Source organism: Mesocricetus auratus, unplaced genomic scaffold (assembly GCF_017639785.1).
Source record: "Mesocricetus auratus isolate SY011 unplaced genomic scaffold, BCM_Maur_2.0 Super-Scaffold_100006, whole genome shotgun sequence".
NCBI classification, from domain to species: Eukaryota; Metazoa; Chordata; class Mammalia; order Rodentia; family Cricetidae; genus Mesocricetus; species Mesocricetus auratus.
This window is the reverse complement of record NW_024429190.1, coordinates 13793304-13854251: the sequence shown is the minus strand read 5'-3', so window position 1 is coordinate 13854251 and position 60948 is coordinate 13793304. Positions and strand designations below refer to the sequence as shown.

Here is a 60948-nt window from a genome sequence, read left to right as displayed (position 1 = left end):
AACCAAGGGTGATTTTAGTACCTTCCCTTGGTCACCTTTGAGACTTGATAAACACCTGTGATGCTGGCACATGTCCTCAGCATCACCAATGGCCAAAGTGGGACTGTCACACATTGGATGAGACCCCACTGCTGACCTGCAAGCCATTCCTTGCAATCTGACCTGTTTGAAATACTTTTTGGTTTTATGTGAATTCATCAACTCAATAAACATTACTCTCCATCCCTGAAAGCCTTTAGCAATTATTCAAACACAGCTGTGTGGTGCATGTAATTTAATCAGCCACAGGGCTTGGGAAACACAAGGTGGTTTGAGAAGGCCACCATGGGTGCAGATCTGCCCAGGAGCAGGGAGGAGGACTGTTCTGGGCAGAGTTCCTCCTAGGCACAGGTGTCTGCCAGATGTCTGTGTGTGAGCCAGATGCTTCCCTGCTGTGACCCAGGTCACAAGCCCTGTGTCCTCAAGAAACCTGGAGGGAATTAAAGGCCTCGGCAGGTGAGGACATTCTTCTACTTGATCCTGACCCAGCTGGCTGGGCCTCTGAGCCTGTACAGGACAGGACATACTGGGTCCACAACCTGTGGAGGCCTGCCCTGACATCCAGAGTTCCAGAGGCTCTCCAATGTATTTCTTTTTAGGTCTTATTCCAAATGCTGTCAGAACTACTCCATTTTCTATCTCAAGTGGCGAACCTTTTGATTTTGTAGTTTGGGGACAAGGCTGTCTATGGCTTACAGGCATCTGCCATTACAGACGGGAGTCATCACATCGAGTTCTAGTCAAGTAAACATGTGTTCTCTTCTTGCAGTGCCTGGTCTCCGGCGCTCTGGGAAGTGCTTCCCAGTCACACCCACCTGTAGCACAGCCTTCCTTGCTTGCATCAATGTGGATGTAGCATTAATGTGCCGGCCTCCCAGTCACGGTACAGGTCCAGAAGTAAGACCCCAGAGGACATGAACTTGCCCGAGGACACATTACCAACCAGAAAAAGGCAGGGAGAGCTGGGCGTGGTGGCGCATGCCTTTAATTCCAGTACTCGGAAGGCAGCAGCACAGGGAGTTCGAGGCTAGCCTGGTCTACCTCCTGAGTTCCAGAACAGTCTGGAACTACACAGTGAGACCTTGTTTCAAAGGAATCCCGGAGCCACTGGGGCAGGTCGCAGCTCCTGGGCTTTGCCACCCGCCTAAGACCTGGAGGTCAATGTCATACCCTGTGCCTGCGGGCACACACAAGGGGGTGGTGCTCCTGCCGGGGGCGGGGTCTGCGGCGGCGCACATTGCTCGCGGGAGGGAAGTGAGAGAAATGGAGGGCGGGAAGTCCGGGGGCCACGCCTACAACAAGTCAGGTGGCGGCGGCACCCCGCCCGGCGGTGCAGCTGAAAATCTGCCGCTTGCGGCGGCTTCCTCGCGTCCGGGCGCGAGCGGGCTGCTGACGGCTCGCGGGGGCGGTCACGGCTCGGTGGCCAATGAGGGCGGCCGGAGGGGGCGGGGCGTCGGCTGCGGTTTTGTTCCGAGGTGGCTGAGGCGCGTAGTCCCCACGCGCGGAGCGCGGCCTGCGCGGCTGGCGCCCCGCCCCACTTACGGAGCCCGGAGCTCGCCGGGCTCGCGGAGAGTGCTCCGGGCGGTGTTTCGCCTGAGCATCGCCGCAAACTCCAGCCGCCAGAACGCGGTGTCCTTGTGCTGTCAGTCCGGAGTGTCCGCACGTCGGCCGGCACCGCGCAGCCGCACGTCGAGAGCCCGGTGCATCGTCGCAGCGCGCGGAACACAATCCCCCGGGGCCGACAGGCATCCCAGCACCTTAAGGACGCCGCGCGCCCCGGGCCCAGCACGGCCCTCGTGTCCCGCGGCCCGGACACCCCAAGGCCCCCGGGGACCCAGCACCTCAAAGGCCCCTGGGCCTCAGCTCTCCAGAGCCCCCTGGCCCCAGATCTCCGGAGTCGCCGCTCGTCCTGGGACCCCTCCAAGCAGGCCAGGCCCCTAGCACTCCTGCACGCCGGGCGGTAAGGCCTGCCTGCAGCGCCTGGGGCGCGCTGCCACTTGTTGAATCACTTCTCGTGTTGACTTTGAGACCTGTTGTCGCCATGCTGAGCCCGTGGGCCCCTGAGCCCACTGTCTCTGGGACTCAGTGATTGTTACTATGTAATCAGGAAGCAGGAAGTTTGACGAGATATGCTGGTTCCTTAAGGGAATCCTGAGAGCAGATACTCCCCAAGGACTTGTGGAAGGTGACTTGGAAGTGTATTCCGAAGCCACTTTTCTGCGTAGACTGAAGGGTGTGTAAGTCCCTTTAACACTTCCTGTGAGTGGAGGATGGAATGTGGGATGTATACTGTGTATTTTGCCGCGCCTGATTGGCTGTTGCCTTACTTTGTAGGTTGGATTTTATTTTCCTTTAGTCTTAAGTACGGATCTGAAATCCATCACTCCGATTTAAATTCACGGTTGATTTTTTTTCATTATTGTATATATCTTAAGTATGAACCTAAGCTTCCATTTTTTCCCCCTTTCTGGCGTTGGGATTCTATCCCTGGGCCTGGCATACCTACATCTCCAGCCCATTCCTTAGTTTATAATAATGTCTCAACTCTGAGAATTTTAAAGATGGGTTTGTTTGACCTTAAGAGTATTCTTTAGTTTTTTTCTGCTTGAGATAGGGTTTCTCTTTGTAGTCCTGGCAATCCTGGATCGCTCTGTAGACCAGGCTGACCTCAAACTCACAGAGATCTGCCTGCTTCTGCCTTCCAAGTGCTGGGATTAAAGAGTGCACTACCACCGCCCAACAAGGATGGTTTTCTTTTTCTTTTTCTTTTTTTCTTTTTTGGTTTTTCGAGACAGGGTTTCTCTGTGGCTTTGGAGGCTGTCCTGGAACTAGCTCTTGTAGACCAGGCTGGCCTCGAACTCACAGAGATCCGCCTGCCTCTGCCTCCGAGTGCTGGGATTAAAGGCGTGCGCCACCAACGCCCTTCGGTTTTCTTTTTAAATTCTAAATGTTACTCCAAAATGGAAACTGAAATTGTTTAGAAACTGGGTTTTCTTTCACAGGTTTGGTTAGTGCAGACCTGTATGTGGAAGTTCTTTCAGACTCTCCTGGGCTTGGCACCTAGTTCCCTCCTTACTCCTCTGTGTGTATTGGGTATAGCAAGCCTGGTCTCCTCCCATGGCTTGATAAACGATTCTTCCAGCTGTTCCTAGAACTTAGATCTTGGTTCTGGAACTTTCCCTTCTGGTATAGGAGCTATGGCTTGGAATGGCGCCACACTTACATGGCTTTTTAGTTTGTCTTCACTTAGGTTGAATTTGACAACCATTGAAGAAATAGTGAGACAGTTTTAATTGCTACTGTGAGACAGAGAAAATGCCAAACAATATACATTTTTTTAAATTGAAACATTTATTTCTTGTGTATGGGTGAGCGTTTGCCTGAGTGTGTGTCAGCATCACATGCATGCTTGGTGAAGAGGGTGTTGGTTCCAAGAAAGTGTAGTTACATACAGGTGGTTGTGGAGACACCATGTCATCGCTAGGGATCTAACACAGGTCCTCTGCAAGAGCAGCTAGTGCTCTTAACCTCTGAGTTATCAATCCCTCCAGCCCAAACAGCACCCCTCTCCCCAGGGTTTCTTTGTGTAGCCCTGACTGTCTTGAACTCAGAGATCCGCCTGCTCCAGAGCCTGGATGCTAAGCCTTTTGAGTTATATGACTAATGCATAGTGTTAATGGGTTTTCCATTATAATGCTAATCGGAGTAGTTTCAATCCCTCCCTCTCTCAGCCACTGATCACCACTCATCCTTCTCACTGTAGTTTTGCCTTTTCTAAAATGTCATACATGTCATATTGACTTCTTTCACTTAGTAATATGAGGCTTAAGTTTTTTCTATGTGTAACTAGCTTGGTACCTCACTTCTTTTTTTTTTCAAGACAGGATTTCTCTGTATTGTTTTGGAGGTTGTCCTAGAACTCACTCTGTAGACCAGGCTGGCCTCGAACTCACAGAGATCCACCTGCCTCTGCCTCCTGAGTGCTGAGACTAAAGGCGTGCGTCACTAACACCTGGCTTAAAGGTTTATTTTTAATGTGTGTATTTTGTGTGTGTGATTATGTGCAAGTGTTGTAAGTACAGGTACTGGAGGAGTCCAGAAAAAGGTGTTGGATCACCTAGAGCTGGAACTAGAGGCGGTTGTGAGACACTCAATGTGGGTACTAGGAACTGAGCTCAGGTTCTCTGCAAGAAGGTATTCACTGGCTGCTTTTGTGTCAACTTGACGAATGGGAAGAGGGAACTTCACTTGAGAAAATGCCCCTCCTAGATTGGCCCTGGGGCAGTCCTTTTGGGCATTTTCTTGGTTGATGATTAATGTGAGCAGTGCCACCCCTGGGCTGGTGGTCCTGGGTGCTATAAGAAAGCAGACTGAGCAAGCTATGAAGAACAAATCAGTAAGCATCGTGCCTCTGTGGCTTCTGCTTCAGTTCCTGCCCCAACTTATGGACTGTGATGGAGAACTGTGAGCTGAAATAAACCCTTTCTTCCCCAGGTTACTTTTGGCCATGGTGTTTTATCATAGCAGTAGAAACTCTAAGACATGTTCTATTTTTGTTGTTTATTTTTGTTTTTTTGAGACAGGGTTTCTCTGTGTAGCAGGCTGTCCTGGAACTTGTTTTGTACCCAGGCCAGCCTTGAACTCACAGATAACCACCTGTCTGTGCCTCCCCTAAGACATGTTCTTTTTTTTTTTTTTTTTTTTCTGAGGACAGGATTTCTCTGTAGCTTTGGAGCCTGTCCTGGAACTCACTCTGTAGACTAGGTTGGTCTTGAACTCACAGAGATCTGCCTGCCTCTCTCTTCCGAGTGCTGGGATTAAAGGTGTGTGCCACCAACGTCTGCCTAAGACATGTTCTTAGCTGCCGAGCCATTTGTTCAGTCCCCAGTGTCATATACTGAAGGGCACCTTGGCAATTATTTATTTTTGAGGTAGGGCCTCATCATGTAACTCTGGCTGGCCTGAAACTCACTATGTAGCTCACACTGGCCTTGAACTACCAGCAATCTTATGCCTCTGATTCTCCAGTGCTGGGATTAAAGTCCTGTGTTACTATGCTTGGTGATTGTGCCTATTTAAAGTCTTTACTAAAATTAAGACTATGAGCCGGGCGGTGGTGGCGCTCGCCTTTAATCCCAGCACTCGGGAGGCAGAGGCAGGCAGATCTCTGAGTTCGAGACCAGCCTGATCTACCTATCGAGTTCCAGGACATGGTCCAAAAAACAATACAGAGAAACCCTGTCTCGAAAAACCAAAAAAAAAAAAAAATTAAGACTATGAATATTGTCATCTAGGACAATGGTTCTCAACCTGTGGGTTGAGGCTGCTTTGGGGGTCAAATGACTCTTTCACAGGGGTTGCATATCAGATATCCTGCATATCATATACTTACATTGTGATTCATAACAGTAGCAAAAATAGTTATGAAGTAGCAACGAAAATAATTTTATGGTTGGGAGTCACCACAACATGAGGAACTTTATTAAAGGATTGCAGCATTAGGAAGGTTGAGAACCACTGGTCTTTATGATTTTTAAAAATTATTTTGCACACATGGCTGTCTTGCTTCCTGTATTTATGTTTGTGCATCACATGAGTACAGTGTCCTTGGGGACCAGAGAAGGCATTGGACCTTTTAGAATTGCAGTGATAGGCAGTTGCTGCCTTGTGGGTGTTAGGAATCAAACCTAGGTCCTTTGGAAGAACAGCCAGTGCTCTTAACCTCTGAGCTGCCATTGCTTCAGCCCTGTTTTAGAGTGTTAAACTCCACATTTAGGTCCATGATCCTTTTGGATTTCTTTTTTGTGAAGGGTATCAGGTCTATGTCTAGATTATCTACCCCCCCCAGTCTCACCCCCAGGCAGGGTTTCTCTGTGTAGCTGAGAACTGCCCTGGCTGTCCTGGAATTTGCCCTGTAGACCAGGCTGGCCTCAGATCTACCTGCCTTTGCCTCCTGAGTGCTGGGATGCCCAGATCTAGATTCCTTTTTTTTTTTTTTTAAACAGGTAGATATCTAGTTGTCCAGTTCTGTTTGTTGATCAGACTCTGCTCCTTTGAATCAGATTTTGGGGCTTTGTCGGGGATCGTTTGATGGATTGATGAGCTTCTGTTTCTGCTGTTTCTGCGCTTTGTTCTGTCTGTTCTTTTGCGTATAGTACACTGGCTTGGTTGCAGTGCTGTAATAAATCCCAAGTCAGGTAGTGTTAAGCCACTAAATTTGTTCTTCTGTTTCAGTACATATTGTCTGAGTGTTTGCCAATTCGGCATAAACTTTAGAATCACTTAGCCATGGTTGTATACTTGTAATCCCAACATTCTTTTTTTGTTTTGTTTTATTTTGTTTTTGTTTTTCGAGACAGGGTTTCTCTGTGGCTTTGGAGGCTGTCCTGGAACTAGCTCTTGTAGACCAGGCTGGTCTTGAACTCACAGAGATCCTCCTGCCTCTGCCTCCCGAGTGCTGGGATTAGAGGCATGTGCCACCAACACCCCGCAATCCCAATTCTTGGAAGGCTGAAGCAGTTCAAATCCAGCCTCAGCTCCATCTGGGGTTCCTGGGCTGTATGAGACCTTCTCTCAAACAAAGGCACTTTTAATACTCATAAAATGCCTGCTGGTTTTTGGTAAGATTTATTTTTATTTACATGTATGTATGTATGTGTCTATGTGAGTATATGCCATGTGTGTGCCAGTGCCAAAATTGTCCAGAAAAGAGACTCAGATTCCTTGAAGTTGGAGTTATTGGCAGTTGTGAGTTTCCTGATGGGGTGTTGGGAATGGAACTTGGGTATTCTGGAATGATAGCAAACACTCTTAACCACTGAGCCATCTCTCCAGCCCTACTGATTTTTATTTATTTATTTAATTTACTTTTTTGGTTTTTGAGATAGGGTTTCTCTGTAGCTTTGGAGGCTGTCCTGGAACTCACTCAGGTTGGCCTTAAACTCACACAGATCCACCTGCCTCTGCCTCCCAAATGCTGGAATTAAAGGTATGCAATACCATGTCTTTTTTATTAATTTATTCATTTGTTCATTTTTTTTGTTTTGTTTTTTGTTTTTTCGAGACAGGGTTTCTCTGTGGCTTTGGAGGCTGTCCTGGAACTCACTCAGGTTGGCCTTAAACTCACACAGATCCACCTGCCTCTGCCTCCCAAATGCTGGAATTAAAGGTATGCAATACCATGTCTTTTTTATTAATTTATTCATTTGTTCATTTTTTTTGTTTTGTTTTTTGTTTTTTCGAGACAGGGTTTCTCTGTGGCTTTGGAGGCTGTCCTGGAACTCACTTTGTAGACCAGGCTGGCCTCCAACTCACAGAGATCCGCCTGCCTCTGCCTCCCGAGTGCTGGGATTAAAGGCGTGTGCCACCAACGCCCGGCTTCATTTGTTCATTTTAAATTAATTAATTGATTACTTTTTTTAGTTTATATATATTGGTGTTTTGCCATGAGTTTTGGGTCCCCTGGAATTGGAGTTACAGACAGTTGTGAGCTGCCATGTGGGTGCTGGGAATTGAACTCAGGTCCTCTAGAAGAGCACTGAACCATCTCTCCAGCCCCTTTTATTTATTTTTTAAATATTTATTTATGTGTGTGTGTGTGTGCCTACTTGTCTATATTGTGCATAAAGGTACTCTCAGGCCAGAAGAGGATGTTGGATTCCCTGGAACTGAAATTACAAGTTGTGAGCTGTCTGATGTGGGTACTGGGAACTGAACCCAGGTCCTCTGCAAGAGCAATGTGTGTTCTTTTTAACCACTGAGCCATCTCTTCAGTCCTGGCAGCTTCCCCCAGCCCCCAAGACAGGGTTTCTCTATGTATAGCCCTGACTGTCCTGGAACTTGTTCCGTAGACCAGATTGGCCTTGAATCACAGAGATCTCTTGAGCTTTTGCCTCCCAGGTTCTGGGATTAGAGGCATGCATGTACCAAGGCTGCCCGGTCAGCTGTTCTTTTTTTTTTTTTTTTTTTGTAGACAGTCATTAAGTTGAGGAATTTTTTCTCAAAACCTGTTTTGTTGTTCTAAACATTTAACAATGGCGGTTTTTAAAGAATCTTTTTAAATTTTCTATTCTCATACTATAGCAATTGACATGAAAGTCTTATGTGATCTCTCCATCAGCAAACAAGTCTTTAGTTCCTTAGTAGAGACCAGTTGATTGCCCTCCAATCCAATTAATTTCTGATACTGTCTACACTGTGGAGTTCACACCAGCCCCTACAGGTTAAGGGATCTTTCCCCAGGACTGTCCCTACCTCAGACTGTTGGAAGTCTGTATCTGGAACTTCTGACTGGCTAGCTACAAACTGTTCTCACACTTTTCTCTTCATACTTGATTACTTGGCTAGAGTTGTTCACAGTAGTTGGGACACTTACACCCCACAAGGGTGTAAAAGAGCAGCCAGGTGAAGAAATTCAGAGTCAGTTCTAGAAGGGCCCTGAATGCATGACCTTTCATCCCCATGAAGAGTGTGGCCTACTCCTGGCACATGTGTGGGAGAGGAGGCCATGTTCACGTAGTGCATCACAGAAAGGAAGCTGTGTTCTTACGTGGTAGAGGGAAAGGAGAAGGTCACACTCTTAATATAGTGGAAGGAGGAAGGGACCCATGCTTTCTCCTGTGAGAGGAGGCCATCTTGTGACGAGGGAGAAAGGTAGGATCTTTATCTGGTGAAGAAAGGGAAGTCATTTCCTCACATTAGGAAGAAGGACAAAGTCATGTCCTCATGAGGGAAGGAGGGGAGGGCTGTGTTCTAACATGTTAGAAGGGAGGGAAGTCTGTGTCTTCATATAGGAGGGGCCATGTCCTTATGTGGTAGAAGGCAGGGAACACCTTGTTCTTATGGGGAAGGTTGTGTCCTTGCGTGGTGGAAGCAGGGGAAAGGTCGTGTTCTCATAGAATGGGGAGGAAGGGAAGCTGTAGAAAGAGCTTCAGTCCCACGTGTTAGGAGGGAAAGAAGCCTTGTAGGTCCAAGAGCTGAGGTGTTTTCTCTTGCACTGGAAAGCTGAAGTGTGAGCTGTAGAAGCAAGGCTCTTATCCATTAGGAAAGAGTCCTCATGACGTAATAACACTGGAAAGGCTTGAGATATGGAGGGGAACTCCAAACATTAACACCCTTTTTTTCCCTCCTTGTTCTGGGGGGTAGAACCCAGATCCTTGTGCATGTTAGACAGGTGTTCTGCCACTGAACTATCCCTAGCTTATTTTCTGGAGGGGGTGTGTGTGTGTGTGTATGTGTGTGTGTGTGTGTGTTTATCACAAATAGGTTGTTTGTTGTATTTTATCAAATGTTTGTCATTTTTTGATCCAAAAATAGGATTTTTTCTTTTTTAGCCTGTCAATGTGATGGATTGGACTGTACATTTTTAAACTGAGCATCTTACTGTCCAAATCAACTAGTTATGGGTTTTAGCATTATCAAGATGTTGATTTGTTATGTCAGGGGAGCCTCATTCTGTTTAGAAAAGGTTTTTAAAAAAAACTTGTACCAACTTTGTGGCACCCAAACAAGGCTTTGTTCTGTTCCAGGCTTTCCAGAATCAGTATGACATCTATGTGTGACCTTTCAAAAGAAGATGACACCTAACTAAGCAGGTCTATTCCAGTCTCTGTGGGAATCAGTGTGATATATAGATGTCATGTTTTAAAAGAGGGGTTGAGCCCCAGCTGATCAGTGACTACCAGAGACAGCCGTCTATGTTGGTAGTCTGCAGTGATTTCACTTGCGTGACTTGTGGCTCATGAGACTCTAGCCTTCCATTCTCCCTTATTTCCTGCTGGAGTTGTGACTGGCCCAGGAGGGGAACGGGGCATTTGGCTCCATTCTGTGGATTAAATGTCATTGTTTGGGCTACTATGACAGCATAACAAATTACCTCCACAGTTGGTGACTGAAAATAGTAATAATAATTCATTATTGTCCATGGTTGGGTTGTGGTATTCTACAGCAGCTCAGTGGAGTAGCCCATGTGTAGGCAGATTGATCAGGTGGGTCTGGCTGGACCTCACAAATATACAAGAACTCCCTGTGCCATTGTCCTCATGTCTCCTGGCATGCTACCTTTGGGGTATGTTCCTAAAGAGCATGGTAGATGGAGTACTCTTTTACCTTCATCTGTACTGCTTAGCTTCTGTACACTTTCAAAGTGGTAACTAGACTCTGCTTTTCCTGAGAGGAGTGTAAGAGTCTTAGTCATGTTCTAAAGTGTCTCCCTAGACTTGACAGTTCATAACTGATATGCATCAGATTATTATTTTTCAATTGCTCTACATTAAAATAAGTGTGTGTGTGTGTGTTTGCCCGTTGCCTAGGCCAGTTTCCTGCCTCAGCCTCTAGAATTCCTGTGTACCATTATGCCTAGCTTTCAGATGCTTTTTGAGAGAAAACTAAATAAAAAAGAAACAGAAAACCTGGCATTGTGTGCCAATGGTGTTAGCTGCCTATTGCTTTCTGAGTTTGGGATGACCTTGGTTTAGCAGAACTGGTGGGCCTCTGTTCATCTCCTCATGTTAGAACTACCTCAGGCTACAGTGCTTTTGTCTGTGTAGTGGAAGCAACATGGACCTGAATAATTATTGGCCAAGTGTTGTGCTTTAGGTTCCTTTCATTGTACAGCAGGCTCTTTAAGCAGGACTTGAAAGCTTTTCTTCCTAGGTAGTATGTTAGGAGCCAGAATGGAGGAGGTGGAGTAGCCTGTCAAGCTTAGACTTGAACTTAGTCTGTTGACTGGGTACCTGCTTTGGGTCTGCTGCTCAAAGGTGACTTTCTCCACCTGTCCATGCTATTTCCAGGCTGCTCTTGAGCCTGGGTGTTCACACAAATCCCATTGTGCTACAAATCCTTATTAAGTTCTACGTCAGGCTGCCTGCCTGTGAGGGTGCCAGGATGAGTTCTTCCCATTCACAGGGGTTGTAACCCTGTAAGCCTCTGTAGTGTGGTGGCAATGGTGGCTTCCATCTCATAGTGTAAGCAGAGAGCGGGATGACAAACATCAGAGGAAATTCTTGCTTGAAAGCCTGGTGTTTAGAGTGGGATCAGAGAGTAGTGTAAACGCATAGGTGATGTGTAGGCTGAGAGAAGGAAGATACCAAAGCAGCCGAGATGAGGGAGCCCTGTGGAGAGGCCAGGCATATCCGGTGTATGTCATGAGTCAGTAGAAGACTCAGAGGATGAAGCTGAGGATGGGCCCTAGAATGTAGAACAGTGGCAATCCTAAAGATTGGAGAAGTGGTAGGAGAGACAAGAGATTTGATGAATTAGTGGTCTGAGTAGGACAGTCTGGGACCATTGCCAGAGACGCACTAAGGACACCCAGTAGCCACCAAGTATCCGAGTCCCTCAGAAGATACCTGAATCTCTAGCTCATTTTCTAACACTGGAAAGAAAAGATAGTGAAGCCAGACCGTTGGCAGAAGTGTAGTCTTCCCGCAAGCAGTTGCAAAGAGAAGATGTGTGTCGGGGAACCATTCTTAGGATCTGCAAGAAGAGGCCAGTCACAAGGGTTAGGAAAGCATTGCTTCCCAATACAACATGCGTAGCACCTGTGAGCTCGCAGAGCTTTTTTCTAGGAGCTTTATAATCGGCTAGGGACTTTGAGGGAAGAATTTTACTAGGCAGAGACACTGTATTTAAAAAAGGAAGGACTTATCTTAGGGGCAGACATCAATGTGTAGTTTAATCGGGCCATTTTTCATAGGCAGTGTGGTGCTGAGAATAGCTTACCAAGAATGTTCAGAGGAGACTAGCAAGATGGCTCAGTGGGTAAAGACAGCTTCAAGCCTGATAAGCTGAGTTCAAGTACCAGGACCCACAGTATGGAAAGAAAGAAGCAACTCCTGCAATTTGTTTTCTGATCTCTACATGGGCTGTGCACATATATAAAACAAATACATTAAAACTATATGTATAAGTGTTTGCCTCTGTGTGTGTATATGTATGTGTATATAAGATGTCTGAGGAGGCCAGAATAGGGTGTTAGATTCCTTAGAACTGGAATTACATATGCTTGTAAGCTACCATGTGGGTTCTAGGAACTGAACCCAGGGTAAGTGCTCTTCACTAATAAACCATTTCTTCAGCCCCCAAATAAGTAAATGTTTAAAGAATGTTTATAGCCAGGCATGGTGGTACATGCATTTAATCTCAGCACTCAGGAGATAGAAGAAGCAGGTGGATCTTTGTCAGCCTGGTCTACAGAATGAGTTTCAAGCCAGCCACGGGTACATAGTGTGTAGCCAAAAAAAAAAAAAAAAAAAAGTTCGCAGAGCCCTCAGGAAGTGTAGTATGGGCTGGTAAAGGGGAGCTGGTGGCTGATATAAATACAGTTGCTGATGTACGGGGTGGGGCAGCTGGTATAGGTGAGGGTCCTAGGAGTCTGTGTAGCTTCTGCTGATGTGCGTCAGTCCCAGGTCCAGAGCCGAGAGACAGTGTAGCTGGAGAGAGGTTGCTGGGCAAGTCCTTTCTAGGTTCAGACACACAGTTGTGTGAGCTTTGAACCTGCACCATGTGATATTCCTTGCCATGGTAAAATAAAATATTACTTGTTATGGGTTGAATGGAATATCTCCAAATTTGTATGTGGAGGGTTTTTTTATTTTTTGTTTTTTCAAGATAAAGAGTTTCTCTGAGTAAAGTTTAACTTTCTGGAACTTGCTCTGTAGACCAGTTTGGCCTTATTTGCCTGCCTCTTCCTCCCAAGTACTGAGATTAAAGGTGTGCACCACCACACCTATGTGGAGTCTTAACTCCAAGACCTCAGAGTTGTGAACTAATTTGGAAATAGGGTCATTTCCCATGTGGTTAGTTACGTCATGCTGGGGTGGGATGGGCTCTGATCCAAATAACAGGTGTTCTTGTGCAAAGTGAACGCAGAGATGTGGGGTTATGGAGATGGTGAGCCAGAATCATGAACACATTCACAGGCCTGGGGAGGGACTATGTTACTGCAACCACAGGACACAAATAGTGTTGTCATGCAGTATCCCATCAACTTCATGTGATAACCTGAGTTAAACAAACAAAAAAATAGAAACTACTTTGGTGCCTTTTTTTGAGGGTTGTTCCCCAGGTTGGTGGAGCTGAGTTGGTGGGCACTTCTGTGCTGCTTTGTGTGGTACCTGCCCAGGGTGTGCTGCTCTCGGGGTGCTGGCGTGGCCACCATGTGCGATGGAGAGGAAGAAGACCACTAGCTACGGTGAGGGTTTTACTCTATCCTGGAGTCCTGAAAGGGTGTGCCTGGGGCACTGGCATCGCCTGCTGAGGCCATGTCCAGGACTGCCACATGGGGCAAAGAACTCCTTTAGGAGTCAGCAGTTGCCAGGCCTAGAAGGCGTGGCTGAGTAGGGAGGAACTGCAGGGAACTGGGTAGAGAGGTTCGTTCATCCAAGCTACTGGTTTACTTGCAAAAGTTTGGTGATTGCGTTGTACTAAGCTGACTGTAGCTTGTCCTTTTGACATGCTCACTCCGTGTGGAGAGTTGACATTCCGGAGGGATGCTTGTGGGACTGACTACTTCCCCAAGGGCCTGAGCTTGCAGTACTTCTCAGCTCCTACCAGAGTGCCTGTCTGGTGGGGCCTGCCCTCGTGCTGGGCAAGGCTGCTCAGGTCTACGTGAGCCAGGTGTCTCAGATTAGGCTGTGTCTTCCCTTTGTCTACCTTGGTGTCGGTCATGTCCTTTGTCCCCCTCTCCTCTTGCTCAGCTGGTAGTCTTGTTTAGCACCAGAGTCACCCTTCAGAGACACTCTGATTGCCCCTCTAAAATAGGCCTTTTGAACTCCGTCTCATTTTGTGCATTCAGGTTCCTGTAAGGGAAGATTCACTTGGCGTTGTGGGTTGGATTGCACCCCCCAAAGCTATGTTCAAGCTCTAACCCCAACATCTGTGAAGTGACTTTATCTGGAAATTGGGTCTTTGCAGGAAAGGCTTTTTAACTTAAAAAGCACCTGTCTAGTCTGTTCCCCCACGTTGTGAACTGCTGTTTGTTTTGCAGTGCTGGGGATGGAGCTCAGAGCCTTGGGCACCTAGGGACGGGTGTTACCACTGAGCTACACCCTAATCCCATGAGCTGCTTTGAGTTGCCTATCCTTGTGAATTGTGCTGTATACATGCCTCCATCAGCAGTTGCCAGCAGGCTCTATTCCATGTTTTAAACATCTGTGATTATGATAGGGTGGCAATTCCATACTTATTTAGCCATTCCCCTATTTAGAAGCGTGCAGACCCTCCAAATGTCCACATCTCACATCATACAGAATGCTGATAAAATTTGTAAAATAATGCCCGTAATGTCTTGCTGTCTAACAGCAATTAGTCAGACTCCTGATGTTGTCCCTTTGAGAATCATTATTGCATTTGATCCCCTTTGGCCTGGGTGGGGCCTTGCTCTACTCTTTCATGACCTAGCAGTTATTTTTTTTCTTTTTTTTCTAGCAATTATTTTTAAAAAATAATAAATACATAATTAAAAAATAAATCTAAACAAAATTTTGGGAGAGGATTTTATTTGTTTTGTGTGTAGGGTGTTTTGCCTGCATGTATCTGTGCACCATGTGTATGCATTGCTTGTGGAGATCAAAAGAGAACATTAGAGCCTCTGGGACTGGAGTTACAGTTGTGAGTTGCCATTTAAGTACGAGGAATTGAATCCCGGTCCTCTGAGGAGCAGTCAGTGCTCTTAACCACTAAGACATCTTTCCAACCCAACTTACTACTACTTTTTTTTTTTTTACGAGACAGGGTTTCTCTGTTTTGGAGGCTGTCGGTCCAGCCTGGCCTCGAACTCACAGAGATCCGCCTGCCTCTGCCTCCCGAGTGCTGGGATTAAAGGCGTGCGCCACCAACACCCGGCTACTACTACTTTTTTTTTTTTTGGATTTATTTATTTATTATGTATACAGTGTTTTGCCTGCATGTATGCTTGTATACCAGAAGAGGGCACCAGATCTCATTACAGATGGTTGTGAGCCACCATGTGGTTGCTGGAAATTGAACTCTGGAGGAGCGGCCAGTGCTCTTAACCTCTGAGCCACCCCTCCAGCCCCCCAACTTACTACTTCTAAAGGATCTGTCAGTTATTTTGTTGATTGCCTCACTGGGTTCCCCTGACATTTCCTCCTGGTTAAATTGAGGTCTGACCAGGCGGTGGTGGTATAGGCCTTTAATCCTAGCACTCGGGAGGCAGATGGGGGGATCTCTATGAGTTCAAAGCCAGCTTGGTTTACAGAGCAAGTTCCAGGACAGCTAAGGCTACACAGAGAAACCCTGTCTTGAAGAAAAAAATTGAGGTTCTGTGTTTTTGTGAGGAGTTCCACAGTAGGTTGTGATCTCTTTGGTGTCCCTTCAGGAGTCTTGTGGTGTCTGTATGTCCTGTCACTGGCTGTGGTCACTTTGATCCTGTGTTGTGGTTCAGGCTAGTTTTCATTATATTCCTTTGTAATTGTTTTGTGGGAACATACTTGGAGACTCATATTCTCTTTACCTTTGAATGTGGTTAGCATTCAGAGATGACCCTTGCTGGAAACTGTTATGTAGATATTGTAAAATGCTGGGTTTTAACATTTTCTGTTGTTGTTCTATCCCTGGTGGTGGTTGTCACTGTGCTATAAGAAAGAACTTTCACTTCTGTTGACTGGTTTTTCTCAGAAATTGACTCATTTATGTGGCTTTGGGACTCCTACTTCAATCTGTGGATTGGATTGTGCCTGTGATCCCGTGCCTTCCATTAAGAGCCCTTCATCCTCCTGGACTGACACGTTGCCTCCAAAACTCCAGGTGCTCCAGCTTTAGAACCAGCTGTTTCTGTAATAGCCCCGTGGCTTATTTCAAAATGTAAAATCTTGGTGATTTTCTTAATTTTGCTTTTGTTTTTGTTTTTTCAAGACAGTTTCTCCATGTAACAGCCTTGGCTATCCTGGAACTCTACCCTGTAGACTAGGCTGGAACTCAAGTGCTTGGATTAAAGGCCGTGTGCCACCGCCACCACCACTGCTCGGGATTTAGTTAAATTTTTTAAAGTTGCATTGTACTTATGTGGCCTTTCTAGGTTGATGTGTGTGCTTTGAAATGAGGTTACCACAAGGCATGTGAGAGCTAGAGAGATTGCTTAGCAGTTAAGAGCACTGGCTGCTCTTCCAGAGGAGCTGTGTTCAATTCGGCAGCTTGCAACTGTCTGTAACTGCAGTTCCAGGGATCTGGCACTCTCTTCTGGCCTCAATAAGCATGTGGTGCACAGACTTACATGCAGGCACATAAAATAAGAATTTTTTTCCAAAACAGGGTTTCTCTGTAGCTTTGTGCTTTTGTTTGTTTTTAGTTCTAAGTGCTCATGTATGCCTATATGCCAGGAGAGGGCATGAGAGCCCTTTATAAATGGTCATCATGTGGGTGCTGGGAATAGAACTCAGGATCTCTGGAAAAGCAGCCAGCACTCTTAACCACTGAGCCATCTCTAGACCCCAGCCCCTCTCTGTAGCTTTGGGGGCTGTCCTGACACTAGCTCTGCCAAGCTGGCCTCGAACTCATGGAGATGTGCTTGTCTCTGCCTTTCCGAGTGTTGGGATTAAAGGTGAGTGCCGCTACCACCTGGCCTTAAAAACAAATCTTAAAATAAAAAGTAACAACAAGGGTCTGGAGAGATGGCTCAGAGGTGGGAGCACTGGCCACTCTTCTGGAGGTCCTGAGTTCAATTCCCATCTGCCACATGGTGGCTCACAAACATCTTTAATGAGATCTGGTGCCCTCTTCTGGTGTGCAGGCATGCAAGCATGCATGCATAACTGTATATATAGTAGATAAATCTTGAAAAACTAAATAAAAGGTCACAAGGCGTGTGAGAGCCCCTCTGGTGGCACATGGGCCAGGAATGGGCACTTGTCATCATCATTCTCCTTGATGGAAAACCCTGAAAAGCCCTTGTCTTGTTTGGGCATGACTGAGAGGTTGGGGACTTGAGATGGGGGCTTTTAGTTTAGATGAGCAGTGAGGCCAGGCTACCCATGACTCTATGTCCCTGCTGGCTCTGGAAAGCTTATGGAAGCTTAGAACTGCTCCTATGACCTGACTGGTTCTAATTTAGTCTCCTCCATTTGAAAGAAAAACAGACAGGCTGGCCCTGCTCTGGCTGCTGTTCTTCCCTGGTATAAGTTGGAGCTGGTGGTCACCCTGCTGGTGCTGAGTATACCAAGTGCTGTGCCTTTGGGCATGTGGATGGAGTTTCAGAATAGTATGTAAGTGGTGTGGTACATATCCCTGGCTGAGAACAGCACCCTTGTGTTGATGGCAATTTTTATTGAAATGAGCTCACAAGTATGCATGGGCTGGGCAACCTGCTCTCTGCATCTGCTAATGCAAACTCATGCCAGGCTCCAAGCTAGCCAATGTGTGCTCAGTGTGGTGTTAGTGACGTGGCTCTGTTCCCCATGCTTGCTACATGCCGGTCTTGCCCTGTTCAATTACATGCTCAAAGTCACAGAGGAAGTGTTTGCTGATTTTCAAGAATGAAGAGTGTTTGATCTTGTTTGAGATCTTTCTAGTATCTGTAGAAATGTTCATATGATTTTTCTCCTTCATTCTGTTCCCTTCTGTTGACAGAGTCCTAGGTTTGGGTGCATCTTGTTTGCCAGCATGAGCCTACCTGGCTGTGATGGTACTTCCAGCAGGTGTGGATCTTGTGTCTCATACCTCTGCTCTTGGGGCAAACACTCCCAAGGATTGCTCTCCTTTGGAGTGCCCTACTGGGTAGAAGGAGGTGGCCTGTGCCCCAGGGTGATTTGTCGGTTGTGGATATGAATTACAGAGGCCTTGAGGTGGTTCTGTTGGGCTAACTCAACTTCTAGGAGCTTTTCTGTATTTTTTCTTCATTCCCTTTTTGAGTAACATGCTTGTTCTGATCCGTTGCTGGATAACACCTTGTCAAGGGTACCAAGGGCAAGACTCACTACCTTCATGCTTCTTTTTTTTATGCAGTGCTGTGTTTTTGTTTTTGTTTTTTTTAATTAAATTTTAAAATTTATTTTACACACCAACCATAGTTTCCCCTCCCTTCTCTCCTCCCATTCCCTTTCCCCACCTCCTTTCTATCCCTCCATCCACTCCTCAGAAAGGGTGAGGCCTCCCATGGGAGTCAACAAAGCATGGCATATCAATTTGAGGCAAGACCAAGGCCCTCCCCTCTGCATCATGGCTGAGTGAGGTATCTTCCCCATAGGGAATAGGTTCCAAAAAGCCAATACATTCACTAGGGACAGATTCTGGTCCCACTGCTAAGGGCCCCACAAACAGACTAAGCTACACCATTGTCACCCACATGCAGAGGGTCTAGGCTGGTCCCATGCAGGCTCCCTAGCTTTAGGTTTGTTTCTTTCTCCATTGCTGGTTGTGTAGCTAGGTGGCTGACCCCTGGAGTCCTCATCTCCTTCTTTTCTTGTTCCTTGATCCTCCTTCCAGATTTCTCCTATTTATCCTCTCTGTCTGCCAGTCCTACCTGTCCTTTCTCCTGCCTTGCTACTGGCTGTTCAGCTCTTTATTAGATCAGTTAGGTGTTTTAGACAGGCCAAGTAACACAGCTTCACAGAATTAAACAAATGCAACATAAAAGAATTCAACATGGCCAGACGGTGGTGGTGAACGCCTTTGATCCCAGCACTCAGGAGGCAGAGACAGGCAGATCTCCGAGTTCGAGGCCAAACTGGTCTACTGATCAAGTTCCAGGACAGCCTCCAAAGGTACAGAGAAACCCTGTCTTGAAAAGCAAAACAACAACAACAACAAAAAGAATGTAACGCATCTTTGCATCATTAAAACAAATGTTCCACAGCATAAACAAATGTAACACATCTTAAAGCAGTATTCCACAACGGTGCTGCGAATCCAGGTCTTTTTGCACTCTAAGCAAGTGTTTACCACTGAACTCTACTCCCAGCCCTTCTTGTTGATCATCCCTGTTTGCCATGTTTTCACACCCTGTTTTGGATACTTTTGCTTTCTAAGCTGGTAGCCCTTGGCGGAGGCACCTGCTCATAGTCAGGTGTGGGACACTGAGAATCAGAGCCGAATGTGGGCACTGAAGTGGCAGCTGCCACTTGCCCCTGAGATCGAAAGCTAAGAGCCCGTGACCTCCCTTTTCATAATTACCAGAGTTGACCTGGTCCCTTGCCTCAGGTTGGACCTGGTCTAGAGCTCTGTGCTTGCCTCTGGAACCCCACCCTTCATCTTTTGTAAAGAACCCCAGCTTCAAGGGCAGGAGTTGGAGCACAGCTGTAGGGGCTAGCAGGTCTCTGGTACGGGGTTCAGTTACCACTGGTGTTCTCACTGGATGTGCTGCTGCTGTCTCTTCTCATGCATTCAGTGTCCTTTGAGGACAAAGGCTGCCATGCGTGTTTGTGCTGCTTCAGGGGAGGCCTGGGAGGCTGGTTCTAATAAGCACCTCATCCTTTGGTCTTCATCTAGACCAGTGGTTCTCAACCTTCCTGATGTTGTCACCCTTTAGTGCAGTTTGTCATGTTGTGCTGACCCCAACCATATCATTATTTTCATTGCTACTTCATAAATGTAATTTAGCTACTGTTACAAATAATAATGTAAATATCTGTGTTTTCCAGTGATCTTAGCAACCCTATGAAATGATCATTTGACACCCCCCAGGGGTTATGACCCACAGGTTGAGAACCACTAGATATTGTAGCTGTTAACTAGAAGGTTACTAGAGGTTTTAAGCTATTTCTAGAAGTTCCTGATAGTTTTGGAATCAGGAAGGTATTTGTCAGAGGGATGTTAGAAACATTTTGTGTATACAGGATGTTGTATGTTCAGAAATATGAACTGAAACATTCATATTTCTTCAGAAATATGAACTGTGGCAATCTCTCTTTACAGAGACACAGCCCTGAAGAGTCCATGGAAATGGGTCAGCATCGTTAAGTCAGAGCTCAGAGCTATAACCCTGAGTTTTAGCTCAGACCTGATGGCTTGAGCCTGCTGATGTCCAGTGTTCTGGAAATCCAGTGCCCATAGATGTGGACCAAGGAAGAGCCCCGACCATGGTCACTCTTATCACAGAGAAGCTGCAGAACCAGAGTTTGGATGATCTTACCCGAAGGGCCCATGAGACTGGCCTGGTGAGTCAGCTTGGGGGTCAGAGGTGGGCACAGCCCACTGTGTGTGGAGACGTAGACATGGAGACAGCACACTGTAGGGTGGAGGCAGAGCTGAGTGGGGTTGTTGGACAGAAGCCAGTGTCTGTCATAATCATCACCACAAAACAAACCAACTTCTAATGCAAAGCTGACCTACATAGAATTCTGTGACCTGCTTACCAGATCTGACAGGGTAAGTGGTCCTGTGGTCCTGCTACTCCTTTCCAGGGATGTCTCAGATTTATCAACACAGATTCACAGATTCACAGCTTTAGCTTGGTGGGTGGGTCTTTTTTGTTTTTTAAAACCATGAAGCCATTTATTTTAAATCATATTGAATTTATTAGTTTTTTTCTTTTTTTGAGACAGGGATTCACTGTGCACCCATAACTGGCCTGGAACTAGTTGTGTAGACCAAGCTGTTTTTGAACTCACAGAGATCCGCCTGCCTCTGCCTCCTGAGTGCTGGGATTACAGGTGTGTGCCATCATACCCAGTGGTTATTTATTTATTTATTTATTTATTTATTTTTGGTGTTTTTGTTTTTGTTTTTTTTTTGGTTTTTCGAGACAGGGTTTCTCTGTGGCTTTGGAGGCTGTCCTGGAACTCGCTTGGTAGTCCAGGTTGGTCTTGAACTCACAGAGATCCGCCTGCCTCTGCCTCCCGAGTGCTGGGATTAAAGGTGTGCGCCACCAGCGCCCGGCAGTTATTTATTTTTAATATTTTATGTTTGTAATTTATTTATTTATTTAGGTTTTTTGAGACAGGGTTTCTCTGTGGCTTTGGAGGCTGTCCTGGAACTCACTTGGTAGTCCAGGCTGGTCTCGAACTCACAGAGATCCGCCTGCCTCTGCCTCCCAAGTGCTGGGATTAAAGGTGTGCGCTACCAACGCCCGGCATGTTTGTAATTTATTACTTACCACATAACTCTGGATGCACTTTAGTGTTGTGTCTTTGATTTCACTGCCATGAAACTTGAAGCTAACACAGATACCTCTGAATACAGCTAGGGATTCCAGAAACACAAAGTAAAGGAATACACAAACACCTCTTGCATTCTTTTCTTAAGGTTCTGTATGATGATGATATCCATGTTGGTTAATGTTCATGCCCAGACTATAGGCAGAAGTCTTTCTAAACTTGGATGCCTAACGGACGTTTTTCTTCCCAATGAACTTGTCATAAAATTTACATGTGGAAAAGTAGATTCACCTAGTCAAGGCATCCTAAACATAATTTTCTTTTCTTTCTTCTTTTGGTTTCTCTGTGTAGCCTTGCCTTTCCTAGGACTAACTCTGTAGACCAGGCTGGTTCTTGAACTCACAGAGATCCACCAGCCTCTGCATCCCAAGTGCTGGGATTAAAAGCATGTGCCACCACCACCTATCAGTAGTTTTCAAATAACAAAACTATAAATATCAGTTTTAAAAGTACAACTTCAAATAATTAATTTTTGATAAAACTAAAATCAGTATACATTTAGTGCCTCCATTGCTATCCTCTAGTCCTCTCCTGATTCAGCAGGGCTGGCTCCTCCTGTCCTTGCTATCTGTGTTTACTTTTTTTGGTCGTATGGGCTCCTCTTTTCCCAACTTATATACCCTGTACCTGAGCTACACCCAGTTTTGTTACTTTGCCTTTTCACACTTGGAGGGTAGTGAATAGAACAGCTGTTACAGAAAGACCTGAAAGATGAGTGATTGTATCCGACTCATTGCTGCCTCAAGAGAGGAGAGGCACAGATGGTTTTAACCATAGGTGATGGATTGGTGAAGGCAGTGGACTGCCAGAGCAACAGTGAGGATCTGGAGTATGATTTGGGGTCTACATTGAAGATAGGAAAGGTTTTTGTTGGCAGGGAAAATGAGGGATTTGGGGTCGACAAGGATGGAACAATTGACAGGTAGTTGGGCCCAGCTGTCACGTGTATTTGGGCTTAGAGTATTCTCAGACAACACGGGACACTGGGATTTGAATTTTACATGTGCATTTCAGTTGTGCATTGAGACTTCTAATACAGAGCTGGGAAAGTGTTTATCTCTAGAGAGGCATGGAGATAAGGAGCCAGTGTAGCTGGAGGAAGTGGGCAATGACTTGGGCAGGAAGTGCTTTCCTGGCTTAGGGCTTGGTGGCAGTGAAGATCATATACTGTGCTGGATGTTTTTTTGTCAACTTGACACAAGCCTACACATCTAATTGAGAAAATAAGGTTATAGGCATTTCATGATGGTGAGGGCTCAATAGGGATAGCACCACCCTGGGCTGTTGGTCCTGGATAGTATAAGAAAGAAAACTGAACAAGCTGCATAGCAAGCTGGTAAGCAGCATTCCTCCATGGCTTCTGTCTTAGTTTCTAACTTCTGGTTCATACCTTGATTGAATTCTTGCTTTGGCTTCTGTCCATGAACTATGACTAGGGATATGTAAGCCAATTAAACTTTCCTTCCAAGTTGCTTTTAATCATGGTGTTCTATCGCAGTAATAGAAAGCCAACTAAGATTTGACTCTTAGGTGCCAAGGGCCTGAAGCCAAAGGACTATGATTCAGATCAGGGTAGCAGTCCCCTATAGCTGTGGGAAGAGGATAGTGAGACCAATGGAAGCAGAGAGAAAGGCCAGCCAAGACCACCAACATTAGATTGCTCCAGGATAGATGAAGTAGAGCTAGAGTAAAACTCTATGAGCTAGATGTCAGGGGAAGAGGAAAGTGTGATGTGGCTGAGTTGGAAGCAAGAAGCTTGGAAGGCTCATCATGACACTGGTTTAGATAGATGTAACATGGGCGGTTGGTGCCCTATGTGTGTTCTCTAGTCATATCCATCTGGACAGGGCCAGGCTTGGATTGGCTCGGCGGGAGCTTGCAGTCTTAGCAGATCTACTTTCTTGAGTATCTCCCAAGGAGGCTCAGAAGCTGCCATGTCTCAAGGCCCTGGGATGTGGTATGGTACAGAAGCTGATCACTACAAATGGATGTAATCAGTACTCTGCTCTTTTGTATTAGATCTACTGTCCTGAGTGCCTGTACCCATGTCCTTGAGCTGTCCATCTGCTCAGCCCATCTCTCACACAGCCAGCGCCTTGTAGATGTCTGGCTATGCTGCTCCAGTCCTTGATATACATCTTGTTAGGTACAGGCCCACAGCTCCTCAGCTATCCCAGGAACCATTTCTGTTGACTAAGAAAGGCCTGTCCTTCCTGAAGTCTGTTGGGTTATTGTGGTGGGTGTATTCTTACGCACACTGGGAATGCAGGCCCAAGGAAGGTGGGCTGTGAAAACAGGAAGTACTTGCTCTGGGGAAGTGATTGGATCTCAGCAGGACTGTTGGCTAGGAGAGTAGCTATCAGTTATGTGGAAGGGGAAAGCATTTTGCTGGCTCAAGACTAGGGGCATTTAGAGCTAGCTATTTGAAAGGTGTGGGTGGCCAACTAATTATGCACAGTGGCATAAGAACTTCCACCACATGTAAAACTGTAAAGCAGTTTTCTCTCTTTCCATCTTTGCCTGAGGTTTTTCAGTGCTCACAGAGCCCAGGGTGGTCTTATGGTCTTATGTTCACTGCACCCATCCAGCTGTGCCGGGAGAAGCATAATCCACTGCAGAGGAAGACCTGTCTATAGAAAGCTACCTGTCGTTAAAGGGTACCTTTCCTGAGTCATAAACCTGACTTTTAACTTCTTTTATTTTTACATTTATTTATTTATTTATTTGCTTGATTATTGAGAATGGAGTTTTACCTAGCCCACCTGGCCTTGAACTTGCTATGTAGCCAAACTCTCTGTGAAACCTCAAGTGCTGGATTATAGGAATGTGCCACTATACTTGTCTTGCTTATTGATTGGTTGGTTGATTGATTGAAAAGGGGCTTGCTAAGTAACGCAAACTGGTCTGGAACTTGGAGTATTCTTCTTGCCTTGACCTCCCTGATTATTAGTGTGTACCAAACACCTGGCTTTCTCTTTATGTGAAACAGCAGTAGTTCCCCAAGACTTCTGGTGCAGTTGCCATGGCATTTCCTGCTAATTTCTGAGACTGCCAGTAGTTTATCTGCCTTCTTGGAGGGGGGTTATCCTGCTGTCTGGACCCTTTTCAGGTCTGGGGCCATCAGGCTAGGGTTTGGATTCTATATTTGGACTGTCATTAGCAGTAAAGGGGTCTTAGGTATTGGCTTAGTCTTTTTTCTTCCTCGTGTGTATGGGTGTTTTGCCAGCATGCATGTCTGTGCACCACTTTTGTACAATGCCTGTGGAACCAGAGGTCGTTGGATCCTTTGGAACAGGAGTTATAGACAGTTATGGGCTGCCATATGGATGCTGGGAATTGAACCCAGGTCCTCTGGAAGAGCAGGCAGTGTTCTTAACCACTGAGCCATCTCTCCAGACTCTGTCTTTTTAAAATTTTATTTATTTTTATTTTCTGTTTAGTAGTATTTAGCCTGGATATATGTACACCATGTGTGTACCTGGTGCTTGAGGATATCAGAAGAGAGCATCAGATCCCCTGGAATTGGAGTTACAGATGGTTGTGAGCTTCTGTGTGGGTCCTGGGAACTGAACTAAGGTCTTGAAAGAGCAGCCAGTGTTGAGCTAGCTGTCTCTTAACTGCTGAGCTATCTTTCCAGCCCCTCAGGGTCTTTCTGGAAAGTAGCTAGGTGGTGAGGTTTGAAAGACCATTAGCACAGACTGTCCAAAGGAAAAAGGTCAGAACTTCAGGAGCAAATATGAGGAAGCAAGTAGTGACTTGGGATGATCCTCATTTGTTCAGCTAGATTTTGTTAGGTGAAAAAAAAATATATATATATATATTGGGCTAGTGAAATGGCTCAGTGGGTTAAGGCATTTGTTGCCAAGCCGGACAACCTGAGTTTGATACTGGAACCCACAGGGTGGAAAGAGAGAACGGACTCCCATAAGTTGCTTCTCATTTTAACTGTAGTGCATACATAACCCACCCCTCTATACAGATTTTTAAAAAAATCAAACCTCAACTCTTCTGTTAAGAAAAAGATACTGTCTAGAGGTCAGTGTTTTTTGTTTTAAACACCAGGAGAGGTGTTAGGGAGAAATAGCATTATTGTAGTGGATCTTGAGTTTTCACATGAGCACTGAGACTTTTCTCTTGTCACTTTTAGTACTCTGCTGAGAAACTGAACAAAAGTGGCCATTTGTTCCCTTTGGAGATTGGCGGTAAGTGTCTCAGAAGCCCAGGTAGGGTCTTTCTAGGGCTGAAGTAGCTGATGATGGAGTAAGGTGATGTTGGGCCTTTGGCCAGGAGGGGGGGTTTGGAGCTGGACTGAGTCAGGTATTTAGAGCAAGGCCTTTGTGTGACCTGTATGTGTGACAGAAAGATCATGAGCCATCACCCTCCCTGCTCATGGTGTAGGAGTCAGAACTGGTCTCTAAGCAGGATGGACCAGGGCTAAGGCTCAGCAAAGCCTCTCTTTGCTGCTGCTGCTGAGGTGGGAGAGGCTAGGGACTTCTTTACCCTTTATGTGATACACAGACCCACTTTGTGGTTTTCTTCAGCTATCAGGGAAGGATAATCAGGTGGTATATGGTTCTGGCTGTCTTTCTGGTACATACTAGCCGAAGGAGTATTCCTGGACCTGCCTAGGCTTGCCCTCACTTCCTGACACATTGCTTTCTAGCAGTTACACTTAGTGGTCCCAAAGTGTGGGGCGCATTTCTTTTAAATCCAAGCAAAGACCCTGGGGTTGGAATCACCCTGTGTTGGTCTTGCCAGTTGGAACAGCTTATGTGGTAGAACCATGTCAGGTTCACCTTGCTGAGCATCAGATTACAAAAGTAGAGGTTTGACTAACTTTGTCCTGAACAGTTGGAAGTAGGACGTGAAGCCTCCATCCCGCATCTCACCTGGCCTGTGTCTTCACTCCCACTCGATGTTGGCTCCTCCAGTCCATCCTGCATGTGGGAGGGACCACATTAACTTCCTCAGTCCCTGCTCTGAGTTTCTGAGGCCTCTAATGGACTGCTTTCTTCCCTTTTCCCCTCAGACCCCTCTCTTGCCTCCTGCTGTCTCAGGTTACCCCAGGGCCCTTGGTGTATCTGTCCCTAGAGGTGACCCTGGCTGTTTCCTATTGGTCTCTATGGCCTCTGCTCCAGTGTCTCTTAGCTTGACAGTGGTTGGAAGAAGCAGGGAAAGGCTGAGTGACCTGTTGGATGCCCTCCCATTGAGAGAGTCAAGAGCATCCTCTGGTCAGGTTACGGGGTATTTGGGCCTCACAGCTGGGTTGACTCTATGTGAAGATACTCACATACCTGACTTTGCTCTTCTGTAAGTGAGGGCTGGAGCAGGTGCCTGCCTTTTGCAACCAACAAGAGGAGCTCATTGCAGGGTCTGGGTGCCAGTTTGTTTACTGAGTGCTTGAGCTGACCAGAGGAGAGCTGGACTAGTCTGGGCAGGTGTATGGAGAGCTGTCATGTGGGCATATCTCCTGAGGAGGTTATAGATTTGTATTAGCTCCTGGGGTACTGAGTCTTGTGAGCTAGTCTGGGCTCAGATGTCTTAAGGACTCCTAAATCTTCCTCAGGGGCTTGAAGGAAGAGACAGAAGAAGTACCCTTTATGTTGCACTTGTGATGTCTTAGGTACATGTGTAGCAAGATGACCAGACACCAATGGGCATTGCCAGCACCTTGCTTTAAGGCTGAAGAGGTGGAGGCTTGAGGATGTTGGGGGTCCCAGTCCAGCGTCCAGCAGGCAGATGTCCAGGCTAAGTTTTTGTTTTATTTGAGACAGGGTTTCACTGTATATCCCAGAAAAAAAGTGAAACTCAAATGCTGGTCAATCCTGCCTTTGCTCCACAAATACTGGGATCACAGAAATGAGCCACTACACCCAGCTTCAGCCAGAGCCTCTATCTGAAAGAAGATTTGAGACTAGCTGTTGACTTTGGTCATTAAGAAATGTGGCAGTTTCTAAGTAGCTTTGTCTGACTCCTGGCTGGCAAAAGTCCATCTACAGAGGCTAGCTAGGGACAGGGGTAAAACATTTTGATGACACAGTTTATTAGTGAAATGGGGTTAAGATTGGAATCAGGTTATTTTCAGGAGACAGCTCCTTCAGACCAGGGGAAGCCAGGCTTAGTGGTGTACAACTTTAAACCCAGAACTCAGGAGGCAGAGGCAGATGGATCTGTGACTTTGGGGCCAGCCTGGTCTACATAGTGAGTTCCAGGACAACCAGGGCTATGTAGAGACCCTGTCTCAAAAACAAAACATTTAAAACAAAAGCCAAAAAAGAACACCAAGTGAAGCCTGGTGATTCAGATGCCACTGACCACTGAAGATAGGGTGGTACCAATCATGTAGCAGTGGTGTTTGTTCAGATGTGTCCATGCACCTGGGGAGGGAGGCAGCAGTGTGTGTGGCTTCCTATTGTTCACCTGTTTCTTACCACACATTTGTCTTTCCTTAGTAGACAAAAGTCCCTGGAAGTCCTTACATGGAGCATGGCCCATTGGAAGCCAGGCGGCCTCAGGCCACTTCCCTTTGGGCCCACTTGGTGTGTCTCACACTGAAGGTCTCAAATGGCAGCTGGCATCTCCAGGGCCTATGGATGTGGGCAGCTTCTTGGACCTCCGTGAGAGCACAGGGCCACCCGCAGCACCACCGACCAAGCGACACTGCCGGTCCCTGTCAGAACCAGAGGAACTGGCTCGATGCCGCTCCCCTTGGCGCCCTAGTAGCTCCAAGGTGTGGACTCCCATCTCTAAGAGGAGATGCAACAGTGGTGGCAGTGCCACTCTGCAGTGCTGCAGTGGCCTTGGGAACCCTGCCCTGCAGGGAAGTCTAGGCCCAGGCCTACCCAGGAGTCCTGTGTCACCTGCTGGCCCTGCCTCCCCACTGACACCCCGGCCAGCTTCAGCCAGCAGTGGCTTTGTGGACGGCAGTGAAGGCAGTACAAGCTCAGGTCCACCTTGGCTTTCTGCAGGACGCTGCTCATTTTCCTCCAGGCGCCGACTGTCCCTCTCACAAGAGCACCTTGTAGATGCAAGCGCTTGCCTGCCTTCAGCCAGCAGCACCCCCACATCCACACCTGAGCTAGGCCGACACCATGGCCTCCTCCGGTGCCGCTCACAGCCTTGTGTATTGGATGGGAGGAGGGTCCGGCGCAAGCGGAGACGGGAGGAGGATGCCAGGTGGACACGCCCATCCTTGGACTTTCTGAAAATGACACGGGTGAGGCTACATTTTTGTTTGGGGGTTGCTTAGGAAGGCTATATTTTGCCTTGTGTTGGTCTTGGGGTAGGGTTGGTTATGGCCAGCAGTCTCTAAGCTTACTTGACTACTTTCTTCTGAGCTGAGATGCTGCGTAAGGCCAGCTTGTCAGGGAACATGGCATAGTTTGGTTGGTGGAAGGACAGCCTCTCCCAGGTGACCCCCAAAACTTCAGTCATAACCCACGGGCAGAGCCCCCACATGTGGAACCTGGACCCTGGGGTCTGAGGAAGCAAGGAGGGACTGGGTGTGGATTGCATTTGGTGCAGCCTCATCTTTTGGGACCCTAACTCCATTTTGGGGGTGGCAGTTATTTATAAAGTGAGAAGGCAAAGATTGTACCACTGAAGGCCCAGACCGTTGGCTTGTGATGGCTACAGGAGCCAGAGCTGCTGGCTTGCTCTATGCCTCATTCAGAGACCAACAGGTACCTTGCTGTGCTGTCACATCCTGGACATCCCTGGCACAGTCTGGGGGAGTTTGTTTGTTTTGTTTGTTTTGTTACAGGATTTCTCTGTGTAGCTCTGACTGTCCTGGAACTTGCTCTGTAGACCAGGCTGGCCTTGAACTCAGAGATCCACCAGCCTCCTGAGTTCTGGGATTAAAGGTGTGTACCACTCCCACCCATAGGAGCATTTGGCTTTGAGGGAGGGTTTTAACTGGTGTAGCAGACCACTGCCTGCTCTCATCTAGATCCCAGACAGGCGCCCACTGCTAGCAATGGGGAGAAGGAGAGGAGAACCGTGAGAATGGGCCCTCACTGTGGCTAGGAGAGCATGACTACTTGGATGTATCCGGGGCTTGGGTAGGGTTTTCTAGCCCGCTGTGGGAGATAGAGTGGATCCCAGCAGCTCTGCTCCTCTCTGTTGGTTGTTAGGGAGGAACAGAAGTAGTAGACCGCTGGTACTTTTCCCTCACCCTCAGCCAGGGCCTCACCAAGGAGCCTTGGCTGGTCTGGAACTTGGCAGGCCTTGGAGTCATAGAGATTTGCCTGCCTCTGCTTCCTGAATGCTGGGATTAAATACATGGCCCCTTGGTACTTCTTGCAGGAGGCAGGACTGGCGTTGACAATTCTGACACACCATTACCCATACCTGTCCCAGGGCTTCAGGCCTGATTTGCCTCCTGTAGGCACTGCTGTGAGTGCATGTCAAACTCTGGATGTTGTGGGTAGTGCCAGGGTTGTCCTGAAAGGAGCTGCTTTAGTGTGTCTGTTGACTCCATATTGGGACAGTGCAGATAGAACAGACCACCACTGTGTTTGGGAGAAGGCTGTCTGGTAGTCCCTGTCTGTGGGAGGTAGCCTAGCTCCTGCTAATGCCTATTTTACATCCTGCTGATGTGATTGTTGACTCTGTCTGACAGTTAGGCTTTGCAGGAGTCTCTTCTGTGGTTGAAAGCTCAGTCTCCCTGGTATGACTGTAGAGGGCTGATGGAAAGGAAGTGGTGGTGCATTTATGTGATGTTGGCTGTTGGAAAGTTCTGGATCCCCAGGCTTCCCCTTATAGCCAGTGTTTTGAGTGTAATATGTGGCATCACCGTGTGTATTGTAGGAGGACAGCAGCGTAGGATGAGGATGCCAGAAGAGGAGTCCTTGACTTGGTGCCTTTTGGGGAGGGGGATAGCTTACAACAGAGATGGACTGATAACTAGGGATAGTCCTGCTCTGGAGGTGCTGTCAACGTTCTGGGCTCCATAGGAGGCAGAGAAAAGTATCTGGCCAGGGTTGTGCTGCTGCTAGGACATTATAGATGGACTCACTGTGAAGGTAGGGTGTCCTATGGGCCCCACCTCATCTCTGCTCCATTGTCCCTACCCCAGTTGTCTGCTTCAGGATTCACAAGCCCTGTGTTCCTGGTGTGAACACTATTCTAGTCAGCTTCCACTTAGTCCCCGCATCCCATTATGGAATAGACTGGTGTTGGGAATCCTGTGTTTCTGGATATTTCTTTAGAGACGGTCAATCATCTGCCTGGAGAGTAGAGTCATTCCGAGGCCTGAAGCTCTGCATTTGGGCACAGGGTTTTACTCAGTCCCTCCATCCCCACTCTTTCTAAAGCCCTTATCCACTTTTGAAATTAACTCTTTCCTGAGTATAGACCTCTCTTCTTGAGCAAAGCTAGAGGCAGGCACTGCAGGTGTGGTAAGAGGGACTCCCTGTGACATACGTGGGACACGCATACTTGTGTGCTCTGGCCATCTTTTGTCATCTGCCGAGGCATACATGTTCAGTGTTCCTCAGGCCTCTGTAGCTTGGGGCAAGCTCATCTTTCCCCTCCCTGATATCTGAGGGAGACCCTCCTGGATGTGTACAAATGTCTGTTGGTATTTCTTGGCCATACTGGGGTCTTGGCCTGGCACAGACACACAAATAGCTAGGCTCTGAATTTTGCTTACTCTACCTGGCTCAGACTCTGGCTCTACCTTGGCCTGCAGAGTAGTTTTGCTGGCAGGAATTGAGCTTGTGAACACAGTTTTAGGTGTCTTTATCTGCCAGGTGGCTTCCTTAGCATGTGGTCAGTGCTGGTGGAGAGGCAAACCTTTGGATGCCTGTGGAAGCAGTCAATATAGTTGTAGGAGGGTGTTTTCCTAGAATTTCCCCTGGCTTCATCATAGCTAAGGAGGCTTGCAGTGTTAATTGGATACAGCAGAATATGCCAGTTTCACTCAACTTAGACGATTTCTGGCATGTATAGCATCCTGGTCTTTATTGTTTAACAGTTCTGTTGGTTTACTTACCTGGATACAGGCCATCATTGAGTATCAATAGGTGCTGGGTCCTCCCTTGGGGACAACCTTTGGGGATGGCGCCAGTTCAAGTCAGCCTAGATGTAGGCTGTGGCATCTGTCCTCTGGTGTTTGGTGTTCTCAGAGATGGTGGTTTTGTGTCAGGCTCTTTGTTGAGTGGCAGTTATTTCTCTGAATAGAGGAGTCCATTAGAGACTGCTGCTCCCTGTTGAGCTGACCCCAGAGGGCGATGGGGCCCAGCAGTGTTTTTCTCACACGTTAGACCAGTGTGTAAATCCCGAGGGCACACTTCTGACTACAAACCCAAGTATGTCTCTTGTCAAGACAGGAGATCTGGCTGCTGGTCTACTGCCCTGCACTTGGATGTTGCCACTGTCTAGCAGGGCCACAGAAAACAAGCTGACACAGGGTCCTCCGGCTGGTTCAGTGACATGGATAGTCAAATTCATCTTGATTCAAGTAAAAAATTATGTCCTTTCATTTTTGTGACCAGAACCTACCTGCTTTTATCTTTAAGGATTTGCTCTTTAGAATATTACTTCTCAAATTGGTTTACTGTTTTTCGAGACAGGGTCTTTCTGTTTACCCTCCCAGTTGGCTAGAAATTGAGATCCTCCTGCCCTCCACCTCCGTAGTACTAGGATGATAGCTGTGCTCATAGTCAAGTGCCACATGCCCAGCAGGGGCCACTTTTTATAGTTGGACAATGAAAACAAAAGATACTGCAGCTTGTCTTGTGGAGACAGCTAATTCCTATAAAGCATTGCTCTGAGAAAGAAGGTCTGTTCTCCCTTATGGCTTACATGTTTATGTCTGTTGTGATGAGACTGTTTCTAGGGATCTTCTAGTCAAAAGTAGATTTTTGCCAAGAGTGGTAGCACATGCAGGAAACCTTAGCATTCAGAATGTGGAAGCAGGAAGATCAGAAGTTCAAGACTGCGCTCAGCTATGTAGCAAGTTTAAGCCACCCTGGGTTACTTTGTTCCTCTCTGTGTCTGTCTCTATGTCTGTGTGGATCAGAAGTTCAAGACTGCGCTCAGCTATGTAGCAAGTTTAAGCCACCCTGAGTTACTTTGTTCCTCTCTGTGTCTGTCTCTATGTCTGTGCGTCTCTCTGTCTCATTCAAGGGGTGTTTTAGGAAGGCCTTTTCTGTTGCTTTGTAGCACTGATTAGCTCTGATGGCCAGTGTGTCTTGCATGGTCTGTGTCCTGGGGTGTGCTAGCATCTGTCAGAGGCTAGTTTAAAGGTGCCTGCTGGGGATTGTGGGGAGGACATAGTCAGCGTGTGTGAAAGGGACTGGGCACTCCTGGAAGGGGAACACAAGGTCAAACCAGGGAGGTGGCAGGGAAACAAAGCCTAGCCATGCCAGAGGCAGTTGATTTGGTACAGCCCTAACATGTGCATCTGAGGACACAGGTGACTTCTAAGGGACATGTGCAATAGTCTGAAACCCTCTGAGTAGGCAAGGACTGTTGGAACTGGGAGATAACTCTGGTTTGAGGCAGAGATGGTAGCTGAATTCACAGAGAACATATAGACAGCAGCACAGCCTTCCAGTTGGCCCTTATGGCTCAGTGCCCTGGGTGTGCCTTGGGTAGTACATCCTGGAGGCAGCCTAAGATGCTGGCAGGGCTCAGTGCATGCCTGGGAAAGGGTAGTCGGAGACCCATTCTGTGTGTATGTGTTGTCTTAGATGTTTTAGGATGATAAAGCTCTTCACGTCTTGTGTTTGAGGAAGGTCAGCCATTAGAAGATAGGGAGAGGAAGGTGAGAAGCAGGGTTGAGGCAGTTAGGATTTGAGAAATGAATCATGGGTGTGTCAGGATGGGATGTGTTCCAGCTGGCTTACTTTGCCTTAGGACTCTTGGGAATAACTGGGTGTTGTTGGTGCTGGGGTGCATGGGGGGGTCTTCCTGGGGAGTCTTATCAACTGAAAGCAAGACAGACTCTGGGTGGAATGCAGCCCTCTCTGAGGTCTCTGGCGTCTGGGATGTCCCAGGTATTAGGCACTCACACACCATGCTGGGCTTCCCAGTACCAGTCGTGTATGCACTATGGGAGCTCTGCGGCCTGGCCTTCTGATGAGGCCAGGGATGGAATGAGCAGGATCCAGGAAACAGCCCAAGGTAACTGGTGCTTGGTGACCATTTGGGATGGGCTAGACACTGAACACACAGTTCCCTCATAGGCAGGCAGAATGTTGTCTTGCACACCTACCAGAAATGCCTTCAGCCCATGTCTTTTCTATTGCAGACTTTAAAAAACTCAAAGAGCCTTTGCTCCCTGGACTATGAAGATGATGAGGACGACACCCAGGCGAAGACTGTTGTGTCCTCCCCATGTAACTCGCAGGGTCTCGTGAGCATCATCACACCTGGCTCTAGCCCAAGGATTCCCAGGCCTGGCCCTACCAGTCCCAGTGCCTGGGCCTCAGGAGAGCCAGAGGCCAGCGTAGGAGAGGCTGGGAGCAGCGGGGAACCCAGTGACTGGGACAGTGCAGGAGAGGAGGGTGTCTTCCCACTGGACCACGATGACCTGGACCTGGAGCAGATCGAGAACAACTGACTTTTGGCTGAGCAGTGGTTACTGTCTGTCACCTTGGTGCCTGACCAGTGGAAGTAACTTGTGTGATATTTTGAAAATTGAGGCGTAATTTTGATTCAGTTTTTCCTAAAGAAATATTTTGCATTTTTATGGCTTCTACAGTTTGGGAGAGCTTCTCTATTTTGAAATGGGTTTTCAGAGGGCATTCTATTAAACGTGGTTCTGTCTAGATTCTGGCCAGTTCTGTTCTTTTTGTCAGAAGCCTACTGTGAAAAGAGAGTGAATTGCTTGGGTTAATGTTTGCAGGTGGAGGGATCATGGCCTTGGGTGCTTGGGGTGCCCTGCATCCTTGGCCCTTGGTGTCTGTGGTTAACCAACTGCTGGCTTGGACCACCTGACTTCCTAGAGATGGTGAGGTGCTGGCTGGGCTGATCTGTGGGAGCCGACTGCTGCATCCTGAGTCTGCTTTTCTATAGTCCAGGGGCTTTGAGCTTCAGGGATGTGGAGTGGCATACCAGTCTCCAAATTCAGTGATTTTAATCCCTAAAATGTCCATTGAGGGAGCACCATTATGAGGAAGGGCTTTTTTTTTTTTTTGGTTTTTCAAGACAGGGTTTCTCTGTGGCTTTGGAGGCTTTCCTGGAACTAGCTCTTGTAGACCAGGCTGGCCTCGAACTCACAGAGATCCGCCTGCCTCTGCCTCCCAAGTGCTGGGATTAAAGGCCTGCGCCACCAACGCCCGGCTGAGGAAGGGCTTTTTGACAATACAAGAAATGATCATTTATGGAGAAAATATCTTTTTTTTTTCTTTCAAGGAAATTTGTGAAAGGTAATTGACTCAGTCCTGCTTCCCTGTCAGATGATCTAGGGCATACATCAAGTTGGTGGGGGTTGGCTTTCAGGGTCTCTTATCCTTTTCTCTGTGACTGGGAACCAATAGTGTGCCAGCAGCCTCCCCCAGTAGCTGACAATGGCACCCATGTAAGTCTGTGTTCAATGGTACTTAACTGACACATCTACTTGCACAGCTGTGACATGGCCTTAAAGATTTCCTTTCCATGATGTCTCAGAGCTTTTTGTTGTTGGAACCTGGCCTGCATCTGTAGAGCCCTGTGAGGCAGGCAGTAGTGGCCCAGCTAGTTCATATGGCCGCACCAAAGCTTCTAGTGTTTGGTTCTAGGATGGCCTGGTCTGGTTAGTGGCCCCCATCACAGTGTGTATGTTACTCAGAGGTCTCACTCAGACCAGGATTGTGAAATGTGATTTCATAATTCTGCAACCAGCTGGGCAGGACTGATGAGTGTCATCACTACCAGGTACTCAGACCCTGCAAGGCTTATGGCTTAGCACTGAGAACTGCCCCTCTCTGGATTCTGTCCCAGCTCTTATTATGAGTGTCCTTACACCCTTTCTGTGGACCACTCGGACCCTGTGCCAGCTCACCCATTGCTTGGCCTGTCTCCCAGAGGACATTACTCTAAGGCTGCTCAGTATCCCCCATGCCAGCAAGGGCCTCTTAGCCACCTGGCCTGCTGGGGATGTTCTTATAGGTTTGATTTATGCTCCATCTGCATGCCTGAATGGCTACCTGTTTGTCATAAGCCCTGTGTCTTTTCTTTAGTTCATAGAGAAGTCAGACCTTACAGAGGCTACTGGGCCTGCCTACCATTCCTTCTGTTCCCAAAGCCCTCTGGTGCCTCCTCCTATCTCCCCTCAGTTGCCTGTTTCCTGCTCTGGGCTTCTGAGCCTCACCCTAACTTCTCAGCCTGGGTGGGGCTCTCTGGATTTTCATTGGTGCCCTGTTTCCTGCCTCTCTACTGCAGCTAACTGTTACTGGCTACAACCCAGCCAGACTCCCTCCTGCATCCTCCCCTGTGCCAGCCAGGATCCATGTGGGAATACAACCCGGCCTATACCCTCCAGACCCCTCAGTGAGGTTGATTTTCCACCATCCTCAAAGCTGTCGCTTGGTAACTGTCCTGATGTTCAAGGACATTGAGGGGATCACGTGACTTCCATCTCTAGAACTTTCCATGCTGTCTTTATTTTTAAAACCTATCATTTACTTATTTAATATATATGTGTGTTTTGCCTACATGTGTATTGTGGTGGTCAGAAGACGATCTCCTGGGACTGGAGTTACAGAGGGTTGTGAGCCACCATGTGGGTGCTGGGAACTGAATTCAAGTCCTACTGCAAGAGCAGCAAATGCTCTTAACTTCTGAGCCATCTCTCCAGCCCCAGAACTTTCCATATCTTGAAGCTGAAGCCCTTTCCCCATTTATCACCCTGCCCTCCGCTAGTCCACCTCTGTCCCTGAGCAATGGCATTGTGTGGGTCTTGTCTGATTAATATGATGTCTCAGAGGCACCTGTATGTTGGAGTCTGTTAGATTTAACTGTTTCAGGGACAGATTAGATGGGTGGCCTGAGGTCTGCTTATTCTTGAATCTATCGAGATAGATGTTGGCTCTTATTGCTGTGAGGGGCAGAGACATGCCCTGGCAGCTGCTCTGTGCAGTCTGCTGTGGACCCTGATGACACGCTCAGGCTCTCAGGCAGCTTCCCTTGCTTGTCTGACTCCTGCTTCTTGAGTGCCGTCTTCATAGGAGGTATCCTCTCCTGGGCCCAGACACTCCTGCCTGTCCCTGTGGGCTCCGATGGAACAGGTCCTGCCAGTGTAGATATGGCAGTGGATTCTGAATACAATGTGGCCTTGTGGCCTGATACCTCACCCAGGCCTGGCAGGCACAGGCACCTCTGCAGGCTTACCAGAAACGCTGGTTTTAGGCATCTGCCATGTGCCCTGCACTATTCCGTGGCTGGTCCCTGGGTGCGGGGTGCGGGAAAACATCTGAGGCGGCATGCTCTGCTCAGGCCCTGGAGCAGTGATAGACTTGGGGTGCTGGATGCAGCAAGGGGACCTGGGCTTCAAAGGAGAGACCGGGTTGGGGACACAATAGTATGGTAAACACGAGCTCAAATACATAAGTGAAAACAGACTAAAATCTCCTGTGAATAGGAAGAAACCATAAATGTAGCTATTCTCAGAAGCTGCACGCCATGACCAAACTGGACAGATTAAAGGAAAAAGTTACCAATTGCCTGTCCCAGTGGGGATTCTGGTAAGCAGTAAGGACAGACTGGATCATATGTGTCTCCCTGTGATGCTCCTAACAATGGGAAGTCACAGCCTTTCAGGCACAGGGAATCAGTTAAAGTGTGACTGTGAATGGATCACGAGGATATATCAATACATGTCAAGAAGTTGATATTTATCCATAACTATCTGACCATAACTCCCTAACAACAAAGAAAACTTCACTGCAAAAAAGTCATGAGGACTGGAGAGATGGCTTAGCTATGAAGACCTTGCTGCTCTTCCAGAGGACCCAAGTTCAACACCAGCACCCTATCAGGTGGCTACCAACTGCCTAGTATCCACCACAAGGCTTAGCAGCAGAACACTTTCCTGGCATGCCTGAGGCTCTGAATTCATCCATAGCATCAAAACCCAAATAAGACAAATTCCCAAAATTAAAAAATAATCCCCATCCCCTACCAAAACACCCAGAAAATCTTTATGACTAGGTGTTGGAGGAGAAGCTGCACACCAGAACTCATCAGATGTATATGAAGTTGTATTTAGAAAAGAATTTATAATCTTAGGTGATCATACTAGAAAAAACAACAAACAAAAAAAACTGAGTAGAGCATGAATGACCTAAGTTTCCAGTTTAAGAAATGAAGACAGAACAGCAAGTTCTTTTCTCTCTCTTTTTTTTTTTTTGTTTGTTTTTTTTTTTTCGAGACAGGGTTTCTCTGTATTGTTTTGGAGGCTGTCCTGGAACTCGCTCTTGTAGACCAGTCTGACCTCAAACTCATAGAGATCCGCCTGCCTCTGCCCAGCAAGTTCTTTTCAAGCATCAGATGTATTCTGGGTTTTACCAGTCATAGGTGACCTCCTGAATGTTCTTCCTCATTCTAAACCCTTCAAAAATGTGAAAACCTTGAAGCTTAGTCATTCACGCTTGTAATCCTAGCTCCAAAGGACCCAGTGCCTCGTCTGGCCTGTGTATTGCACAGACGTGTGCAGGCAAAATACTTATACACACAAAATTGAAATAACCTTTAAGGGGAGAGAAGAAATAATAAAAGAGTAGAAACACAAGAAACTGACCTAGCAGCAGTCAAACTGACCTGCAGCTTATGCTTAGGGGATGAACAAGACTGTCTTGGTTTCATTTCTGTGGCTGTGATAAATACCGTGAAGAAAAAGTAACTCAGAGGAAAAAGGGTTTATTTTAGCTCACAGTTTCAGGTGATAGTCTGTTATAGCAGGGAAGTCATCAGAAGCAGCTAGTCACATTACCTCCACATCAGGAGCAGAGAAATGATAATATGTGCATAGCTACTGCTCAGCTCATTTTGCTCTTATACAACTCAGGACCCAAAGCCAGGGTGTGATACCACCTACAATGACTGGGTCTTCCTAAGTCAATTAAAATCAAAACAGACCCCCACCCCCCAGGCCAACCTGTTCTAAATCCTCCTTGAGACCATCTTCCCAGGTGATTTTAGCTTGCATCAAATTGACACTAAAACTTACCATCACATTGACCAAGGTTTCAAAAACAATAAACACTTGTAGGGATGGAAGGAGGGACAGTGGCAGAAAGGTAGATCACAAGGAGAGGATGTCACGGGCAGCGCAGAGGAGATGGACAAATCTTTGAGAAATACTGTCAGAAACCAACTCCAGAAGAAAGAACCCACAGATAGTCCTGTAGCCATAAGCTCATCTGAATGGTAGTTAGAACGCTTATCACAAAGAGCATTTGACCTGAGCCGGATATGGTAGTGTCGATATCAGCACTCATGCCCAGGCAGGAGGATCATGAGTTCCAGGCTAGTCTTGGCTACAGAGTAAGACCTTGCTTGTTCATTTGTTTTTGGAGAAAAAAAAAATGCAGTGGGCTGGAGAGAAGGCTCTGCAGTTAAGAGCACTTGCTCTTGCGAGGACACAGGTTTGATTCCTAGCACCCCATGGTGGCTCACACCATCTGTAACCTTAGTTCCAGGGGCTTACGGCAGGCACTTGGATACACATGCACACAAGTAAAACATTCACACATATAAGGTAAAGAAATCAAAATATAAGCATGGCTGTAGATGTATGTTCGTTGTTTGTTTCTTATGTTTTTTGGGGGAGCGTTGGTTTTTTTTTGTTTTTATTTTATTTTATTTTTTCTCCCCCCTCCCCCTGTTTTTTTATTTTTTTATTTTTATTTTTTTGGTTTTACGAGACAGGGTTTCTCTGTATTGTTTTGGAGGCTATCGGTCCAGCCCAGCCTCGAACTCACAGAGATCTGCCTGCCTCTGCCTCCCGAGTGCTGGGATTAAAGGCGTGCGCCACCACTGCCCGGCTGTTTTTTTATTTTTTGGGTTTTGTTTTTTGTTTGTTTTGTTTTTCGATACAGAGTTTCTCCGTGTAACATCTTTGACTGTTCTGTATCCTAAAATTTGCTTTGTAGACCAGGCTGACCTCAAACTCACAGAGATCCACCTGCCTCTGCCTCCTGAGTGCTGGGATTAAAGGTGTGCGCCACCACTGCCTAGCTGGATGATTTAAAAAAAAACCAAAAACAAAAACCCTAAAAAGGGATGGAGAAATGGTTTCGCAGTTAAAAGCATTTGCTGCTCTTTCAGTGGACCTGGGTTTGATTCCCAGCACCCACATGGCAGCTCACAACCATCTGTAACTCCAGTTCCAGGGGATCCAACATTCTGGCCTCTGCAGGTCCCAGACATACACATGTACACAGATACATGCAGACAAAACAACCATACATAATTTCAAGAATTGCATTTACGTGTTGTGTGTGTTCACACGTGCACATACCCACACACGTGCATGTATGTATATGAGCGTGCACATGCACATATGCCATAGTGAGTATGTGGAAATCAGAGGACTTCTTGTGACAGTTCTCTCCTCCCACCCTGTGGGTTTTGAGAATGGAACTTAGTTTGTCAGGCTGGTGGCTAGCACCTTTTCCTGTTCAGCCATCTCACCCAGCTGACTCTGGGTGAGTTTTATAGGCCAGGTCTACAAAACAAGGAAATTCGATCATTTACATCATTTACAATTTTTCTTTTCCTTTTTTTTTTTGAGGCAGGGTTTTATGTAACCCAGGCTGGCCCTGCACTTACCTGGTAGCCAAGAATGGCCTTGAATTTACAATCTTTTCATCCAGAGTGGTGGGATTCCAGAAAATCACCAACAAGCTCAGCTAACCTTTCATAGTTTCTGAGAACAGAGAAAAAGAAGACCCCCTCCCAAAAGCATAATACACAGCACATGTGATCTCCACATGAAACCAGACAGAATTTGTAAGCTGACTCAGAGGCCTGGTCCTGTCTTCATTGTGCTCCCTGATATCTGGATGGTGTGGGGAGATTGTGATGTCGTACTCAAGTCCAGAGGGGGATGTAAATAGAGCTCAGAGGGTCGCTAGAGCCTGAGCTGGTCCTGGGGATGAGTGGCCCTCTCCTCCCAACACCTTGCTCTCTTCCCAACACCTGAACAAGGAGCTCTGGTTGCACAAAGAAACTCAGGCCCCTCCCATCATCCTCCAAATCAAGACCACAGGAGGGTGGTATCCACCATGGCCTCTGGTCCTCAGCCTCCAGCTCAGCCCCCTACACAGCCAGGAAGAAACCCCATTGCTCACAGTAGCCACCAACTAGTGCCTCTAGAGGGGGCTGAACTGGTTCCATCTTCCATTTACCCCTCCACTGCCAGAGAGCCCCTCCCTGGTTCCCAGCTGGGCTTTGCCCCTGGTGTGCTAGGTCCTGCAGAGGTCATTCTGAGGGGTGGGTTCCACCCGTGTTGGGTTGGAAGCAAGTCCAACAGCTGGAGCCTCACAGCACACCTCCTGTTGTTCTGCAGTTATAGACTTGGGCTTTAAAAAAATCTTTAATTTTGGTAATTTATATTGTCTTAAAATTGTCAATTTTGTCAAGAATATCGACTGTATTAACTTGTCACTTTCAATCTCCTTTGTTGTTCTGACTCCCTGCTCTGCATCCTTGTGGGCCTCTGTGTGGGCCTCTCTTTGCTGATTAGACTGGCCCGAGGTTTGTTTATTTTATTTATTTATTTGGAGGAACCAGCTCTTGGATTTACTGACAGGCACTCCCATTTTTCTTGTTTCCAATTCATTAATCCGCCTTTATCTTTACCCCCTCCTGCCTCCTGTGGATTTACTTTATTGTTCTGTTTTTCCCTCCTTGTGTCAAATGTTTAGTTCATTTATTTTCAGTCGCTCTTGCTCAGTAATAAAAACATTTAAGGTTGTGAATTCTCTGCCAACTCCCTGAAGCTGCTCCGTGAACGTGCAGTTGCTCTTTCAGTATAATTGTAAAATCGCCTGTCACCGTATTATATTAACTCTCTGGCTTAGGAATAATTTAGGAGAGCATCTCTGAATTTCCAAACCATCTGGCTTAGTTTTTAAATCCTCTTTTGAACTTTTAGGTGTCTTGCATTCGTTTAAATAATGATGTCTATAGAGAGTTGTGTGTAGGCTTGAAAGTGGACCCTCACATACTATTATATGTACATGTACATGTACATGCACACAAGTATCATGTGCATCCTTGTATCTTTGCACTTGCATGTGTATACATTACATAGCTCTACATACATAGCCATGAATATGTGCATTGATGATGGCTATGTGCCTATCTCTGTCTGTTTGTGGATCTACAACCTCATATGTACCTATTTGTGTGTGCATAAAGATATGTGTGTCTATGTACCTTTATGTTTGTGTGTGGATCTACATGTGTGTGTGTTTCTGTGTATACCTGTGCACTACATTACTATGGTATACTCAGGTGCAGTCTGCATTCATATCCAAGGACATGTGTATGCATACATGCAGAATGAACTGAGGTTTTGGGTAAACATTGCATTTGTGGGGTACTAGTGAACATACAGACATTTGTGAGAGGACTCACCCCAGTTTAGTTCTCTTGATTCGGGGTCTCTGGTGAAATCATTGCATTATTCAGGGTGGTTTGAAAACTGGCCTTCCCAGGTTGAGCTGGAGTTTGCACCCATCTTTTTTTTCTTTTGGTTTTTCAAGACAGGGTTTCCCTGTGGCTTTGGAGGCTGTCCTGGAACTAGTTCTTGTAGACCAGGCTGGTCTCAAACTCACAGAGATCCGCCTGCCTCTGCCTCCTGAGTGCTGGGACTAAAGGCGTGTGCCACCACCACCCGTCCTGCACCCGTCCTTATAACACATGCCCCAGGCTTGCTGGCACTATGGTGATCATGGCTGAGGGTGGGACTACTGGAAACCCTCTAAAATCAGACAGACACCTTTGATGCTACTGGGCTCACCCTGATGATTGTGGGATCTCATGCACAGAATTTAGTGGAGGTGGGCTTGTCCTGAGGCCCCATGCCCTCCCTCCAGCCCTGCAGGGGCCCCACATGGTTAAATTACAGAACTCTGGGGAGGCGCCTTGGGAGATTTTCAAATACAGCATTTTGATGTTTCCTGACTTTGTTAAGTCATGAGTGGAACTGGGATTTTACTCCTGTTTTATTCATCCTCTAAGACCATGTGGCAGCTTGGTCTGCCATCACAAAATGCCACAGACCAGGCTGGACTTGGATAACCTCTTCAAAAATATTGAAAGTAGTGGTAAAATTTGCCACTTTCTTTTTCTTTTCTTTCTTTCTTTCTTTTTTTTTTTTTGGTTGGTTTTTCGAGACAGGGTTTCTGTGTATTGAAAATTTGCCACTTTAACCATTTTTAGGTGTACAATTCAGGGGTGATGGTCACACACAACCTGAGGTACTGACCATGCCTGTGTGGGGCATGGACAGTGGGACATGGAAAAGGCGAGGGATATCAGCGGAAAAAGAAAGGGGAAGCTCTCTTTTGGATCCCGGCTGAGGTTCGGAGACCACAGAGCACTGACCCAGGTCTCAGCTTCTCATGTAAGCTACTTCTCTCTATCTTAATAAATATCCAACTACCTTTTCCTGGCATCCTTAGTATAACTCGTTTTCCTTCACATTTTGGTGTCAGGAGTGGTTCACCCACCCGCCCGCCACACTTGAGCTGGGGGGGTGGGGGCCAAGTGCACAGCTGGCCCCCCTGCTCTCCCGGCTGGCGCGGCTCAAATCCTGGCCATTGGTATTCCCATCCTACCTCCTGACTGTAGTCGGATTTTCCTATGGGCAGCCAGCTCCCAAATAATGACATGGAGAATTACCATTAATTATGAAAGCTCTACCTTAGCTTAGGCTTGTCCCACTAGCTCATAACTTAAGTTAGCCCATATTTTTATTAGTCTGTGTTCTACCACATGGCTTTCACCTCTTTCCCATTCTGTGTATCCAGGTTGTTCCGTGGCTCCATGGTGTCTTTCACATGCCTCGATTTATCTACTTCCTCTCTCTGCCCAGAAGTCCTACCTGTACCTTCTGCCTCCCTATTGGCCATTCAGCTCTTTTGTAAACCAATCACAGCAATACATTTTCACATAGTGTACATAATATCCCACAATATTTCCCCCTTTTTTGTCTAAGTAAAAAGGAAAGGTTTTGACTCTAACATAAATATACAATAAGAACAGTTATCAGGTAAGAATTACATTTACAATGTCCAGTCCATTAGTATTGGCAAATTCAAAGAAAATGCTCCATTATCTATCCTATCTTGGTAAGTCCAAAGTTTTGTATTTAATTTACCTTCTATCATAACTTGTATTACCAACCCAAAACTAACTTTCTAGATATCAAATTATTTTCTTAGATAAACAACTTAAACTTTCATGTCTCCCAACCCTACATATTTTACACCTCTTTTGTGAGTTTCTTTTCTGAATTTGGTAACAAGGAAAACTGTAACTATAACTGTCTACTCTTCAACCCCATAAAAGAACCAAGAAGGATATAATATTACCTGAGTAAACAGGAAGTGGAGAGCAAGCAACTTCCAAAACGACAAAGACATTTGGCTGCCTGGACAGTCACTGAAGGTGCCTCTACAACATTGGAGCATTCTTCTTTGGACTATAGGCCTATAATAGCTGATATTTTTGTGAAGCAGGAGTTTTGAAGGACTGTCCTATTGTCTTGGCAAAGTTTGGCAGTCGCTTTATTTTGTGTCCTGCTTGTCCAATTTGAACATGCTGTCAGCAGTCAAAGCAAGGGCAATTTCTTGCCCAAATGTCTAGCTTTGCCACATTGAAAGCAAACTTCATATAGAGGTTCTTCCATGCCCATTATCCTCTTTTGAAGTAAATTGGTACCAGGAGCAGATGTGTCTCACTGTCATGAAAAGCCTTATGTTATTAAAACATTTAAACGCTCCCAGCACTTGGGAGGCAGAGGCAGGCAGATCTCTGTGAGTTCGAGACCAGCTTGGTCTACAAGAGCTAGTTTCAGGACAGCCTCCAAAGCTACAGAGAAACCCTGTCTCAAAAAGCCAAACCAAACCAAACCAAACCAAACAAAACAAAAAAACAAAAATAAACAAAAATGTTTAAACACTATTTTCTGTAGGTCTTTGAAGTATTTGAAGACTATCTATTTAAAATATATCTCTGTTTGACCTTGTAAACATACCTAACATGACTAAAAGTTTGATTGTTAGATGACTATTAGCCTGTATTTCTTTATTATCCTAAATAGCTTTTAAGGACTAGAAATTTATATTATATTTTTAAATGAGCTGCTTAGATACAATACCTTAAACAAAAGTAGAAACATATATACAGTATAACAAAATAATATTAGATTTGTACCAATATACAAAATCCATACCAATGTACATATTTGAGACTAGTAGTTGTTCTTTAGTCTAAAAGATTCAACAATCTACCCTTTTATTCTATCATTCCCATAACTGCCCTTTCTCTTATCAGAAAGAGATCCTTGAATTCAACCTTCCTTGTTTAGTTTCCTCTCTTACCATGACCAGTAATGACTCATAACCAATCCGCCCAAACAATGACAAACATTTATAACCTACAGAATGACCAAAAGCCACCTATTCTACCTCTTGGAAATGTGGGCATCATATTTTTAAAATTACTTCCTGTTATCTGGGGGCAATGGCATCTCTAGGGGCCCTGAGATAACTGAGAAGTCCTTAGAAAACTAGCTGTATCATTTGTTATCCAGTCTCTGTGTAATGGGGAAGTGAAGGGCTTATCTGGATAGAGTAGTCTGTGATTCTGAACCATCTCAGGTAGCAGCTTTGAAGTTGTCCTGGATGCAGAAATTTTGAGGAAACTGCAATAGAGGCATTCTGAGGATGAATCACCTGGGTTTCTAGTCTTCATAGGTATCTGGTTCTTTTGTTCTGGAAACACATAAACTTTTAAAGATAACACACACACACACATATGCATTAACACAAGTATGGAATGTGCATGAGTCAGTTAAAGATGATTTTTTGTTTTATGTTCCAGCAGGTAAAAGGCATCTGTCAACTTTATAAGTCCATTTGGATTACATAACAAAATTGTAATATATATGAAAGGATGGCATGTAATAACAAGCTATGAGGACTCTGTAGCCAACAAGATTTACCATGTCTCATCCATCCTTAGAACTATTCCCATGCAGAGGGATCAGCATGTACATCCCATGTCCTGAAGTCTTTTTTTGTTTCTTTCTTTCTTCTCTGCAGCCAAGATTTTCAGGAGGTCTCTCCCAATCAAATCTGATCTTTATTAATTTTGAAGAGAACCATAACTTTTTGTTTCCTGTGGAAACAAAGGAATAAACTCTTCCCCAAGGCAACATATTTTTTGACTTCCATTTTGAAGTTAAGACATTCTTAAAATATGTAGGTTGGTTTAATTCAGCAGTCCCTTCCACAATCCAGTCTCTTAGCAGTTGCTGGTCTCTATTAGCATTTAAAAACTTGAAACCATTCTGAGTGAGGTAACCCAGTCACAAAAAGACAAACATGGTATGTACTCACTCATATATGGATTTTAGACATGGAGCAGGGGACTCCCAGCCTACAATCCCACCACCAGAGAGTCTGAGAAACAGGGAAGACCCTAAGAGAGATATGCAGGATGCCCCCGAGAAGGGGAATGGGATGGGATCTCCTGAGGGGATTGGGAGCATGGGGGGAAGAGAGGGGAGAGGGAGCTGGGAGAAATAGAGGGGGAGAATAAGAGGGGAGAGGGGGACATGGGGAACAGGAAGGTTGAGTCAGGGGAAGAATAGAGCAGAGAAGGATGAAAGATACCATAATAGAGGGAGCTATTATAGGTTTGAGGAGAGATCTGCCACTAGTGAGATTTTCAGAGATCTACAAGGATGACACCAACTGGCAATCTAAGAAATAGTGAAGAGGCTACCTTAAATGCCCCTCCTAGAGCCTTAATTACTACCTTATATGCCATCCTAGAGCCTTCATTCAGTGGCTGATGGAAGCAGAGGCAGACACCCACAACTAAACCCTGAACTGAACTCCTGGAACCCAGTTGCAAAGAGGGAGGAGTGATGAGCAAAGGAGTCAAGACCCAGCTGGTGAAACCCACAGAGGCAGCTGACCTGAACAAGGGGGGAGCTCATGGACTGAGAGGCCAGCATTGGATGATCCAGAGCCCCTGAATGTGGATAACAGTGAAGAGGCCTTGGCAATCTATGGGGCCTCGGATAGTAGATCAGTATTTATCCCTGGCATCTGAATGTGCTCTGGGAGCCTATTCCACATGGAGGGATGCCCTCTCAGCCTGGACACGTGGAAGAGGGCCTAGGCCCTGCCTGGGATGATATGACAGACTTTGAAGATCCCCCATGGAGGGCCTCACCTTCCCTGGAGAGTGGAGTGGGGATGGGGTGGAGGTTGTGGGGGTTGGTGGGGAGCAGGAGAGGAGGGGAGGGAGAGGGAGCCAGGATTGATATGTGAAGCAACCTTGTTTCTAATTTAAATTAAAAGAAGGGGAAAACCTTTAAAATTAGCAAAGCACCATACAGGATCCAGATGCCCTGTGCATTTCCCATCCTTATGCAGCTTATTCTTTTCATATTACTTTACTCTTTCTTTGAAGACTTTATTATTTTAAGCTATTATTTCTATGACTATCTATACATTTCCCCCCCCTGTTTTTGTCTCTAGGCTTTCTTGGTCTGACTGCTTTACTGTGTGCCTGCAGCCTTCTCTGACTGTGTGAACCAAACCGTGAACTGCTAAGTAGGCACTTGTACCTGGTCTCCTGCCACTGAGCAGCATGCAGCTTGTTGTTCATAAACCCCATTCAAGTGCTCGGTAGCAGGGCCTCTTAAAGAGCTGTGCCTCTGGATGCTGCAAGCACTGAGCCTACTCTGAGCTCTTATTTTTCAGCTTTCTCAGGCCTATGTGGATTTACATGCCCCACACTGGGTACCAACTCCCATATAACAACATGGAGACTTATTATTAATTATGAAAGCTCAGCCTTAGCTTAGGCATGTCCCAATAGCTCTTACAACTTAGATGAATCCTTTAAAAAATTAATCTGTCCTACCCCGTGGGTTTTACCCTCCTCCCATTCTGTGCCTCTGGCTCCTTCCGTGACATCATGACATCTTTTGTGTACCTAGATTCATCAACTACCCTGTCTCTGCCCAGAAGTCCTGCTTGTATCTCCTGCCTAGCTATTGGCCATTCAGCTCTTTATTAAACTAATCACAGCAACGTATCTTCACATGGCGTACAAATATCCCACAACACCTGAGTCTGTGTCCCTCGTGTATCTGACATTCTGATGACTGGCCCACTTCGTTATTTCTCAATATTTATTCATATTGTGGAGGTGTCTGACTGTCCTTCCTTTTTGAAGCAGAGGAATATTCCATCAAATACAGTTTGTTTCCTTCCTTCCTTCCTTCTTTCCTTCCTTCCTTCCTTTCCTTTCCTTTCCTCCCTCCCTCCCTCCCTCCTTCCTTCCTTCCTTCCTTTCTTTTTTCAAGACAGGGTGTCTCTGTGTAACAGCCCTGGCTGTCCTGGAACTCACTCTGTAGACCGTGCTGGCCTCAAACTCACAGAGATCCACCTGCCTCTGCCCCCCAAGCGCTGGGATTAAAGGCGTGCATCATAACCACCTGGCTCAAACGCAGTTTTCTTACCTGCTGTTGAAGACACTTGGGTCGACCTTTTTTTGGGGGGTCCTTGTGACTAATACATCTGTAAGTAGTGGTGTTCATGGGGAAAGACTTCTGCTTCTGGAGTGCTGGGTCTGAAGGCATCAGCCACCACTGCCTGAATCTTCATGATATGTGTATATATAATTTTGTTTTCGGTTAGGATCCCTCTATGTAGCCCAAACTGGTCTCCGACTTCTTTTTACTGAGTTTACAGGCATGTTCCATTATGCCTATCTTCTGATATATTAGTTATTGATTGCTGAGTTAGATTCTCTACTGGATGATTTCTCTATTTCTCCCCACAGTTTTTGGTACATAGAATTATAAATTTCCCCTGGGCTTTGGTGGCACATGCCTTTAACCCCAGCACTCGGGAGGCAGAGGCAGGTGGATCTCTGTGAGTTCGAGGCCAGCCTCCAAAACAATACAGAGAAACCCTGTATCGAAAAAAACAAACAAACAAAAAAAAAGAATCATAAATTTCCATGGATTGAAACTTTAAGTTGACCTTTTGTTGTCTCTCGTAATAATTTTTGATTCTCTTTTGTCAGAAGTATAGCCCACCATCTTCTTTGTGGTAAACCTTCCTGGCACAAGCTTACCATTTTCCTGCTTCTGACTGCCCGGTAGACCTGAGTGACCCCTACACCCATTTCTCTCCTGCCTCGATCACTTTCTTAGAATATACTGTGCTTAGCTCTGACAGCTCTGCTCTCACTGCGTTGAAAATGCCTTTGTTTGTCTCATTTTTGAAGGGTGTTTGCTAGTTAGCGTTTGTCTCTTCATGAACTTCAAAAAGGTTACACGTATTTATTGTGTGTTGGGGGGCATGCATGCCACAGCACTCACATGGACTTAAGGACAGCTGTGGGAGTCCGTTCTAACCTTCTACTATGTGAGTCCAGAGGATGGCATCTAGTTGTCACCAGCCCCTTTCTGTGATATGAAGAAGCAGTCCCATTGGCTTGCTTAGTTTTGGTTAAGTTACAAGCTAATTCCCACCACTGCTTCTTTATGCGTGAGGCTCCATAGCAGGCACTCCCTGCAGGTTCTCTGGATGCATCATGCTGCTTTGTTGTCCTTGGAGTCCTCACTGAGTCCCTGTGCGGAGCTCCCCTGTGTCGCTTTTGGAGGGTCTTTGGTTGCGGATTTGGCTAGACAGAGCACTTGCTCTTTGGACTTGTAGTTCATGTTGTTGGCCAAGCCTGGTCAATTCCTGTGCCTGGTGTCTCGGCATGGACCCTCTGCAGCTGGGAACTCTTCCCTCTAGAACTGGCTCTCCAAAGTGTTCCTTGATCCCACCGTGCACTGGCCTTGCTGTCCTCTGCTCCGGCCTGGGGCAGAAGTTGCAGCAGTGTTCTTCAGTTTGGGCCTGAAGCTTCCTCGGCCTTAGGGCCAGGGCTTCAGGAACAGACAGAGAGCTTTCTCCTCCCGCCTGACCAGTTTCACATTTTGCTTTGCTGTGACTTCTGTAGCCTTGTTATGGGCCTTGCATGTCTGCCTATTGGTGACAAGGTGAGTTCCAGCCTTGTTTAACCCTTCCCCTAGAAACTGCAAGGGCTTTGCTTTCTCAGGGCCTGGGGTTCGGGTTCCTCACGTGCCTTGTGACCTTGCCAGGACTAGTTCACCATCTGTTAGGCCAGCTGCTTCCCTGTCAGCTGCCTGTCAGGCCTGACCTGCCACGTGTTTTCTCAGGTCTGTGAGCCACGACCACTTCCAGGGACTCTCCACTTTGACAAGCTCCTCTTTGCTCTTTGGATTGAAGATGAGTCCTCCAGGGTCAGTCACCCCTCAGCTCCTTGCCACCTAGCCTCTCCACAAGGCAGCGCAGTTCACAAGCAAGTGACAAAGGCAGAAGCCAATCTTTGTCACCTGCTTCCCCCAGTGACTTGCCACAACTGCTGACCCTGTTCAAAGAAGTGACCCTCCCATTCAGGAGCACACAGGTCATGGGGAACACGCTTCATAGGGATCCATGGCAGAGGACACCCAGGCTCTGTCCCTGGTGTGCATAGGTCGAACATGTGTGGAGCCTGAGCTACATGCCAGCCTGAGCCCAAGTGCCCTCTATACTCCTTACCCTTGCTGTGGACAGCAGAGGTTGTGGCCTGGGTGGAGGGGTTTCCTGATGTTCCAGAGGTTTAGGTGACATCCTACCCATCTCAGCTGTTCCCAGGTGGAGTCCATCCTGGGAGCTGGGACTAAGGTTAAGGGTCAAGTTTGCCTCCTGACCACCAACATTATCTTCAACAGTTGGGAGGGCTTACCAGGAGCGCCCTTTTGCTAACACATATGAAACTCTCTGATTTTGGATGTTAATTTTATACATTACTATATATGTGAACTACCTATCTTCTTAAAACATTTCCATAATGTAAAATTAACCATTTTAAGGTGCTTAGTTTAGTAGCATTTAATTCATAAGACTATGAAGACATCACTTTCATTGGTTCCAAAACATTTTGCCCTAGAATGAAACCCATGAAGACCTTAAAATAAAGTCCCTTTGAGTGCCCTGTTTCAGTCCTGATGACCACGAGCCCTCTCCATCTGGACACTTCCTCAAAACAGGTTTGCTCAGTTTGCACCTGGCCATCTGCATACATTTACAGGTTTTTAAATTTAGTTTTTATATTTATTTATTGATTTTTTTTGAAACAGGGTTTCTCTGGGTAGGCCTGGATGTCCTGGAACTCTGTAGACCAGGATGGCCTCTGCCTTCCAAGCACTGGGATTAAAGGCATGTGCCACCACCACCCAGCTATTTTTTTAATTAAAAAATTATGATCATTGGTGTTTTGCCTGCGTGTGTGTGTGTGTGTGTGTGTGTGTGTGTGTGTGTGTGTGTGTGTGTGTGAGATGCCTTAGAATTGGAGCTACAGATAGATGTGAGCTGCCATGTGGGTACTGGGAATTGAACCTGGGTCGTCTAGGAGAACAGCCATTGAGCCATATCTCCAGCCCCTAAGGTTTTTAAAATTTAATTAAAAAATGTTTTCCTGAGTATGCATGCGTATCTGCCATGGTATGAGTATGAAGGTCAGGGGACAACTTTGTGGAGTCAGTTCTCTCTCCTTCCACTTTTACACAGGTTCAGGCACTGAACTCAGGTGACTAGGCATTTACCCTCTAAGCATCTCATTTCCCTCTAAACGTTGGTGTTTTTAATTACATTTATTTATTTGTCGTGTGTGTGTGTGTTTGTGTGTGTGCGCGCGCTCGCGTGTGTGCACGCGTGCTTGTAACACAGGTGGCGGTCAGAGGACAACCCTTGGGAGTTGGTTCTCTCCTCCCAGCATGTGGGTCCCTGGTATTTAATTCAGGCCATCAGGCTTGGCAGCAAGTGCCTTCACCCATTGAGCCATCTCATCAATCCCCACATTAGTGTTTTTAAAGTGGTTCCAGGCCTGGGATATGCTGGGTCTTCGCTAGAGAGCTGTGGGTTTGGTGGGGAAGGCTGTGTTGTGCAGAGTCAGGCATTGGATCAGTTGTTTCAGGTGTAGAAGAGGCCCCTTGGGCAGAGAGTGTATGGTCAAAGGCATTTGGGGCATTTGGGACCTTGAGTGTCAATGCTGTTCTTGAGTCAAAGGAATCCTGAGGTCATTAGGAGATGCTGGCCCTTGGTGAGAAGGTGGTACTGGTGGCAATTGGGGTCTTGTGTGAGCCACAAAGAGGCCACCCCTCATCAGTGTACCTGAGGACGTAATGAGGACAGGTGTGGTCCTGCCTGCAGCAGCCAGCCTGACACTAGTCTAAGACTGGCAATTCAGGGCAGTGCAGGCTGGCCTCTTGGTATGTGGGGCCCATGACACACACAGTTGTCAGCTGTTGTGAAGCTGAAACTATGGTAGATGCACATTAGAATACCTGATTCTGAGGGCAGGAAGGTGTCCAGATAGAAGGATGGGTCATGCCCAGAAATCAGCCTTACTCCCAGGCTCCCTCCTCCTTTTTGGCCGGGCCCTAGCCCATTGGGGCTGAGGCCTTGTGGCTCGGCCTCCTTTGGCCAGTCTTCTGCCCCCAGCAGCCACTGGGTGGCAGCAGAGATCAGCCCTGGCTGTGGCTGTGTCATTGGAATGCTGTAGTTGGCCTCATAGCCTGAGGGGCCTCCTAACCAGAGCCTGAGTGGGTGCATTGACCTTCTGGACTTTTGTGGTGCAGAGAAAAATATATCTACCCCGCAGTCTTGTGTTCCTGCTTCCTAGCTTAGTCTAGGCCCTGGGTTCACCCTGAGAACATCAGTGCCGCCCCCAGAAGAGAGCACTAGGCATCCTATGGAGCTATGGATGAGAACCCCCACACACACCCTGCTGCTCGTGCCCCATGGAAACCAAGGCATCAAAGACTGGCCATGCCATAAATTCCGGGGGAGAGCGCTTCTGTGTGGCACCAGATATAAACCCAGGACCCGAGGAATCCTCATTCCTTGTTTCTGGGTGTTCCAGACTCTGATCACAGAGATAATGAGACACTTGCCTGATGCTACAGCACACAAGCAGATTTGGGGGGTTTGCTGGGGGTCATTTCACAGTGAATGGGGAGCCTCAATTTAAGTCCATGCCCCCTGGTGAGCTGTGTATATTAGGAAGTACCACTTCTTGGAGTGGAGACTTTCGCAGCTGCTGATGGGACTACAGGGGAGGGAGAAGACATGATCGGTGTGGGGAGGTAAGTGTATGATCTGGATGTGTTCTGGGCCATCCTACACATGTGGGCCCTGCCTTTGACCTCAAGGATTTGGCTTGAGGGCTGAGAGTAGGACCAGGCTCAGCCTGGACAGAAGGCCAGGGATACCCATGTCTTAGCTAGCCATGTGGGATAGAGGGCTGTCTGTGCCCAGGATACAATGGGAAGTTATGACTGGGTAGGCCTGGTGACGGCACATCAGAGTGCTTTGGTTTGAGCCCCCTGGAGTGATCGATCGACTAGGTTATTGGAGGAGCAACCACAGCACACAAGGTCAGGAGATTCGCCTACACATGGGCAGTTCACAGCTGACAGGTGTCTGAGGGTGTGAGCTGGTCAGTGGATAGAGAGGGTGTGAGCTGGTCAGTGGATAGAGAGGGTGTGAGCTGGTCAGTGGATAGAGAGAGGGTGTGAACTGGTCAGTGGATGGAGAGGGTGTGAGCTGTCAGTGGATGGAGAGGGTGTGAGCTGGTCAGTGGATGGAGAGGGTGTGAACTGGTCGGTGGTGGATAGAGAGGGTGTGAGCTGGTTAGTGGATGGAGAGAGGGTGTGAGCTGTCAGTGGATGGAGAGGGTGTGAGCTGGTCAGTGGATGGAGAGGGTGTGAGCTGGTCAGTGGATGGAGAGGGTGTGAGCTGGTCAGTGGATGGAGAGGGTGTGAGCTGGTCAGTGGATGGAGAGGGTGTGAGCTGGTCAGTGGATGGAGAGGGTGTGAACTGGTCGGTGGTGGATAGAGAAGGTGTGAGCTGGTTAGTGGATGGAGAGAGGGTGTGAACAGGTCAGTGGGTAGAGAGGGTGTGAGCTGGTCAGTGGATAGACGTGGCAGCAGCTGACTTCTGCTCTGGCCTTGGCCCAGCCAGACCAGACAGGGTGCTTGGTGAGAGTGTAAAGGTAGCATCCCCTCCCCCTATTGAAATGGACAGAGCCCTGGGTACTGGTGCTGGGGACTTGAGTGTGAGGGAGGTTGTGTGAAGGCAAAGGCCTTGAGTGGACTTCTGGGTATAGACATGGCTGGACCAATGGTAAAGCTCAGAGTGGTGAACCCGATGATCAGTAAAGCCTGGTCTCTCATGGGCACTGTCCACTGAAGATTACTCGTGACCTTTCCTTTAAAGAAGACCCACAGCCAGGAGGTGATGGCGCTCGCCTTTAATCCCAGCACTTGGGAGGCAGAGTCAGGTGAATCTTTGTGAGTTTGAGGCCAGCCTGGTCTATAGGACAGCCAGAGCAACACAGAAAACCCTGACTTGAAAAACCATAAATAAATAAACACATAAAATAAAATAAAAATAAAAATGGCACACATCACCCCCACCCCATACTGTGCCTAACCTGCAGAGAGCTGGCTTCTCCCCAGTGGGATGTACAATGAAACGGTTGGTGGCAAGACTTGGTGAGTCTGGGCTCGGTCATCTTTGTGGGCCTTGGAAGTCCTGGCCCCACAGTCATGAGTCCTTCCATGCTCTCCCTACCAAGATAAGGCCTTTCCTGTTCTGCCCAAGTTTGTTCTTGCTTTGTAGCAGGGTGGGTGACGGAACTTGGTAACCAGCGGCATTAATCCCTCAGTTCCAAGTGTGGGAGTCAAATCCCTGCTGTCACCTAATGTGAATGGCTAGGGCAGATTCCAGCATCTTTCCTGGCAGGTGCGTCAGCTCATCTGCGCCCTGCAGGCTGGCAGGGATGCATGGGTCTCCTTACCTTTCTATTTGCATGGAGGATTCTACCCTTGCCTTTGAGGGTGCATAATGTTCAGTGTGTTTGGGGTGAACTTCCCATATCCAGGGGTGTCCTGGATGGTTTTCTCAGCTGCTCTGAGGTGGTTGCACTTGTGTACTAATCATTCTTGACGTCCTGGGTGTGTGGCAGCATCTCCCCACTGGAACCTGCTTTGCCTGGTACAAACAGCTGCCCTCAGGAATAGCATACATCCGGGGCTCTGGCCACCTTGCAACCTGGGCCTCTCTTTTGGATATTTATCTTCCCATATGTAGAAGAATGTTTACTCACTGACCCTGAGTACCTGATGAGTCCTTAGCCAGCAATGTACTGGCAGCAGATGTGGCCATCTTATTCCAGATGAAGGGACAAAGCCCAGAGAATTGACCAGGCAACAGGAGGAGGCATGAGCCAGGGACATTTGTCCAGTGCTCACGATGCCAGCCTCTCCCAGTCTTGCTGGCACGAGGTTTCTGTTCTTTAGTGATGGAACCCGGCAGGAGGTCTCCAGCTATCCCTGCAAACAGCAAAGCCAAGCATTGGCACATGCTGCTCACAGCTGGCCAGGGAGTCTGAGTTCTGAGCCTCTTCTCCAGCAGTGCTGGCACCCGGACTCTTGGACATGCCTTGTAGGTCCTTTCGGATGGGGCATCTGTCCTGCCTGGGGACTATGCTTAGCCAGTTACAGTGCTTCTCGCTACCACTGGAGACAGAACCCAGCAGTGCTGTCCTCCTCAACTTTTTTTCTCCTCCCAATTAATTAATTTAAATTGACCATTAAGTCAGCCGAGGTTTTGATTGATATTTTCATTAGTAGCCCTGTCCGACGCCCCAGGAATGTATGGCGATGTCCAATCCAGGGGCGGCCATGCTCCTCCTCGTGCTGAGTTATGGCTGGCACCAGCGTGTGGCTCCCAGGGTAATTTGAATTCAGATGAGCTGCAGCGGCGTTCCGGAGGCTGGCGGCCGGCTGCTGACGGATGGCACTTGGGTTACTACAAGGTCACCGTGCAGCCACCACCGCGCTAGAGGAGTGGCCCAGGCCTCTGGGGGAGATGGGCAGTCTCAGGGTAGGCAGCCACATAGACCCTGCAAGCTTCCCAGTCTACGCCCCTGTCCTGTTAACCTACAGTCGAACCCCAGGCTCTCAAGTTCACGTGGTGCAGCCTCTTCTGTGGAGGGCAGGTCCAGGTTGCATCATCAGGAAAGCCAGGCTGTCACCGGGAAAGTTGCCTACAGAGTGCCTGCCAGTGATGGCAGCTGAGACGTACTTGGAGCGTGACAATATTGTCTGTACCCAGTGTCATGTCCTGAGGAAGATGCTCCAAGTCCTGTCACACCAGGTGGGTGGCTGGACCAGCTTCATTCCTACTGTCCAGCATGGGGACTAATGGCAGAATGGAGGCATGGAGTCCTGTGTACTTGCATGACTGTGGATATCACGATGGCACCCCACACTTTGTCACCCATCTCTACAACAGTGAGGTATGATGCCTGCTGCTTGATTTAGGATGAGGATCAATGGCAGCTGGGTAAAGCACACAGCCTGTGCTGTGCACACTCAGCACCCCGTGCTCTGGCTGCCTGGTCACAAGGAGGCACTGGCCAATGGAAGCAGATCTGCCCAGTTTAGTTTTAGATGTAGTTGCTCCCGGGGCTGGAACTACTTTGTCCCTGTCCCTGCCTCCTTCCCATAAGAACTCTGTCACGTGGGCTGATCTGCTGACTGCGCAGGGGTTGGGCAGGGAGGTAAGAGTGTCCAGCAGGGTTCTCTGTCTGCCATCACCATCTGGTTTGCTTTGTCTGGTCTCAGTTACCTGAGTGTGGCGAGAGGATGAGGTTGTGAGTGAATGTGTATTGTTTGACAGACAAGGTCATGTCAAGACTCCATGACTCAGATCCATGGGAGAGGAAGCCTTCCTGGGCGAGGTTCAGAGGGATGCCAAAGCCTTCCTCTTGTCTGAGTGGGGATGTTGGTGGCGTGTGCAGGAGCTACCAACCAGCTACCTACTCTGGGATGATTGCAGCCTGAGACTGCTCCACTACAAGAACACCTGCCGAGATTAGCTAAACCTGCCTCCTTGTTCAGCTGTACACAGTGAACCTGCCTCCTCCATCCAGGCGTATAAAATAAACCCGTTGTTTCCGAGCTGCTATTGTTGTTGATGGCATGTCTCCACACAGTTCACCTGATCCCAGTTTTCTGTCCGTATGTCCATGAGCCTGTCCACTCTTCACTCTGCATCACTTCAGTCGGGGTTCCAGCACCAGTCCATGGAGGATGCGGCAGCTGAGGTTGCCCTCCATCCAAAACATTACAATGGAAACACCAGCTCCTACTTTAAATTGTGAGCCATCCCTAGTGGCATGATGAGATCTTGTATAGTCTTGTGCCCTCTCACCCTGAATGAGACTTCTCCCTCTGCTCACCATGCCCACAACACATGTGCCATCTTCTAGTTACCTAGTAAACACCTGTCATCAGGATTAGCCGTCTCAGTATCTCAGTGGTGGGTACAAGGTTTGTATATTCATGGCTCAAGGTACCTGCCAGGGTTTGGAGCCCATCTCTCATAGGGGACACAGAGAGGAACAGTGTCGCCTTCAGAGACGGGGTTGAGAGATATCCACATGGAGGGACTTCTGCAGGGCCTGGTGGTGTGCCCAGGGGCTGGTGGTGTGGGCACTGGGGAGTATTAGGAGTGTTTTTGTTAGCATTGCTTTGTTGTGGGTGGATTGCTGCTGTTTTGTTAGTGATATTAATATTGATGGTGGTGAAGTGTTCTAGCAGGCCCAGATATGGCAGACACAGGCCTGAGCATGGCAAACATTGCAGACAGGTTTTGCCTTTTACTCATTTCCTCTCCCTTGCTAAGAACTGTTACATTTCTAAAGCTAGGCCCCAAGGTTCATTCCCTTATTCGGCCACTGACTCTCATTCCTGAGACAAACACCAAGGTCCAACAAATCAAAATCTGGCTAACATGTCCAATCAGGATTTACCAGCTCACCTTAGCACAGACCCCTCCCCTTCCCCTTAAAAGCCCACTCCTGCAGAAACACCTGTTCTCTTGCTTGTTGCTTGCTGATGATGTCACCGTTGCAGGACCCCCGCCTCCGCTTGTCCCTCTGGGTTGTAAATCTCCTTTGGGCTGAGAGTTTGGTGTCTGGGTGTGTCATGTACTGACTCCAAGGGCGCTGACCTCCCTTGCAGGTGGGGTAGGTGGGATGTTGTTAGTGGTATTGGTGAGAACAGTGGGAATGTGTTGTGTTTGTATTGCTAGTGCTGTTGGTGGTGATGTGTTGTGTTATCACTGATGGGGTACATTGTTAATATCGTTGTTGGGCTATTGTTGATGGTATTGGTGAAGATATTGGTGTGCTGGCAGTGGTGGTAGTATTACTGTCAATACTGCTGTGGCTTGTGTGTGAGCCTGTACAATGCTCAAGGATGGTAGTAACTAAGGAGACTTCACTCCGTGAGGCAAGAGCCCTGAGATCCTCCCACATCCAGGATCATCCACAAGTTGAGGGGAGAGGCCTGAGGCACACCCTGGGGAGTATCTTATGGAAGAAGTCATTTCATTCAGTACCAACTATTGAACACACACAGGAAAGATTCATTATGGGAGCAAGATGGCACTTAATAAAATATTAGCTTGCAACCATGTAGATGAGATGGGAGCCAAGATGGTCATGGGACAGAGGGAGTAAAGCTAATCCATGAGCCGGAATTGTGTAGAGGCTTTATCCCTCTAAGCCTGGCTGCTCAGTCTGCCCAGCCCTGTTATCTGATTTTGTTCTGGTTAGGACCCTGGATCCATGCTTCAGCCTCCTTCCCAGGGTTCCTGGTTGGACAGGAAAGGAAAGAGGTTAGGCCACTTGTGTGGGCTGATCCTGTGGAGCCTCCCCCTGCACATCACCACAGGCCCCTCCCCCTGTCCTGACCCACAACAGGGTGGAGTGGTGACCTCTTGCCTATACAGGCAGCTGCGGGCAATGGTTGGTGTCAGTGAGCTACTTCTGTAGACGCTGCTGGAGCTGGAAGAGAGTACATGAGTGTGTCTAGTCCAGTGCCCTGCTGTCCGGGGCACCCTGCTCTGTTTGAGTGCCTCCACAGTGCTCCATCATCCCCTTCTTGTTTTCAGCTCTAGTCTGGATGTCTGGTGTTTCACAAATGTCACCATGTCATTATTGTATCCATTTAAGGCAGTGGTTCTCAACCTGTGGATCGCGACAGATTTGGATTGAATGACCATTTCACAGGAGTCACCTAAGACCTTCGGAAAACACAGGTATTTATATTATGATTCATAACAGTAGCAAATTTACAGTTGTGAAGTAGCCACCAAAGTAATTTCATGACTGGGGCTCACCACAACATGAGGAACTGTATTAAAGGGTCACAGCATTAGGAAGGTTGAGAAACACTGATTTAAGGTCTCACTCTGTTGCTCAGGGGTTACTACTCTGGGAGAAGTCCATGGTGCTCAACCAGACTCAGTAAGGAACTGCTGGCCAGGGACCAGGCAGCAATTTTTCCATCCCATAGCTCCACAGCCAAGTTCATACCACAGCCAGTCATACCAAGTTCACAGCATGATCATACTCCAGTCTACATCACTACTCAGAGGCTAACATCTGCCCACCTCTGGCTGGCCAGGGGCCTTTCTTCCTGTCCTCCCTTCTGAGGGGGTGACTCAGAGTGCCACCTTTACTATCCAGTCCTATCCCAGAATCCAAACAAAGCAGGGTATCCAAGGGACCCTGAGTTCTATGACCAGAGTATCTGGGACATCAGCCTTCTTCCCTCACAGGCATTCAGGGTACAGAATTTCTCTAGGCTGGAGTGTGGCTGTCGTTTGCCCACCAGTCCGTGTTAGGGTGAACATCTTCCAGTCTACTGACTTTTAATGGCAGCACTTGGAGGTCCTTGTTCAGTGCAAGGTAACTCCCTAATAGGGTCCCAGCTACCTTGTCCGTCACTCAAAGGTGGTGGCTGCCCCACTTCTGTCCCCAACATGCAGGACTTTGCTTGCCCTTTTCTTCTATCTCACGGGCATTTTCTTCAGATATCTTGCATGGGCCTCCACCTTCTCGGTGCCCCGTCATCCTGCTCACCAGCCTACTCCATGCTAAGCAGATGCTTTGGGCGTCAGCTTCTGCTGAGGGTGTGCCCTTCCCATGGCAAGGAGACACAGATTTCCACTAATGGAGACACCCTTGACCCATGGATTGGCTGTTTCCAGTGCTGGTGGGAGGGTGTATCTGCAGGGTGTAACATCGCATCATGCTATCTTTCAGCAAGACGATTCTAGGTAACAGGAAGCCAACGGGTGGCCATTGGCAGACTGCTCCAGAAGAGTAGCTAATGGTGTCCTTAGAAAGAAGCGAGAGTGAGAAGAGGAGGAAGCTTGGGCTGTGGAGAAAGGCGCTCGTGTTTGGTGAGTGCTCTGCGCTCTTCCTCCTTGGAAACACTCTAGAGCAGCAGCTCTCAGCCTGTAGGTCTTGGCCCCTATAGGGGTTGTCTTAGTTGCGGTTTCTATTGCTGTGAAGAAACACCATGACTGTGGCAATCATTATAAAGAAAAAAACGTCTAATTGGGGTGGCTTGCATCTTCAGAGGTTTAGTCCATGATCACGGTGCAGTATGGTGGTGTGCAGGCAGACATGGTGCTGGAGTAGGAGCAGAGAGTGCTCATTTTAACCCCAGCAGGCAATATGGTTTGAGACAATGGGTGTGGCTTGAGCATATTTGAGACCTCAAAGCCTTCCTCCATAGTGATACACTTCCTCCAATAAGGCCACACCCACTCTAACAAAGCCACACCTCCTAATAGTGTCGTTCCCTTTGAGGGCCATTTTCTTTCAAACTACCACAGGGTGTGAATGACCCTTCCACAGGGTCACCTAAGACCATCAGAAAACACCAATATTTACATTACAATTCCTAATGGAGGCAAAAATTACAGTTATAAAGTAGCAGTGAAAATAATTTTATAGTTGGGGATTACCACAACATGAGGAACTGTATTAAAGGGTCACAGCATTAGGAAGTCTGAGAACCACTGCTTCTAGAGCCTGCATGGACTTGAGGCAAAAATCTGATGTGGTTTCACCCAGGTCCTGACAGAGGCTGAGACAGCTGCATCGAATGGGCCAGGCAAAGGGACGAGGTTTCTACACTTCACTCAGATGGCACAGCACTCGCAGCAGAGAGCTGTGGTACATGGTGTGTACGCATCTTCAGACAGGTGCAGCTCACGATGTGCCGTAGACTCAAGACACCCACCATGTCAGCGAGTGACCCAGAGCTATGAAGACATTTTGAGGATTTTCTAGAAGAACCACCAAGTTTTGGAGTGAGGTGTGAGCTCATCTTTGGTTACTGTGGACAGGCACTGATAATTCCTCCTTTGCAGATGCTAGCAGTGTTGCCACGCTGTTCCTGGGAGAGCCCTTCCTTTCTCTATTAAAGAGCATTAGTGCCTTGTCACAAATAATTGACTGTCTGTGCAGACCTCTATAGCTCTCTGTGTCCTCTGTTCTTGCCCCTCTGATCTGGGGGCGTGTCTAGATTCTCCTGTCCTGATTGCTTCTGTGACCCTGTAGCCCCCACAGTTTGCATGCCTGCGGAGCCAGCATCATGTGGGTGATGTCAGGGTCTGCCGACAGC

At 47.3% G+C, this 60948-nt stretch overlaps 1 protein-coding gene and 1 long non-coding RNA gene across 8 annotated transcripts; both read left to right on the top strand.

Moving 5' to 3' along the window:
* The first annotated feature begins 1574 nt into the window (after positions 1–1574).
* On the top strand, positions 1575–33925 carry Fam53a (family with sequence similarity 53 member A). 7 transcript variants are annotated; one of them, XM_040746891.1, is made up of 5 exons: positions 1575–1999; positions 19909–20150; positions 25297–25351; positions 27602–28365; positions 33406–33925. In XM_040746891.1, the coding sequence occupies exons 2-5, from the start codon at positions 20073–20075 to the stop codon at positions 33715–33717; spliced, it is 1209 nt and encodes a 402-aa protein (XP_040602825.1). In that variant the 5' UTR covers positions 1575–1999; positions 19909–20072; the 3' UTR covers positions 33718–33925. The 7 variants fall into 7 exon arrangements, with proteins under 7 accessions (XP_040602825.1, XP_040602828.1, XP_040602824.1 ...); XM_040746894.1 differs by having other exon boundaries at positions 1575–2272; positions 27605–28365; XM_040746890.1 differs by having other exon boundaries at positions 1575–2272.
* A 25654-nt stretch (positions 33926–59579) lies between these two features.
* LOC121140663 lies at positions 59580–60800 on the top strand. Its single transcript, XR_005877588.1, has 2 exons — positions 59580–59716; positions 60396–60800. It is a non-coding gene; the product is annotated as an uncharacterized LOC121140663 (long non-coding RNA).
* The last annotated feature ends 148 nt before the right edge of the window (positions 60801–60948 follow it).

Excerpts from the sequence above, each read along its gene's own strand:
- Fam53a (XM_040746891.1), top strand. The coding sequence starts at position 20,073 with ATGGTCACTCTTATCACAGAGAAGCTGCAGAACCAGAGTTTGGATGAT. Across the intron at positions 20,151-25,296 it reads GGGCCCATGAGACTGGCCTG|TACTCTGCTGAGAAACTGAA; the intron begins GTGAGTCAGCTT and ends TGTCACTTTTAG. Across the intron at positions 28,366-33,405 it reads ACTTTCTGAAAATGACACGG|ACTTTAAAAAACTCAAAGAG; the intron begins GTGAGGCTACAT and ends TTTCTATTGCAG.